This window comes from Delphinapterus leucas, chromosome 9, assembly GCF_059928025.1.
Source record: "Delphinapterus leucas isolate spDelLeu-1000000601 "Yukka" chromosome 9, BTC_Dleu_Yukka2, whole genome shotgun sequence".
NCBI classification, from domain to species: Eukaryota; Metazoa; Chordata; class Mammalia; order Artiodactyla; family Monodontidae; genus Delphinapterus; species Delphinapterus leucas.
Window position 1 is genome coordinate 57,151,945 of NC_143137.1, and position 72,089 is coordinate 57,224,033.

The 72,089-nt window shown below is 38.8% G+C and overlaps 3 protein-coding genes across 3 annotated transcripts; 2 read left to right on the plus strand and 1 right to left on the minus strand.

The window, feature by feature from the left end:
* Positions 1–7,883: 7,883 nt before the first annotated feature.
* Positions 7,884–12,486, minus strand: TFPI2 (tissue factor pathway inhibitor 2). Its single transcript, XM_022586079.3, has 5 exons — positions 11,627–12,486; positions 11,165–11,347; positions 9,747–9,926; positions 8,380–8,550; positions 7,884–8,050 (listed from the first exon to the last, which is right to left on the minus strand). Exons 1-5 carry the CDS (start codon positions 11,910–11,912, stop codon positions 7,968–7,970), a joined length of 903 nt encoding a protein of 300 aa, XP_022441787.1. The 5' UTR covers positions 11,913–12,486; the 3' UTR covers positions 7,884–7,967.
* A 15,924-nt stretch (positions 12,487–28,410) lies between these two features.
* Positions 28,411–39,278, plus strand: GNGT1 (G protein subunit gamma transducin 1). Its single transcript, XM_022589951.2, has 2 exons — positions 28,411–28,518; positions 39,127–39,278. Exons 1-2 carry the CDS (start codon positions 28,423–28,425, stop codon positions 39,253–39,255), a joined length of 225 nt encoding a protein of 74 aa, XP_022445659.1. The 5' UTR covers positions 28,411–28,422; the 3' UTR covers positions 39,256–39,278.
* Positions 39,279–45,575: 6,297 nt separating this feature from the next.
* Positions 45,576–50,449, plus strand: GNG11 (G protein subunit gamma 11). The gene is made up of 2 exons (XM_022586082.3): positions 45,576–46,089; positions 50,021–50,449. The coding sequence occupies exons 1-2, from the start codon at positions 45,994–45,996 to the stop codon at positions 50,144–50,146; spliced, it is 222 nt and encodes a 73-aa protein (XP_022441790.1). The 5' UTR covers positions 45,576–45,993; the 3' UTR covers positions 50,147–50,449.
* Positions 50,450–72,089: the final 21,640 nt, after the last annotated feature.

Here is a 72,089-nt window from a genome sequence, read left to right on the forward strand (position 1 = left end):
TTTTGGGGGGTGCTTAAATAATGTGTTTAATATGGTTAATTTTCTAGTTTCTTGAGATGGAGGATTGGAACACTGATTTTCAATCTTCTCTTTAATTACTAATTTAGAAGTATAAATTTCCCTTTGATCACTATTTTAACTGCATCTCAGATTTTTGATATGTCAGATTTATTTTCACTTAGCTGAAATCTATTCCATTGTGATTTCATCTTCGGCACATGTGTTATATAATAGTATGTGTTTAATTTCCAAATTCAGAGATTTTCCAACCATCTTTCTAACTTTCTAGTTTAATTTTGTAATCAGGGAATATATATATATGTGATTTTGATTCTTTGGAATAGATTGAGACTTACCTACGGATCAGCAAGTGGTCCATTTGGTAAATATTCCATATATACTTACAAACAATGTTTATTCTGAATCTGTTGGGTATAGTGTTATTTAAATTTCCTATTTCATTAATTTTTCCTACTTTTTCATTTACTGAAAGAACTGTGTTAAAATATCAAATTATATAAATTACAATTATAGATATGTCTATTTCTCCTTTTAGTTATCTCTGTTTTCCTTTCATGTATTGAACTTTTTATTAGACATGTAGACATTTATAATTATTATATCCTCCTATTGCTTAAATTGAACCTTTTTATCACTGTGAAAGTCCCTCTTTATTTTGGCTATTCTCCTTGTCTCAAAATCTTCTTTGTCTGAGATTAATAAACTGTTTTGCTTAGTAGTATTTATATGGTATACCTTTTCTACTCTTTATTTTCAGTTATTTATAACATGTATATAAAGCATGTGTCTTGTAAACAGTATTGAGTTGAATCCTGGATTTTTGTTTGTTTTTTAATTCAATATGACTATTTCTTCCTTTAATTGGAGTGTTTAGCCAACTTATATTTAATAACATTACTTAGATAGTTGAGTTTAAGTCAGCTATCTTGCCACTGTTTTCTAATTGTCCCATCTTTTGTTTCTTCATTTCTTTTTTCCTGCTTTCCTTTGGATTAATCATTATTCCATTTTTCCTATTAGTCCATTCTTTCCTCTGCTCACTTTTTAGCCCTATCTGTTTTGTTATTCTTTCACCAGTTACCCTTAACTTACTGTATGTATTCTAGCTAGTAAGTTGTAATACTCCCCAAAGTATACAAGAAGCTGAGAAAAGTTTAATTCTATTAACCAACACTCCTACCTTTGGTGCTATTAATTCCATATATCTAAAACCTACATGTTTTAAATTCATAAGATATAATACTCAATACTTTTAAACAGAATATTCATTTATAGTTTTTCACACTTCTATCTTCTAGTGCTCTCATTCCATTCTGGGATCATTTTCCTTCAGAATTTCCATTAATATTTTCTGTAGTGCAGATCTGCTGACAACAGATTCTCTTGGCTTTTGTTTATATGTAAACATCTTCATTTATCCTTCCATTTTGAAGGATGTTTTTGCTGGGTGTACAATTATTGGTTTGCAGGTTTTGTTTGTTTAGCACTTTAAAATGTTAATCTGTCATTTTCTGACTTCCATAGTTTCTGTTGAAATATCATCAGTCATCAGTCTTTTTGATGCTCATTTGGAGATACTTGTTTTTTCTAGTTATATGAAGATTTTCAATTTGTTTTTAGTTTTCAGAAGTTTGACTGAGACGTGGCCAGTTGTATTTTTCTTTGAATTTTTTCTGTTTGGAACATGTAGAGCTTCTTGAATATATAGTCATATGTTTTTAGTTAGGAGAAGTTCTTAGCCAGTAATTTTTCCAATATTGCTTCTTTTTATATTCTCTATAATAATTCTTATAGTACATAACACTTTCCTTATCACTTTGTTCAAAATGTTGCAGTGTTTTATTGAGGAAATATCTCACAATCTACTGGGCTTTGGCACAAATATCATACTTCCTGATTTCTTGTAAGGATGTCACATAATCAGTTTAAGAGTTGAGAAAGTGCTAAATGAATCCTGCTTAATGACATATCATGAAATAATGTAGCTTCACAATCCAACTTGCAGGGGAAAAACAAAATAACATCACTATTTACACAAATTGGAAGAAGATATCTGTAAATCATAACAAAAGATTCTTACCCAGAATACATAAAAATATACAAATTAATGATACAGAGTCAAAGGGAAAAATGGAAGAAATACAAATGGACAATTTATAGAAGAGGAAATGAGAATGGCCAACAAATATAAAAAAATGATTCTCAGCATCATTACTAATCAGGAAAATAAAAATTAAACAACAGTGAGGTACAATTTCTCACTTATGAATGGCAACAATTAAAGACTTTGACAGTGTTCAGTGTTGTCAAAAACTTGAAGAAATAGAAATTTGTATACATTGGTGCTTAGTGGTACCAATATTTTGGTGAGTGATTTGGCAAAATATAGTAAGTTGAAGATGAACGTGTCTTTAACTAGCAATTCCACTTCCAGGTCCATGTGTGTGTAATATGAGATATGTATATAAACATTTGTTATTATATTGCTTATAAAAGCAAAAATTTGGGAATATACGTCAATAGGGAAATGGATGAATATATATACTGTATTCATGTACTGGAATAACATTGTGTAGTCAAAATAAATGAAGCAGATCTACATGAAACAATGTGGATTTATAGACTATACCTAAAACATAATGGTAGCAATGCATGATGACAATGGATACATAGTGTGACATCATAAATAATTTTAAAATGTGTAAGAGTACTTCATATTGCTGTGGGTGAATATATTTATAATACAAGCATTAAAATATGCACAGAAAGTATATACTCCAACATTAGGAGAGCAGTTACTTCTCAGGAGAGTAAGGGAGAGATGGGATGACAGAGGAACATTTGAGTCTTAAGCTCTATTTGCCACATCTTATTTCTTAAAATAGAAAAAGCACCTGAAACAAATCTGGCAAACTCCTATCATGTATTTTAAATTGGATCAGTTATAATGTTTTCTGTAATTTTCTATGTTTGAAACAATTCATTATTAAAAATTCGATTATAAAATATTAGCTCTATTTTTATGTTAACGTTGTAAGCTAAGTTTAAAGGGAAGTATTAACCTTTAATGAGAGAAAATGTATAATATTTTTAAGTGCAACATTTAGCAATAATCTTGGAAATACCAGTTAAAATAATGATTAGATACCACTTAATTATAAAGAAGTGATTTATTTTTCTGTTTATTTTAAACCAAATTGTTGGACATTTGCATAGATTCTTAGGTGGGGATAAATTGATTTAACTTTGTAATGCAGTTTGTTCGTATATACTGAGAGCATAAAAATGCTCATATCTCTTGACTAAGTTATTTCTCCCTCAAGGAGACAAATGTTGTTAATCACTTAGTGGTAAAATACTGGATTGTTTTTATTTTTATCCTTATATTTTTCTTTTATTTTATATATATTGTACAGTGAGTATGATAATATATTTTAAAATGAAAAAAACCTATTAATTTTGCTTGAAAAACCCGAACACCCTAACAATAAAACTCCTGGGAAAATAATTAAATACTGTGTTAGAGCGACTAGGAATTGTATTGGATATAGCCAAGCCCACAGAACAAATGGTTAAACCTGCTTGAGGAGGGTGAAGGAATGCTGTGCCAACAAGAAGATTCAACTTGTCAAGTAGTTCTTAAGGAGGGATGGATACTATTTTCAAAGGAAAAGTAAACATTCTAAGGCATAAAACTGTATTCCTCACGTGTCATGCAAGTATACGTTCTAATCATTTGGATCCAGTGTTTTTAATGTACATCTTTGAGTGCCAACACAAACCACTAAATCAAAACCCCTGGGCATGGGGCTTAGGAGTCTGTACTGTGCCTGGCTGCCCAGATGGCTCTCATGCACAAAATTTAATAACTGTATTATAGAAAAATAAAGCACTATGACATGCTTTGGAAATTGAACACAATTTAGTGCAACTGAATTGTAGGTTATAGATGATGGTGTAATCGGGGAGATGAAGCTGGAGCAGAATGTCATGTTTTACTTGTAGGAAGTCTTAAATGACATACTAGGGGCTTGGACAGTAACATGAAGATTTAATAGGAAACCACTAAAGAGTGTTTTTTTTTTGTTTTAGGGTTTTTTTTAGAATTTTATTTATTTTTTTATACAGCAGGTTCTTATTAGTTATCCATTTTATACATATTAGTGCATATATATCAATCCCAATCTCCCAATTCAACCACTAAAGAGTTTTAAGCAGAAGAGTAACCTGATAAGATTTTTTTTTTTTAAGAAAGATTACCCTGGCCTTAGTGTGGATGATTGGATATGGAGCAGACATAGGCAGGGAGGAAACTTGGGAGAATGTTTTAATTTTCTGGAGTAAGATAAGGAGGATTAGAATAGGTTTGAATAGATACACTTGGTGACCAATTGATACAAGGGTGAAGGGAGAAGAAATAATTGTAGATGATTTTGATTCCCATATTTACTTGCCTCCATCTCTATATTTATAACAGAATATATAGACAACAAATATTTAAAGCTACAACTCTGCACTTTTCTATTTTTTCTTATTTTTATCGCAAGACATTTCTTTTCTTTTTCTTTTTTTTTTAGAAACATGAAGCTTCTAAAGACAAGCTTCTATGACCACTCTTATAATGCAGGGAAGGACATGCCAAAGGACAGTCCCTTACTGAATAACATCATTAGCTAAATGTCTACAAGACTGTTGGCAGAGATAACATGTACACTTGGAGGTACCATGATCCAGGCAATCTAGAAGGCTCCACTGCAGTTTCTGTGGGTGAACATGTGACAATGTGTGTGCATAAGTGGTAGTCCAGAGTAATTTTTTTCAGTAAGAGGCTGTGATATTTGAAAGCTAGCCATTCCTTTTTTTGTGTCAGGGAATGAGACATTCCTTTTAAACAGCTGTCTGGTAAAATCACAGTAGTGACCTGTCTTCAAGCTGATTGTGGCAAAAAGGAATTTCCCTTCAACTGCAGAATGTCCTACGACAGTTCTATTTATTTTGTCATTAAATTAAAATGGCAGAGGTTTGGGCTATTAGAACAGTTATATCAGAAAGTCTACCTCCTACTCTTGCTGAACAGAAAGCTGTAGCTGTAAGCTAAGTCAGGTCCATGATCCCCAAAGGGCTTTGGTCCCAGGGTGGGTTAAAGTCAACAAATAAATCAAGCTTCCCTGTAGTGCTTGAAACCCCCTAACCACCATGCCCAGAGGCTCTGTATCGCTCACTCGACAACCCCAGAGCACACACAAGATCCTTCTGCTGTAGTCATTCTCAGAAACCACCAAAAGCAGTCATAAATATAGGCCTTATTCAACTGAAAACCTTTTAATGACAGGCTTTTTGTTGTTGTTACATCTCATACTCTATAAAAGCACTGTCTCCTCTTTTTCCTCCTTTTAAAAATTGTTTTGGTTTGTTGGAGAAACTAGGATATTTGTCCTGTAGAATGTCCAATATTATGTATTTGGCTGATTGACTTTCCCTGGTTTCTTCCAACTTGCTCCTTTACCCACCAAGAGTACCTTACAATCTGGCAATATGATAGTAAGCTCTAGAGACTGGCCTAACTTCAGGTTTAATTTTTTCTCTCTTTCTTTCTGAAAGATTACTTCATCAGAAAGGGTGTACACTTCTTATTGCATCACATCCAGAAGTGAATAATGTCTGTTGGCACACTTTTAGTAATGTTAAAATTATCCATGGGTTCAGAGACATTAGTCTGATTTCTCCATGATACTGTTCACCATCAACCTTTCATGCCATGGTTTCAGCATCCACAGATGATCATTACCTAGATGCATACTTCATTAGGGGTATCTTCTAACATTTTATTGCATGTATTAGGTGGGATTCTTCTATGAGTAACTTTCTCTCGTACACTATTTAGTTGTTAAGACTAAATAAAAAAGGATAAGTACTTTAGTATTTTTCTAATTCATCAGTTTTCAGAGTAATGAGATAATGCCCTAGCAACCTCTAAGTGTCACCAAGGAGGTGTATGTGTAATTATTAACTCATGTTATATTCATATTCGTATACTTATATATTTGTGGTCATTTTTTGTTTTGATGCTCATATTGCCTCATTTTAGGTCAGTGGAAGTCCCCTAATGTTACTCTTCTGTTTTTGTGACGTGATTCATTAGTCTTCTTTTTTTTTTTAATTCATTAGTCTTTGATAGTTTCCTTGCTTTACAGTATAAGATGGCCCAGGTTCATCTTACACATTTCCTGTCCCAGACCTAGACTCGGCAAGCTCTGGTTTCTTTTAGTGACCATAATCTGGACAGTAGGTGTACTTACTCCTACTGGATTGTCAAAAGACTTTTCAATGAAAGGGTGGCAAATACATTTTTATAAAATATATAATATAGTATTCTATGTATGATAGGCTCAAAATAACAATATTACTAATCAGACTAAAAAATGTATTATTAGATATCTTCAGAATTTATTTGACTCTTAGATTATATCCTCCAAAAGATACAGAGTCAAAATACTAGTTTTGAAAGTCACTGAAAATAATTATATACCCTTTTTGTAGTTATGCCATTATTTGATATTCATTTAGGTTCAATTGTTTTGTCTTGTTTCCAGTTTTAGAAGGAATGCTTTTTATTCTTTTTGATTTAATTTTGTTTTTTAATTACACAAAATATTTACATGATCCAGGATCAAAACTATAGTAAGGTACATTCACATAAATTTCACTTCCATACCTGTCCAATCCTTTGTCTCCTACCTCATCTTATAGGTAAACATTTTTAATATCTTTGTATCTTCTGTGATTTGTGTGTGTGTGTGTGTGTGTATTTATTCATATTGTTCTAGACCCTGTTTTTCTTTAATGTATCCTGAGGATCAGATGATATCCACATATTGATAATTTGCTGATTTTTCATCCATAATTTCTTCAACGAACCCCCTATTGATGAGTATCTGGTTTGTTTCCAGTTTTCAGTTATTCCAAATAATATATCAACTATGACATATAGCATTTTGGGGTTTTTTTTTGTCACAATACCTTTGGGATAGATTTTTAAAGGAGGGATTGCTCAAGAAAAGGGCAAATGTACTTATAATTTGGCCATATCAGGGGCATACTTTTAAACATTAATCTTGCCAAGAAAATGTAGGAATTTTAAAAACTCTTGTTGTTACAGAGAAAGAAAAAAAACTGTTTAAAATGGGATGATCATATTTATCAGGAATATTTTATTAGTGGAATTTAAATTATTAAATTTATGCATTGTCTCTGGTATAGTATAAATAAGCACCTTGAACAGTACAAAAATTTTAACGCTGAGTGGGGATGGATGGATAGATGAAGAGAGAGAGAGACAGAGAATCCCCCCACCCCGACCCGAGGAGTGCATTTCTGGTTGTAATTACTTTACTAGCTTTTTAATTCAGTCAAAAAAGTTACTTTATTTTATTATCTTTTAAATGACACTGTAGAAATAGAAGTAAGTTAGCAGTGTCTACATAGTAGCATTTGTAACATTTTTTGAAGTGTTGGTAAGTCTGCAAGTTTGTCTCCTTGGCCCCAAAATATAATCTGACTTTTAAATGCAAAATTAAATATATTTGCTGGTCCTTTTTATAATCCTATGTGTTAAAAGAATATGATTATATTGTCTTATATTTTTCAGTTACTATCATCTTCTGAAGTCAGGGAGAGCAACCCCAAGAACTGGGTGAGTCATATTTGCTTTTATATCTTATGCACAGCAAGAATTTAACCTCATAAAAAAATAGTTGAACATTAAATTTAAAATAATAGATTCGCATTTGAATAGCAGCTAGTTATGTATAAAAAATACACAAATTTAAAAATATAAGAACTGGTGAATAAATCACTAATGATTCGCTTACTTGTGTTACCATATTATCCTTCAGATATAATCATAAAGGCATTCACAAGATGACATACGGGGAAAAAAAAAGGGGTTAAAATTGCTTCTTCTTAATTTTCAGTCTTCTACTTGCAAAGAGAAGCTTTGGCATCTTCTTGTTCTTTCCCTTTTTCAAGGCTAAGGTCAACAAAATAAAAATAAACATCGTATTACCCAGTCTGTAGGCTCGCTATAAATCACCACTTACGACATGCTTACAAACTCACCTCATTTTAATTTTAATGATTATAAAGTCAGTTTTACTCACTATCCACTTAGTCAATAACACTCTACCTAGCCAGTATCAGCATTTTGACAAAACTGACCAGTACTAAAGTGCTATCTATGTAGAAGTAGTCTAGAAATGGCAATATGTTATTAGTAAAATGGATACATCAAAATATAATTTTACTTATGAGTTATTTATAAAGTTAGTTTAAAAACTGAATAAGAAAAAAATCCACTACCTTTTACACAAACGCGTTTGCAGTCCTTCACGTTAACAAAGTTATTGTTATTCCCTCCACAGCCAGTATAGGTGAAGGCCTCACAGGCTTTGTGTCTTGGATTAAAATAATAGCGAGTTGCATTAGCAGAGCATAGTCCCTCATCTTTTGGACTATAGCAAAATGATGGACCTTAATGAAAAAGAAAATAAAATTAAAAATGCAGTAATAGCATATTTACTAAACTGTGCTGATTACTGAAGTAACTGAAGAAAATCTAATCCCATAGAAGCTTCGTTCTGAATCCAAAATATACTACGCCATTTAAAAAGTGTGCCTTGAATTTCAAAACAGCTTACATGCCATATTTTGTTAACTCTAAATTTTTATAAAGTGGACAGAATATCAAGCTATATCCTTGTATCGTTTGAATGTGTAAAGAAATTAAACCTGAAAAACAGATATGGCCAGGTAAAAATGGGCTACATTTCATGGGAAAATATGTGACATGCTTTGGTAAACTCTCTTGTGTTGGTAGTTTTATTTAAAATGTTTTTATCAGCTCTCCTTCCATTATTAATCAAGAATACATGTATCTAATTCCCAGGTAGCCACTGAAACACTTACATTTACATAAACAATTCAAAAGAACGCCAGCAACAACCATCTCCTCATTAATTCAAGATTTTGCATATTCAACACTGTATAGCTACAGAGCTTTATCAAAGTCTCTGCCAAAGCAAGTTTTCCTTGTTTGTTGAACTTATTTATCTCTGTGTACGTGTCTCTGCTGTGCCTACGGAAAATGCCTGTACAAACGTTACATACTACCCAAGTAACCCATGATTTTAGGGATTGTGTGGGGGGAATGTAGGTAAGCAATGGGGAAGAGAGAAAAGAGGGATAGAGATCAATTTGTGCTACAATTTGTAACTACTAAAGAACACAGAAATCTAACCAAAAACTTTAGAAATTTTCAGGTTTCACCATGAAGTCTTTCTATCACACTATCTCATATATACAACTGATTTCATACAAACCTGAGGTCATGTCATTAATGAAGATTGTAATTTTTTACGTGTAAATTATGTAGATGAGAAATAGTTCTAAAGAAACAATGCAGAAGAGGAAGCAAAACTTGAATCATAGCTTTGTCACTTTCCAGCCCTGAGAACTTGGCAAGTTGTTAACTTCTAGCTTGCACTCTAATATGTAGAACAGGGGATAATAATACTCCCTCACAGGGCAATAGTGTGAAGATTGATATCATATTATATGTGAAATCACCAGAACGCAAACCATGTTCATTCCACATCAAATTGTTAACTTTTTCACCCTAAAACCCTAATAAAGAAATGAAATAGAAACACTGTAAAAAGAATATTTACCTTTCTTTGGTGCACAGAAGCCCATACAAGTAGCTTCATCCGGGAACCGGTTCTCACTGCTGTGACACCCGCCAGATATGAATTTTTCACATGCCATGGAACTTAGATTGAAGAAGTACACTTCTCTGAGCTCCCCACACTGCCTCTTACTGACTTCCAACCGGCAAATCTTGGGAACTTCTAGGACAAGAAGAGCATAAAACAATGTTAGTAAAAATTTAACCTTCTTAGTATTACTTTCAAAACTTTACTGTATTTTCAGAAACAACTGGTGGTGGCCAGGGGTGGAGTGGGGGAAGGCATCATATTTAGTGCTGGGCTAGTAAACCCCCAAAAGACTGCCCACTAGTCCAGTTACAGTGAGACCTTGTATCTCTGGGTCCAGAATCCACAGATTCAACCAACCCCAGACAGAAAATATTCAGGAAAAAAAATTCCAGAAAGTTCAAAAAAAAAAAAAGCGAAACTTAAATTTGTCCTATGGTGGCAACTATATGCCTAGCATTTATGTTGTATTAGGCATTATAAGAAATCTAGAGATGATTTAAAGTATAAGGGAGGATGTGCATAGGTTATAGACAAACGCTGTGGATTTTGGTATGGGTGGGGTGGGGTCCTGGAACCAATCCCCACAGACACTGAGAGGCAACTGGATTCGGCTTTTTTTTTTTTTTTTTTTTAACAGTGTCTCCAGACTTGGCTCAGCTATGATAAATTTTCAACTTCAGTAGAAAGACTATTTTCTCAGAGTATTCTGATTGTTTCTACATACGAAGTTAATCAGACTTATTCATAGGAATACACATTTTTCCCTGGCTCAATTCCTTGAATAGCAGAGCCCCAGGTTCTGTTACAGGCCTTAACAGAGATAATAAACATAATTAAAATAAAATCGAAAACAGCATCGTGAATCTCCACTATATCTCTATACTAATCTAAGACCTGATGGGGTATCGGGGACAAAAATAAGGTTATAATTAGCTAAATCACACTTTAATAACAAAATCCACTAAAAGTATTTCAGATTGATAGATAGTGGACACGAGAAAATGCTGTTCTCAAGGAGGCATAAAAACCATAGGTTTAGAACTATAATAAATACAGACAAGCCCTTATGTTGCACCTAATACATTATACTCTTGCAGTGTTATGTCTTACTGGTGAAATCTTTTCCTGAGTCTGCACACGCAGTGAATTATGATAAATGCCAGTTAGGAGAGAGGAGATGTCTTAGGCATTGTAAACTTTGTGATCACTTGTGGTAAACTGAAAAGCATTAAAAGCCTTACTTAATATTTGAGAAAATTCAGGCTAAAACTTACTGTAGAAGATGGGATCTGGAAAATAAGCTAAGTTACTACTAGCCCTTCAGTGCAAGGAGCAGCACAAGAGTCTTGAGTGTGCGTGCGAGCACTTACTCTGTATCCTCCAGCAAGCTTCATCGCAGGCCTCCCAAGTTTCGAAATTGTTGGCATTGCCCTCGCAGCCCCCATACATGAACTCGCGGCAGCTCTGCGTATACCTGTCATAGTAGTAACTGGGGATCCGGGCCCGGCAGGGCCCTTCGTCCGGGGGCAGGAGGCAGATCTCCGCGTTATTTCCTACAGGAGGGGCAGAAGGAGAGCCAGAGAGTGAGAGAAGGAGGTCAGCCACATCTCCGCGGAGGGAGAGGCTTCCCGGGGAGTTCTGTCCCGGCAGCTTCCCAGCACAGCAGAAGGGCATCTGCAGAGAAAGACAGTGCAAACTTGGGTGCAAGTGCCCCGTTGCATGGTGCACGGCAGGGAGCGGGGAAAGCGGGGCACAGAGAGCGAGTGCAGGGGTCCGCGGAGCCCTCGCCGCCAGGCCGGGGCGATAAGGGGGTCCCCTGGGCAGGGAGATACCTGGCGGCGCTTGAGGAGCATCTCCCAGCGCAGTTCCCACCAGGAGCAGCGGCAGAAGCACCAGCCGGAGGGGGTGAACAGAGTACATGGTGTCTGGATTCAAGCCGCCCGTGGGGTGAGGCGTCCCCAGAATGTGCCAGCGGGAGGAAGGTGCACAGCGTCCAACCTCGAGGCAGTCTGAGTTCCAGCGTGGTGGGTGCCGCTGCTTTATGTGGGGTGAGCGTCCTTCTGATCCGGGACAGGGCGGAGCGTGCCTTTGCGGAGCCTGGAGGGGAGACTGATTCATGCCCTGAGAGCTCTGACCCTGCCGCCCCCTGGGCGTTGGAGAGTGTGGGCGGGGGAGAGGAATTCCCCACCAAGTTGAACCTGCCTCCCAAACTTTCTCCAGTGGCCGAGCGGGGATGACCAGATGGGGCACTGTGTCAGAGATGGGAAGTCCACAGGCTAGAGGGAAATGACCTGGGTGTGATTGCACAAGGTTCCAACTTGCAGCATCACGCTGAAGCTTGAATCCACACTTCGAAAGCACAAAGTCCACGTCTTTGAAGGGCAGAAAGTGTGAAATTCACAGGGCCAAGGGGAGCTGGGCTCATTGCATTAGACCCTTTAATAGAAATTTAAGTATATGTATTTCTTTACATTTATACATAGATATACACATTCATATTTCAATCGAGCTCTAATTTACATTTCATAAAAGACTCATAATATTACAGTTGGATCAGTTTTGACTATATATACCCTTGTAATCACCACTCCAATCAAGAATTAAACATTTCCATCACCCCAGAACATTCTCTCATGCCCTTTCCCAGTCAATCCTTCCAACCCCAGGCCAGGGGCAACCATTCTGAGCACCACAGATTGGTTTCACCTGTTGTAAATCTCATGCAAATGGAATCATAAGATATTTACTGTTTTGTACTTCTTTTACTCCGCTACTGTTTTTAAGACACACACGCTATTGTAGAGTTTGTTCCTTCTAAGTGTTGAGCAGTCTTCCAATGTATGAGTATACAACAAAGGTCCTATTATTGGACATTTGTGTTATTTCTAGTTTGGGGCAACTATGAATAAAGCTGCTTTGTGTGTGCAAACAACTTTTATTACTCTCGAGTAAAATATTTTAAAATATTAGAAACTGCCAAACAGTTTTCCAGAATGATTATACCATTTTACACCGCCATCAGCTATGTGTCAGTGTTTTAACTATGTTTTTGGAGCTGGAACATGAAAGTCCAAAGAGAGGTGGCCTTAGGCGGGGGGGATCCTGAAGCTTTGGCCAGATCAGCCCCTTCCCATACATTTCTTAGTGTCAGTGCATCTATTATAGTTAATTGTTCCTTTGATATATTAGCCTGAGCCTAACTTTTTATCTATACAAAACAAATTATCTACACTGGGATTTTACATGAAATATCAAGGATATTTTTGGAGAAGGTTTTAATGGGTTCTCTTGATGAATGTGTCTCCCCTTCCTCCCCCTTTTCCTCTTGCTCTCTTTAATATTCTTAAGGGAATAATTATCCTTGGCTTCTCCTAAAGATACTGGAGGGAGTTTACAGGAGTTCTCTTTCAAGTTTCTGAGAATCTCTATGCTCACAGCGAGTTAATAGTCTGGGGTGTTTTCACACTATAACCCCTTGGGCCAGTTTTCAGTTATCGTGATGCCATGACAGAGAACCATATTCCTAGGAAAACTAACCTGGTCTGGAAATACTGTGTCATTTATGCTGTCAGATTACTAGATATCTATGATTAAGAATGACAGAGATGTAAGGATACATGTTTAACAACAAGCTCACCAGGAGAAAAAAAAAGGGCGGCGGGGCGGGGGAGGGCAATTGGTGGTTTGTATATTTTACTGATTTCCATGGAGTAAATGCTCTCACTTTGGCTTGATTTCAAGCTGCCAGAGTTGGAAATAGATGGATACAGTCAGTTCACCAGAGCCAGTGTGAGCTGACTCCAGCACGCCAAGCCCTGCGGCAGCCAGCTGGTTTTGGAAAAACACACTCATATGAGAATCAGATAAGACCTTCCCAATATCTCCCAAATATTATTAGGGGAGGAAAATTTTACCACACGTTTATACAGGATCATGTTCGGAAGAAAAGCTAATTCAGCGTCAAACTTAACCTATTTCCATTCTTCTGAATATGATTAAATATATCTCCGAAACGGACTAAAACAAATTCAAGGATGGAGACTCAGTCAGACTTACCATTTAGCATTAACTATTGTCACTTCTGTTCTTTGTTCTCAGCTACTGGCAGTTTTTAATCATCTTTTGCTTCATGTAGAAAGAGAAATCTTTGGAATTAGGGCAGGTTATTTTGGGAAATTGCATGGTGCAATGGGAAAGCAGACTTGGGAGTCTGAGGAAACCTGGATTTTATTCCTTGTTCCTTTGGACAAGTTACATAAAATCTCAGAGCCTCAGTTTTCTTATCTGTGAAATGGATATAATCACTGTCCCGTACATGTGTGCTATAAGGATTAAAGGGAAAGCGCCTAGGAACTCTGAGAGATGTGCTTCTCACATACAGGCACAGAATCCATCGGAATCATCCCATGTCTCAGTTACCACTGAAAGCCTTGGCAGAGCATTTTAAGATGGAGCATTAACCACAATCAAGAAACACAGCAACATGATCTGGCCTTGCAGGACTACAACCTGTGGCTTTGCTCCCATCAGCTCTCCTCTTTGGCTGTGCTCAGAGGTCACCTCTCCACATAGGAAGGTGTCACACAATCAGATACCACTTTGTGATAGTCTCTTCTGGGGAAATGAGCTTCAGGGTTCTCTCAGCCCCAGCAGATACTCAGTCCACTCAGGCCTGCTGTGTAACAGATAAAGGCGGAGGGGTTCAAAACCAGGCTTTTCACCCCTCTGTGGTATGGAGTCTATAGACACAGGTTGAAATCTGTATTCAGAGATTCTCTAGAGATGTTAGTTTCCTCCCTTGTTCTATGCCAAATAGGGTGTGTCTCTAACACCTCTGTGACCGCTAAGCAGGGACAGGGAAGAAGAAGTGAACAAGTGCGGGGGGAGTCAGAAGTTTGAGATTGTCAAGCCAGATGATCAAGAAGGAAATTACTCCTCAATTGCAAAACACTTGAGTATTTTTATATCCATGAAAAAGATATTTTCCTATATAAGAGGAATCTAAAATTCCGGGGACTACTTTAAATTACTGGATTTATCCTTAGGACTATGTGAAAGTAGCCATGTGACCACCACGATCAGCCTCCCCATAGGGATGTCATAGTACTTCTATTTCCTTAAACCAGTGTCTAGGCCAAAAGGTTACCACAGCTGAGGAAAAGAATTCCTTAATCCAAAGTCAACAGGAAGTACAAGGGTGGAGGGATCAGGGAAGAACAGTCACCCAGATTGATTTGTCATTGCCAGACCAAGTGACAGCTCTAGTGGCTGCAGCTAAAGACAGAGGCTCAAAGTAGTTTAGATCTCTGTAAAATAAGGCATGGAGTTCTTATAATTTGAATGCTGAAGAGAACTATCAATACCATCTGTTACAGTATTTTTATTTTACATTTACAAATTGAGACCTAGAAAGATAAAATGGCTGGTCATGTTTAATTACCTTAGTTTGTTGGCAGAGCTGAGACTAGAACCCACTAGAATTCCTGATACTCACTCAGTCTTGTATTCTTTCTGACATACCCAGACCTAGGCTCTTTCTACTGTATCAAGACCGTAGAGCAGAACACTAAACTCCAGAATTGAAACACACAAAGGCTCCCATGAGTTCAGGAGCAGCTTTGAGGTGTCAGACCCTTGCCTCTGTTCTTTTCCACACCCTCCCCCGCATTGGACCCAGAACAAGTAGATGTGAAGTTGACTTGGAACACAGTAGCTCCTAGAATTCCCAGGCCTTGAGCATGCTGTTCTACCCTCTGAGAGCTCCACAGTCTTGAAAGGTGACCGTGAATTTAAAGAAAAGATTGAGGTAGATGGTCTTCCTCTCTGTCAGGTACCTTAGGGAGAGGTGGCATGTCTAACTTACGAGTGAATGAGGAGAATTAATTTAGCCCAGTGATTTGGGGTTGCGTATAACATAACATAGTGACTTAAGGAGTTACACTGATAACTTCTTTTTTTTTTTTGCAGTACGCGGGCCTCTCACTGTTGTGGCCTCTCCCGTTGCGGAGCACAGGCTCCGGACGTGCAGGCTCAGCGGCCGTGGCTCACGGGCCCAGCCGCTCCGCGGCATGTGGGATCTTCCCGGACCGGGGCATGAACCCGTGTCCCCTGCATCGGCAGGCGGACTCTAAACCACTGCGCCACCAGGGAAGCCCACTGGTAACTTCTTAATAAACAAAGTTCTTGCTGCCCGTTAGTTTAGCCCTGTCAAAATAAAATCTGAAATGAGTCCAGCTGGCACTAACAAGGAGTTTGCACATCTGCTAAGAAAGGCAGTTAATCTCTTCTGAGAGATTAGGGGTCATGAGAGTTCTGTTAAAGTTTAGACAGCTCCTTCACCAACTAGACATTTTTCCAGCGGGTTGGGCCTTGTAGGAAATGTTTGCTCTAATGCACCCTCTGTCGGACACAGAGTGCATTTGTCAGTGTTGTAATAAAGTGGAGTCACTTAGAAGATGAGACATTCCCCATGCCTAATTTTATTATTCTCCTTCTCCCTAGGCAGAACAAGATAATGGAGTGTATAATGTGTCTCTTACCATGGTCATTCTTTCATTCACCTATTTTAAAAATAAGCAGATTAAACATTTAAAATGTGCTCAACTTTGTGCCTTTGTGCACATTTGGGATACAAAGATGAATAAACACATTAGGGATCTCACGGCAAAATAGGGTAGACAGATGAACACTCTATGACCCAGTCACAATATAGTGTTCTTATTATAATATTAAAAATATGTACCAGGTTCTATGGGACTATGAAGGATGAAATAAATAAAACTTAAGCAAGAGTTCAATTAGAAATAAAAACCAATCCACACAAACATATCTCACATTACATCTTCAGTGCCTGTGGGACACAGACACTTTTCTTCATCATCTAGTTGCTTTGGTTGGTTCTTTTAGCAGCTGTGGTTATGACAAAGCATTGCCTTCTGCAGAAGGGCAGAATCTCAGAAACCCCCTTTCTCTTCTTCCTAGATGTATGTTCCCTCAAAGGTCGTGCCTACGTAGGACGCGGACCATCTTTTTTCTCACTCAGGTGCTGCACGTTTAACTATGTAGGGCACACAGAAGGTTGGAACAGATTTTGGACTATTTTATCCAAGACTTTTCTGGCATAATGCAGCTTCACCACCTACCCAGAATTCTAGCTGGGGTTACCAGTCCACTAGAGAGTGATACATTAAGAATGGGAGAAGAAGGGGAAATTTTCCCCTAACTCTTGTATACCATGTGGAAACCTCAATAGCAATAACTACAATACTGGATAAAATGTTTATTATTGAGAGATTGCATTGTACCTTGCATTCATTAGCTCATTAAACCCCCCACGATAACCACTTGAGACAGGTACTTTATTCTCCCCACTCTGCAAATGAAGAAGCTGAAGCTTTAGATAGATACATGACTTGGTCAAAACTATACAACTAGCAGTCTGAATTCTGGTCCCCTGGTCTCTGTGCACACATCCTTTTCTTCCACATTAGTGGGGACCAAAGCCAGGCTCATTACATAGAGCATGTGCTCGTGACCCTCGTTCAGTACGTGGACAGCTCTATCTCAGATTTCCTTTTACTTCAAACATGAAGTTTATAATTGAGAACTAACAGATAGCTACAATTTAATACATTGCTCTAATGCTCTAAGAGAAACATCTGCCAAAGTTGGTAATCAGATTAGAGGATTGAGAGAGTTAATCCCTAAAGACCTTATTATCAGGGTTATATTTAGCAGTAAGTAATGGATCTTGACCTTTCAAGTATAAAGATACCCTTTCATGAAAATGCCTTGTTATTTTTATACTCTCACCCAAATCTCATGTTGCTTATACATTACTTACTAAAGTGTCATAAGCCCTCCAAATGTTCATTTGTTCTAGCTTTATGTAGAAAAGCTTTGTATATTAAATCACACAGGAGGGACAACCTGCCATTTGGGGGCAGGAGAAAACATTAGTTGCAGTTTGAAATGGGCATACATCTCCTAGCACTACCACTATTTTTTTCCTCTTATTGACTATCTATTAGCTGAGGGAAAAACTAAATTGAACTGAAATGTCTGTATTAGAAGAGAATTGAGTACACTAGTCTGGACTAGATATACTGAACCAGCCAGAGAAGGGTCAGTTGTTCCTACTGGGCAACTGAATGTCCTGTATTCTCTGTCTTGCTTTTTCTTACAGTGGAGGGCATGCCCTGGTCTGGTCAGAGACCAACCCCTTGGCTACTGCTCTGGTTCCTTTTCTCTCTTGCCTTCTCAAGGACTTCACTCACTCCTCTGCGACATTCAGCACATACACCCAGGTTTTACGTTTCCATTTGGAGTGCTCTATCTCTGATTCTTTTTCATCCCAAACTTAAAATTCTTATTTGATTCTACATCCCTTTCCTGTAAGGACCCCACTTCACTGCTCCCTCTCCCAGCAAAACTTATCAAAAATGTTATCTTCGCTCTCTGCCTCCACTTCCTCTCCCTTTTTTCCCACATTCCACTTAGTAAACTTTCATACTGGGAAGAGGAAGAACAGGAAGTGCTCTTGTCAAGAGCAACTCATCATGTTGCCACATCTTACTGGACCTCTCAATACGTATGACGAAGCAGCTGGCCCTAAGGTCACCAAAGAACACACTTTTCCATCTGCATTGTGTCTAACCTCTCAGCAGTATTTAACAATTTCAAATCCTTCGTCATTCTTGAAATGCCTTTTTTTTAGTCTTTACCATACCACATTCTTTTGTTTTTTTCCTACTTAGTTGACTGCTTTTCAATCAATCTGTCCTTCTCCTCTGCCTGCCAATTAAAGGTTGGGCTGACTCAAGGCTCTAACTCTACTCTCTCCTTATGTGATTTCAAGTACATATACACATAAACTTTACATACACGTAACATATACATATATTTATGGATAGTCTCGATCTCACCGCTGGATTCCAAACACTTTTATCTACTTAACATATCCACTTGGATGTCTAACAGGCATCTCAAATGCTATATGTCCTAAACTGGTGTGTTGGTGATAACCCCCAATCTTCCTCATTTCTGTAAATGACACACTTGGATTCTCAAGCTAAAAACTCTGGAATCATTCTTAACACCTCCCATCCATTCATTGCCCAGTCTATCAATAGTCCTGTCAGTTCTACCTCCAAATCACATTTTTAATTTGCCCATATCTCTTTATATCTACAGTCACCAGTTTAGTTCAAATCTATCTGTTCTTACGGGACCATTATGTTAGTTTAGTGGAAACTCCCAGTTTCCACTTTTGTTCTCCATTAAACCCCACAGAGCAGAGTATTTTTAACACATTAGACTATGTCACAACACCTGACGCCTTCAAAATAAAAATAAAGCCCCCCATTTAGCTCCTTATTTATTTCTCACCGTGGAAGTCACTAACTGAGTGACTATGGGATCTGACCACTGTCTCCCTTTACTGACCTCATCCCATCACTCTTTCTTGACCTTACGAGACTCAAGTTACACTGTGTGTTTTATTCTCCTCATACAAGTTCGTTCCCACCTCGGGTCCTTTGCATGAGCTGTTCCCTCTGCTTAGCCCTTATCCCTGCATGAAATGCTCATCTCCTGATCTTTACTTCACTGACTCCTTCTTGGCATTTGGGTGTTGGTCCCACTGGTACTACCTCTAATCAGCCTATATGATGTTGCCCAATATCTCAGTCACTCCTTATGACTTCATGGTATCACAAACTATCCTTATAGCTTTATCATTTGAAATCACTATGTTTATTATTTTAATTTGACTTGTCTAATCCTCTCACTATTATATAAGTTCTATGAGAACAGGAAACTTACCTGTCATACTCACCATTGTATCCCGATGCTAAGAACAAGACCTGGAAAGTAGGATCTCATAAATGTCTGTGGAACAAACGAATTACTTATTATTGCCACAATCACACTTCTTTCCAAATGTCTTGAAAACCCATCTGGCTCCGTAGAAACAGAGAAATAGAGTTGCTCTGGGGAAGAAAGCGAGTTGTCATAGAATATATTTGAATGTCTATGAGTCACATGTGTGTTAAGTATAGGCTGTAGGTTGAGAGAGATTGGTATTCATGTAACAAAAATAGCAACATATACAAAAGCAACTGGCTTTTTTTTTTTTATGTTGGAGTATAGCTGATTAACAATGTTGTGATAGTTTGAGGTGTATAGCAAAGGGACTCAGCCATACATATACATGTATCCATTCTCCCCTCAACTGGCTTTGAAAAACAAAATATGATAAAATGTGTGATCAACTTGATTAGATGGAAGAAAAAAACCCAAATACAAACTACCTTTTATGTGATAAGAAAAAAACCCTCAGCTGAAAAGAATGATTTATAGAGTGATGTAGTATAAACACAGTAAGAGAGAAAGTTGATTTTGTTTGCTGCTTCAACCCCTAGCAATCAAGAGTGCCTGGTCTGTGGTAGTTACTCAATAAATATTTGCTGAATAAACAAATGCTTGTTAGCTGCTATCATTTTATTGGTCCACATACAAAGACAGAAGGAAGAAGAGTAGATACATACAGATATAAAGCGATAGAGGTATTGTATGTGCGTTCAGCACAGTGTCTGGCACATGGTGAATGCTCAGAAGTTATTAACTAATCATCACAACAAACTCACTTTCCTTTATTAATTTTGTCTCATCTCCCTCACTTTAGAGGGTTAGTGTTTAATCCTTTGTTCTCTTCTCTTTCCTATTCATCCTGGGTATTCCCATCCATTCTCATGGCTCCCTCCTAAGCTCTGGCCTTTCCCCTCAACTCCAGACTGCCCATTCAAATGAATGTGTAACAAGCATCTTAAACATGGGATTCCCTTTCTCAAGTCTTCCTCATCTCAGGAAACAGCATTCCTTCTTCATTTGTTCAGACCCAAATCATTGATGTTATCTTGACTTTTTCTTGACTTTTGATCTCTCAGCGTATCCTATTATCTCTACTTTCAAAATATATTTAGAATCTCACCACCCGTCCCCATCTCCACTGCTATTACCCTGGTTTTAGCCACCATCATGTCTCACCTTAATTACCGAAATTGTCTCTTCTCTGCTTCTACCCTTGCCCTCTATGGTCTAACCTCAAAATAGCTGCCAGAATAATGCTACTAAAATATATGACAGATAGTATCACTCTATTACTCAAAACCCTCCAGTGTTCCCTAAGTCACTCAGAGTGAATCCAGAGTCTTTACAATGGCCCGAAAGACCCACGTGATCACTGATACCATAAACTACTCTTCCCCATATTCACTTGGCTCCTCCCAGTCGTACTAGCTCACTGCTCCCTGGAATAATCTTCTCTTATAATCAATAATAATCAATAAGCAATAAGCATTCATGGCTCACTCCTTCAGGTCTTCATTCAAATAGCATTGTCTCAGAGAAGCCTGCCCTGGCCACTCTCTCAATAATTGAAATACTTCTCTTGACACTTCCTATTCCTTCTCTGTTTTATTTTTCTCCTTAGGACTTATCACACTATATTGCCTCATTTAATTTTTTTTTAACCTTATTCATTGCCTGTCTCCTTCATTAGACTATAAGTTCCCTGTAGGCAAAGTTTTCTGATTTTTTTTTCTCTGCTCTACCCTCAAGCATCTAGAATAGTGTCTGGCACATAATAGCACTTGGTAAATATTTGTTGAATGAATGAATAAAATGTTAGCTGTTATTCTTTAATAGTCCCGAGTATAATGTCAGGATGAAAAAGAACAGTATGAGACAAAATTTATACCCATATGATTACAAGCTTATTGTACATAACAGAGTGGATTTGTTTCTGAAAAAAATGTGTCAAACTGAATGTTTATGAATCAACATATTTAAAGTGCTAACATTTCTATTTCAAAGAATCTGTGATTGACCCTCTGTATAAAACAAAGGACTTTTAAAAATCAATTTTAATAATTCCCCCTAATATAGCCCTTATAAGTTAAATATTTTATTAGTCAAGTTTTCTTTTTTTTAAAAATAAATTTATTTATTTATTTATTTTTGGCTGTATTGGGTCTTCGTTGCTGAGCGTGGACTTTCTTTAGCTACGTCGAGCAGGGACTACTCTTCATTGTGGTGCGTAGGCTTCTCACTGCGGTGGCTTCTCTTGTTGTGGAGCATGGGCTCTAGGCATGTGGGCTTCAGTAGTTGTGGCATGCACGTTCAGTAGTTACGGCACGCGGGCTCTAGAGCACAGGCTTAGTAGTTGTGGTACACGGGCTTAGTTGCTCCATGGCATGTGGGATCTTCCTGGACCAGGGCTCGAACCCGTGTCCCCTGCATTGGCAGGTGAATTCTTAACCACTGCACCACCAGGGAAGCCCTAGTCAAGTTTTCTTACTTCAAAATACATTAGTCTATAATTGGTAAAAGCAAACAGGAAACAAGTAGCCTTTTGACTTTACACTAGGCCGTTTTAGTTCTAAATAAATTATCAAGAAACCTATGGAAACTCTGGAAGACATTAGTGAGACGCTGAGCTACTCTACGTAGTTCTATCCTCAACATCCCTAACCGGTACCTACAAAACCAGTAGGGGGCACTATTGCTCCCATTGAGAACCAGTGCTCTGTGGATGGGGTACAGCTCTAAGATACTTTCTCCCCCTCCTCTTCTCTTCTTGGGCTTTTTGGGCCTTAGCTCCTCTGATAGTAGTAGTGCAGGATGGAGGAAGAAGTAAAAGGTGACATATATTCTACCTAATGAGGGTATGTTTCTCCCCTGAATTAGCTGTAACTGCTACCTTAGCTTGTTGGTCTATGAGTCTTCAGTCCTCCCGTTATATTCTGGTGAAAGTGGGAATGGGGATACTTGGTAAAAGTTCCAGCAATCTGATCTAGCCTCTCTTAGGTCTTCCCATGGAGGGTGGCCCAACCTGGAAGTTTAGAATATAAGTGGCCTAGTTAGTGGAGGCACTGGGGGATGGAGGTGGTTAGTGCCCTTGGTTGTCAACTCTGTGCTTTCTTTCTCTATGTAATTCTGGAGTGATGGAGTATATATATATTAAAAAAAAAAAAAAAAAAGCAAACCTACTCTTTTAAACTAGTTTGAAGAGGGTAACTGAGAGAAGTGTGCTAGAGTGGAAAACATCCTAGACCAGAAAACAAACACTTGTGTTATAACCCCAGCTCTGTTGTCACCAACTGTGTGATTTGGGGCATTTCAATTCTCTGGATCCCCTTTGCCTCATCTGCAAAATGGGACAAAGAGAAATTAAATGATAAAATGGCCAAAAAAACACATGAAAAGATGCTCAGCATCACTAATTATTAGGGAAATGCAAATCAAAACTACAATGAGGTATCACCTCACACTGGTCAGAATAGCCATCATCAAAAAAATCTACAAACAATAAATGCTGGAGAGGGTGTGGAGAAAAGGGAACCCTCCTACACTGATGGTGGGAATGTAAATTGGTACAGCCACTATGCAGAACAGTATGGAGGTTCATTAAAATACTAAACATAAAACTACCATATAACCCAGCAATCCCACTCCTGGGCATATACCTGGAGAAAACCATAATTTGAAAAGATACATGCACCCCAGTGTTCATTGCAGCACTATTTACAATAGCCAGGACATGGAAGCAACCTAAATGTCCATCAACAGAGGAATGGATAAGGAAGATGTGGTACGTATATACAATGGAATATTACTCAGCCATTAAGAAATAACAAAATAATGCCATTTGCAGCAACATGGATGGACCTAGAGATTGTTACACTGAGTGAAGTAAGTTAGACACAGAAAGACAAATATCATATGATATCGCTTATTTGTGGAATCTAAAAACGGGTACAAATTAACTTATTTACAAAACAGAAGTAGAGTCATGGATACAGAAAACAAACTTATGGTTACCAGGGGATAAGGTGGAGGAGGGATGAGATTGGGATTGACATATATACACTACAATATATAAAATAGGTAACTAGTAAGAACCTGCTGTATAGCACAAGGAACTCTACTCAATACTCTGTAATGGTGTATATGGGAAAAGAATCTAAAAAAGAGTGGATATATGTATATGTATAAATGATTCACTTTGCTGTACACCTGAAACTAACATAACATTGTAAATCAACTATACCCCAATAAAAATATTTTTTAAAAAGAGTAATTAAATCATATTATATCTGAATCTTTTATTTTTTGTTTGTAATTTTATATTTTCACTATTATTAAAATTAATATATGTATATAACTATATATTCAGTATAATAAATTTACATATAATTTTTAAAGATTCCACTTTTATAATTTTTGAAGGTTCTATATTATTTTATTTATTTTTTTAATACATCTTTATTGGAGTATAATTGCTTTAAAATGTTGTGTTATTTTCTGCTGTACAACAGAGTGAAACAGCTATATGCATACATATATCCCCATATCCCTTCCCTCTTGAGCCTCCCTCCCACCCTCCCTATCCTACCCTGCTAGGTCGTCACAGAGCATGGAGCTGATCTCCCTGTGCTATGCAGCTGCTTCCCACTAGCTATCTATTTTACGTTTGATAGTGTATATATGTCAGTGCTACTCTTTCACTTCGTCCCAGCCTGCCCTTCCCCCTCTGTGTCCTCAAGTGCATTCTCAAAGTCTGCATTTTTATTTCTGCCCTACCACTAGGTTCCTCAGTACCATTTTTCTAGATTCCATATATATGCATTAGCATATGGTATTTGCTTTTCTCTTTCTGACTTACTTCACTCTGTATGACAGACTCTAGGTCCATCCATCTCACTACAAATAACTCAATTTCATTTCTTTTTATGGCTGAGTAATATTCCATTGTATATATGTGCCACATCTTCTTTATCCATTCCTCTGTCGATGGACACTTAGGTTGCTTCCATGTCCTGGCTATTGTAAATAGAGCTGCAATGAACATTTTGGTACATGACCCTTTTTGAATTATGGTTTTCTCAGGGTATATGCCCAATAGTGGGATTGCTGGGTCATATGGTAGTTCTATTTGTAGTTTTTTAAGGAATCTCCATACTGTTCTCCTTAGTGGCTGTATCTATTTACATTCCCACCATCAGTGTAGGAGGGTTCCGTTTTCTCCACACCCTCTCCAGAAGTTGTTGTTTCTAGGTTTTTTGATGTTGGCCATTCTGACTGGTGTGAGGTGGTACCTCATTGTGGTTTTGATTTGCATTTCTCTAATGATTAGTGATGTTGAGCACCTTTTCATATGCTTGTTGGCCATCTGTATGTTTTCTTTGAATCCTTTTAAATCCTTGACTTCAATACAACTCTGAGCATTTGAACTCTCCATGCGGACAATATATGCTGTGCTTCTCTGTGTATCTAGGTGTCCTTGAGGGTGGTGAGAGTTTTGATCCTCACTCTTTGAAATTTTTCATACAAGACCCATGGTATCAAATTTGGCAAGCGTTCTCAAATCTTCTAAGATTCACCTCCACCAAATGAAGTGTGTTTTGCTTAAATTATTATTAAATATGGTGAATCACAGCATTTTAGAGTTAAGAAATCATTTGTTATTAATATGAAGTTATATACTGGAGGGGAGCAGAATATGCCACCCCAAAGTATTCCTCTCTGGCATAAGGAGTATTTTGAGCTAATTATTTTTAAGAAACAGCAGACACAGGGGAAGCCATGAAAACCAAGTAGAAGTTATCCTCTTATAAGAGACATTTACATTTATAAGGGAAATCTCCATTTGTAATTGTGTCTCCCTCTCTGTACCAGAAAGAGGAGGATGAATCTAAATCTCTAAAAGCTCTTATCAATGGAGAAGGCAGCAACTCAACTCTCATAACTCTTGTTTACTGTGCTTTGCCTGCTAACCTCCCATGTCTGACTCCCCCTCCCCCTCCCCAGCATCTTCTTTTGTCTTTAGCTGGAAGCAGCCTTTAAGGTGGTGGCTTGGGCCATTTGTGGGAGTTACTCAGTTTTCCTGGGTCTCTCCCACGTATACAGGAGGTATATACGTTACTAAACTTTTGTTTGTTTTTCTTCTATTAATCTTTTATTACAGGATGGTCTCAGCCAAGAACCTAGAAGTATAGAGGGAAAATTATTTTTCCTCCCCTGCAACATCATGCACTTTTCTCTATGTTTAGGTGAATATTTCTGACGTAAGTTGCAAGTGACTTTATCAATACTTCATGATTCTCTTCTGTATACCAAACAATATACAAAATAATACACAGTGATAAGGACATAAGTTATGAAAGATACGGATGCTCTTGTAAAGGTCTTTACAATCCTTCGTGTCTTAGAGTTCTTAGAAGCAGAGCCTAAGACAGGGACACTTGTCCAAGTGATTTATTGATGGTGAGCTCTCAGGAGAAATCTCTGAAGGAAGGAGGAAAGCAGGATGAAGGAGGAGAAGACAGGCAAAGATGCGGTTTCAGAAGTCTAGCTTCATCCTGAACCCATGGGGTGCTCAGGAAGTTTCTCAATTACACCAAGGCTTTTCAGCCCAGAGGCAAGTTGTCTGGGCTATTAGAACCCCACTTCAGCCAGCCATTTGCTACAGGACACCCACAGGGGCCAGTTGTCATAATCTTCCAGACATCACCAGCTGAAGTGGCTTCCATCAGCTAAGGACAAACGTATGTAAAGGTTTGGTGGTCAACAACTGCAGCTTCTGGAGGTATAAATACCCCAACCTGGAAAGGGAAAGGGGGGTCTGGGAAGGGCACCAACGGCATCTACTACACATGGTATTAAAGGAGCTAAATCATGTCCACATGATATCCTTTAAGAGCATTTATAAAGCCACCTATCAGCAAGTGACATGTAAGACAACACAATCTGAAACTCTAGAGGTACAGAGTGAGTAACATCAGCTAACATGTACTGAGGGCTTGCTCCATGCTATGCAGTGTTATGTGATCTTTATTCTTCTCAGAAAATATCTACAATGTAGGTACTATTATTGCTCCTATTTCCTAGTAAACTGAGGCACAGAGAGGTTACATAACTTGATCAGGACCACACAGCCAGCAAGTGCCAGTGAGTGATCATTTCATTGGCAATATATGGTAAAGCTTCTCTGGAACAGAGAAAATGAAATTCTAACCCCTACCCCAAATCAAAATCCCTTAAGTTGGGCCTCTATTTTAACAAATTCTTAAAGTGATTCTTCAAAGTCACTGCCAAGTGGAAAACATTTTCCAAGATGGAGAAAAGTTGTGCAAAAGACAACATCAACAGGTAAAAATGATCAGCAGAAACAGAGGTGCTTGTGAATTTTTGCAGGTAGTCTGAAGGGAGTAAGAAGGAAGGTAAGAATAACCCTGAGAATGGGCTCTTGAATACCAAGCAATAATTACACAGGAAGAAATAACTTTTTTGTTGTCATATTGATTCTTAAAATAAGAACAGAATAAAATAAAAATTAAAAGGATAGGAAACATTGGCTTTGGGTACCCATCGGGTACCTCTGTGCTGGCCTATGTAGGTATTTATCCCTAAAAAATAGGTTAAACTACCTCCTTTCCAGAGAAGAACAGGATATTATAAAACAAAGAAGGAAAATAATATTTCCTCAAATGTTTTGGAAATGAAAATACTATATAAATGCAAGGAAGTAAGTTAATTGCTGAAATGTGATTAGCAGTGCATTTTTATGTAGATGTATGATGTTGTTTTCTGAAATAACATGTGACCTGAATGTGTCTACTTTAATAAAAATATGTCATCATAGAAGTTGGACCAGAGAAACAAAAGAGAAGAGAGGACCTAAAGAGGACAGATTATAAAGCATGATGCCACTTGGCTACAATGAAATATTTTCCAGGCAATTTCATACAGGAATCACTAGCTACTGTGCCGTCTTTCCCATTGCCCATTGATCTAATTAAGAAGAAGAAGACATTGCTAAAAGGGCAGAAGAGTCTGTTTTTTTATGATGTACATCAGGAGATCAGACTCCCCGCATCCCCTTTATCCTGCTGCATTTGCTCATCATTGCTGTCCAATTCGTTGTGACAATTACATACAAAAAAATTCCAGGAGAAACACATCTAAGTAGTATGCTAGTTTGTTTCTAACAAGGTTATTTGTTTGTTATATTTTCATTCCATTGGTTTATATTTCAATCCATTATTTATAAGGAACTTATAATGACACTTTTTGTATGTTTCTCTGTTAATACCAGATCAGATACTCCAGCGAATTAGGGGATTAATGGGTAGTCCTCAGAATGACCTCAAACTAACTTAAATGGCATAAATCATATGAGGGAGGGCTTTGGAGTTGGGGATAAGGGTTGGAACCTCAAGTTTTTACACTGTGTCAAATAAACAGGGAAAAGGAGGAGCATTGGATATTTAAGATTATTTACTGACTGAACTGACCTCTCCCCACAAACCTACTAGCAGGTGTTTAGAGTCAAATACTTAGTTTAATCATATTAATGAAGATTATAAGGAAGCTTTAAAACCTCAAGGCTAGTGTGCAGTGCTAGAATTGTTCAAAGAGCATTCAAGAGAAATTGACTACCACAGGAAGTTAAAACAAACAGTTCACTTAGTAAGTTAAGAGCTGAGGGAAGGGTTGGCTAACATTAACTTGACGTGAGTCTAGCAATTCAGGTGTATGAACTTTCTACCTTTTCAGCAGGCAAAAGATGCCAGTGATCAATATTGAGGACCTGACAGAAAAGGACAAATTGAAGATGGAAGTTGACCAGCTCAAGAAAGAAGTGACACTGGAAAGAATGCTGGTAAACTGCTGCTCTGTTTTGAATTTTATTTTTAAACTAGAGATAACTGTAGCACTACCAGGTTAAAAACCATTGAAGGGGAGCAGAATTTGCCACCCCAAAATATGCCTTTTTGGCATATGGATTATTTTAGGCTGATTATTTTTGAAAAATAGCAGACGCAGGGGAAGCTCTGAAAACCAACTAGAAGTTTCCCTTTCCTAAGAGACAGTTACATTTATAAGGGAAATCTCCATTAGTAAGGGTGTCTCCTTCTCTGTATCAGGAGGAGAAGCATGACTCTAAATCTCTAGAAACTCTTATCATGGAGAACACAAGGATTAGATCTGCTTAACAGCCTTACCCTTGTTTGCTGTTGTTAAAAAACAAAATTCAACTGAGTAAATTTGAAGATATAATTGGCTTTATTAAATAATTCATGAATTGGGCAGCATCCCATCTAGCAAGTAGAAAGGCTCACCAAGGAACTGTACAAAATGGAAGGTTTTTATAGGCACAAAGGGGTGGGAGAAGGAAGTCATAAACAAAAGAAAGAATTATTTCAGGCAGGAGCAACTTCCTTTGTGGGAAGAGCAGGGGTCTATCATGCAGATTACCTCACTAGTGCTGATCAGGAAGTTACAGATTGATAGGTTTAAATTCCACTCCTGGGAAAGGCTGAAACTGCAGTTAAGTTAGGTATTAAGTTTTGGTTTGTTGATGTGGAGCTTTGTCCATTTAGGGACTGTTCTTTGTTTTTGCTTTGTTTTGTTTTTTTAATACTGTGCTTTTCCTTTTTTTTTTTTTTTTTTATTCCCAAATAAAAAACGTGTATTTGGGGTGTTAAGAATTACAGTTCAGGAGACAGATTTGGGTAAAACGGAAAGAGTGTTCCAGGGAAGAGAAAGAGTCAGGGGCTTACAAAGGCAAAGCCAAGAGGTTGTACTCTGACATAAGGGAGGAAATATTTGTCCTTAAGGGGTAGGCTGTCGTGAATTATTTTAGGGTAAGGTTCTGGTAATTATCTTAAGCCCATAACTGGCTCCCCACACCCCTGTCATCCACACCTACCATCTTCTTTGGTCTTTCACTGCAGTGGGATTTAAGATGGTGGCTTGGACTATTTCAGGGAGCTACTCAGTTTTCCTGAGTCTCTCCCTTGTATACAGAAGGTATACATGTTATTAAACTTATGTTTGTTTTTCTCCTGTTAATCTGTCTTTCTTATTACAGGATTATCTCAGTCAAGAACCTAGAAGTGTAGAGGGAAAATTATTTTTCCTCTCCCACATCATTGACTGGAGAAACTCAATATAGTTGAAAATAAGTTGTTCAGATAAAATTCATCAGAAATTAAGAAAATTAATAATCATAATTATCTTTTGATTTAGAGTTAAAATCAACAGTTTGGCAAACTATTTTCCATAAGCCAAATCCAGCACTTAGCCTGTTTTTCTATGGCCACTAAGCTAAAAATGTTTTAAAATTTTTATAGTTGCTTTATTTTTATTTATTTTTAAATTTTTTTACATCTTTATTGGAGTATAATTGCTTTACAATGGCGTGTAAGTTTCTGCTTTATAACAAAGTGAATCAGTTATACATACACATATGTTCCCATATCTCTTCCCTCTTGCATCTCCCTCCCTCCCACCCTCCCTATCCCACCCCTCCAGGCGGTCACAAAGCACCAAGCTGATCTCCCTGTGCTATGCGGCTGCTTCCCACTAGCTATCTACCTAACGTTTGGTAGTGTATATATGTCCATGCCTCTCTCTTGCTTTGTCACAGCTTACCCTTCCCCCTCCCCATATCCTCAAGTCCATTCTCTAGTAGGTCTGTGTCTTTATTCCTGTCTTACCTCTAGGTTCTTCATGACATTTTTTTTTTCTTAAATTCCATATATATGTGTTAGCATATGGTATTTGTCTTTCTCTTTTGACTTACTTCACTCTGTATGACAGACTCTAGGTCTATCCACCTCATTACAAATAGCTCAATTTCGTTTCTTTTTATGGCTGAGTAATATTCCATTGTATATATGTGCCACATCTTCTTTATCCATTCATCCGATGATGGACACTGTCTTGATTACTGTAGCTTTGTAGTATAGCCTGAAGTCAAGGAGCCTGATTCCTCCAGCTCTGTTTTTCTTTCTCAAGATTGCTTTGGCTATTCAGGGTCTTTTGTGATTCCATACAAATTGTGAAATTTTTGTCCTAGTTCTGTGAAAAATGCCATTGGTAGTTTAATAGGGATTGCACTGAATCTGTAGAATGCTTTGGGTAGTGTAGTCATTTTCACAGTGTTGATTCTTCCAATCCAAGAACATGGTATATCTCTCCATCTGTTTGTATCATCTTTAATTTCTTTCATCAGTGTCTTATAGTTTTCTGCATATAGGTCTTTTGTTTCCTTAGGTAGGTTTGTTCCTAGTCCTAGGTATTTTATTCCTTTGGTTGCAGTGGTAAATGGGAGTGTTTCCTTAATTTCCCTTTAAGATTTTTCATCATTAGTGTATAGGAATGCAAGAGATTTCTGTGCATTAATTTTGTATCCTGCTACTTTACCAAATTCATTGATTAGCTCTAGTAGTTTTCTGGTAGTGTCTTTAGGATTCTCTATGTATAGTATCATGTCATCTGCAAACAGTGACAGCTTTACTTTTTTTCCAATTTGGATTCCTTTTATTTTTTTTTCCTCTCTGATCGCTGTGGCTAAAACTTCCAAAACTATGTTGAATACTAGTGGTGAGAGTGGGCAACCTTGTCTTGTTCCTGATCTTAGTGGAAATGATTTCAGTTTTTCACCATTGAGAATGATGTTGGCTGTGGATTTGTCATATATGGCCTTTATGATGTTGAGGAAAGTTCCCTCTATGCCTACTTTCTGGAGGGTTTTTATCATAAATGGGTGTGTAATTTTGTCGAAAGCTTTTTCAGCATCTATTGAGATGATCATATGGTTTTTATCCTTCAGTTTGTAAATATGGTGTATCACATTGATTGATTGGCATATATTGAAGAATCCTTGCATTCCTGGGATAAACCCCACTTGATCATGGTGTATGATCCTTTTAATATGCTGTTGGATTCTGTTTGCTAGTATTTTATTGAGGATTTTTGCATCTATGTTCATCGGTGATATTGGCCTGTAGTTTTCTTTTCTTGTGACATATTTGTTTGGTTTTGGTATCAGGTTGATGGTGGCCTCATAGAATGAGTTTGGGAGTGTTCCTCCCTCTGCTATATTTTGGAAGAGTTTGAGAAGGATAGGTGTTAGCTCTTCTCTAAATGTTTGATAGAATTTGCCTGTGAAGCCATCTGGCCCTGGGCTTTTGTTTGTTAGAAGATTTTTAGCCACAGTTTCAATTTCAGTGCTTGTGATTGGTCTGGTTATATTTTCTGTTTCTTCCTGGTTCAGTCCCGGAAGGTTGTGCTTTTCTAAGAATTTGTCCATTTCTTCCAGGTTGTCCATTTTATTGGCATATAGTGGCTTGTAGTAATCTCTCATGATCCTTTGCGTTTCTGCAGTGTCACTTACTTCTCCCTTTTCATTTCTAATTCTGTTGATTTGAGTCTTCTCCCTTTTTTTCTTGATGAGTCTGACTAATGGTTTATCAATTTTGTTTATCTTCTCAAAGAACCAGCTTTTAGTTTTATTGATCTTTACTTTCGTTTCCTTCATTTCTTTTTCATTTATTTGTGATCTGATCTTTATGACTTCTTTCCTTCTGCTAACTTTGAGGTTTTTTGTTCTTCTTTCTCTAATTGCTTTAGGTATAAGGTTAGATTGTTTATTTGAGATGTTTCTTGAGGTAGGCTTGTATTGCTATAACTTCCCTCTTAGAACTGCCTTTGCTGCATCCCATAGGTTTTGGGTCATCGTGTTTTCATTGTCATTTGTTTCTAGGTATTTTTTGATTTCCTCTTTGATTTCTTCAGTGATCCCTTGGTTATTAAGTAGTGTATCCATGTGTTTGTATTTTTTACAGATTTTTTTCCTGTAATTGATATCTAGTCTCATAGTGTTGTGGTCAGAAAAGATACTTGATATGATTTCAATTTTCTTAAATTTACCAAGGCTTGATTTGTGACCCAAGACATGATCTATCCTGGAGAATGTTCCATGAGCACTTGAGATGAAAGTGTATTCTGTTGGTTTTGGATGGAATGTCCTATAAATATCAATTAAGTCCATCTTGTTTAATGTATCATTTAAAGCTTGTTTTTCCTATTTATTTTCATTTTGGATGATTAGTCCATTGGTGAAAGTGGAGTGTTAAAGTCCCCTCCTATGCTTATGTTACTGTCGATTTCCCCTTTTAGGGCTGTTAGCATTTGCCTTATGTATTGAGGTGCTCCTATGTTGGGTGCATATATATTTATAATTGTTAAATCTTCTTCTTGGATTGATCTCTTGATCATTATGTAATGTCCTTTGTCTCTTGTTATATGAGAATTGCTACTCCAGCTTTCTTTTGATTTCCATTTTCATGGAATATCTTTTTCCATCCCCTCACTTTCAGTCTGTATGTGTCCCTAGGTCTGAAGTGGGTTTCTTGTAGACAGCAAATATATGGGTCTTGTTTTTGTATCCATTCAGCCAGTCTGTGTCTTTTGGTTGGAGCGTTTAATCCATTTACATTTAAGGTAATATCGATATGTATCTTCCTATTACCATTTTCTTAATTTTGGGGTTTTGTTTTTGTAAGTCTTTTCTTTCTCTTGTGTTTCTTGCCTAGAGAAGTTCCTTTAGCATTTGTTGTAAAGCTGGTTGGGTGGTGCTGAATTCCTTTAGCTTTTGCTTGTCTGTAGAGGTTTTAATTTCTCTGTTGAATCTGAATGAGATCTTTGCTGGGTAGAATAATCTGGTTTGTAGGTTTTTCCCTTTCATCACTTTAAATATGTCCTGCCACTCCCTTCTGGCTTGCAGAGTTTCTGCTGAAAGATCAGCTGTTAACCTTATGGGGATTCCCTTGTATGTTATTTGTTGCTTTTCCCTTGCTGCTTTTAATATTTTTTATTTGTGTTTAATTTTTGATAGTTTGATTAATATGTGTCTTGGAGTGTTTCTCCTTGGATTTATCCTGTATGGGACTCTCTGTGCTTCCTGGACTTGATTGACTATTTCCTTTCCCATGTTAGGGAAGTTTTCAACTATAATCGCTTCAAATATTTTCTCAGTCCCTTTCTTTTTCTCTTCTTCTTCTGAGACCCCTATTATTCAATTGTTGGTGCATTTAATGTTGTCCAAAAGGTCTCTGAAACTGTCCTCAATTCTTTTCATTCTTTTTTCTTTATTCTGCTGTGTGGTAGTTATTTCTACTAGTTTATCTTCCAGGTCAGTTATTCGTTCTTCTGCTTCAGTTATTCTGCTATTGATTCCTTTTAGAGAATTTTTAATCTCATTTATTGTGTTGTTCATCATTGTTTGTTTTCTCTTTAGTTCTTCTAGGTCCTTGTTAAATGTTTCTTGTATTTTCTCCATACTATTTCCAAGATTTTGGATCATCTTTACTGTCATTACTCTGAATTCTTTTTCAGGTACACCGCCTATTTCCTCTTTATTTGTTTGGTCTGCTAGGTTTTTACTTTGCTCCTTTATCTGCTGCATATTTCTCTGTGTTCTCATTTTGCTTAACTTACTGTGTTTGGGGTCTCCTTTTCACAGGCTGCAAGTTCATAGTTCCCATTGTTTTTGTGTCTGCCCCCAGTGGGTAAGGTTTGTTCAGTGGGTTGTGCAGGTTTCCTGGTGAAAGGGACTGGTGCCTGTGTTCTGGTGAATGAGGCTGGATTTTGTCTTTCTGGTGGGCAGGACCGTGTCCAGTGCTGAGTTTGGGGGTGTCTGTGAACTTATTATGATTTTAGGTAGCCTCTCTGCTAATGGGTGGGGATGTGTTCCTGTCTTGCTAGTTGCTTGTCATGGGGTGTCCAGCAGTGGAGCTTTTGGTTGTTGAGTGGAGCTGAGTCTTAGCGTTGAGACAGAGATCTCTGGGAGAGCTCTCACGATTGATATTACGTGGGGCCAGGAGGTCTCTGGTTTTCCACTGTCCTGAACTCGGCTCTCCCACCTCAAAGCCTCAGGCCTGACACCCCGCTGGAGCACCAAGACCCTGTCAGCCACACGGCTCAGAGTGAAAAGGGAAAAACACAAAAGAAAGAAAGAAAGCAAATAAATAAAGTTATTAAAATTTTAAATATTATTAAAATAAAAAAGTAATTTAAAAAAAGAAGAGAGCAACCAAACCAATAAACAAATCCACCAATGATAACAAGTGCTAAAAACTATACTAAGGTAAACATAAAAATGAGAATCTAGTCAGTCACATACAGCAAACCCCAAGTCTACAGTTGCTCCCAAAGTCCACCTCCTCAATTTTGGGATGATTTGTTATCTATTCAGGTACTCCACAGATGCAGGGTACATCAAGTTGATTGTGGAGATTTAATCCGCTGCTCCTCAGGCTGCTGGGAGAGATTTCCCTTTCTCTTTGTTCGCACAGCTCCTGGGGTTCAGCTTTGGATTTCGACCTGCCTCTGCGTGTAGGTTGCCTGAGGGTGTCTGTTCTTCGCTCAGACAGGACGGGGTTAAAGGAGCAGCTGATTCAGGGTCTCTGGCTCACTCAGGCCGGGGGGAGGGAGGGGTGCAGGATGCGGGGCAAGCCTGTGGTGGCAGAGGCCGGCGTGACGTTGCAACAGCTTGAGGTGTGCCATGTGTTCTCCTGGGGAAGTTGTCCCTGGATCACGGGACCCTGGCAGTGGTGGCTGCACAGGCTCCCGGGAGGGGAGGTGTGAATAGTGACCTGTGGTCGCACACAGGCTTCTTGGTGGCAGCAGCAGCAGCCTTAGCATCTCGTGCCTGTCTCTGGGGTCCGCACTGATAGCTGTGGCTCGCGCCCATCTCTGGAGCTCGTTTAGGCGGTGCTCTGAATCCCCTCTCCTCACGCACCTCAAAACAATGGTCTCTTGCCTCCTAGGCAGCTCCAGACATTTTCCCAGATTCCCTCCTGGCTAGCCGTGGTGCACTAGCCCCATTCAGGCTGTGTTCATGCAGCCAACCCCAGTCCTCTCTGGGGTCTGACCTCCGAAGCCCGAGCCTCAGCCCCCAGCCCCTGTCCGCCCCAGTGGGTGAGTAGACAAGCCTCTCAGGCTGGTGAGTGCTGGTCGGCAGTGATTCTCTGTGCGGGAATCTCTCCGCTTTGTCCTCCGCACCTCCGTTGTAGTGCTCTCCTCCGCGGCTCCAAAGCTTTCCCCCTCCGCCACCCGCAGTCTCCGCCCGCGAAGGGGCTTCCTAGTGTGTGGAAACATTTCCTCCTTCACGGCTCCCTCCCACTGGTGCAGGCCCTGTCCCTATCCTTTTGTCTCTGTTTATTCTTTTTTCTTTTGCCCTACCCAGGTACATGGGGAGTTTCTTGCCTTTGGGGAAGCCTGAGGCCTTCTGCCAGCATTCAGTACGTGTTCTGTAGGAGTTGTTCCATATGTAGATGTATTTCTGATGTGTTTGTGGGGAGGAAGGTGATCTACACGTCTTACTCCTCTGCCATCTTGAAGCGTCCTCCTATAGAGTTGTTTTAAATAAAAGGGAAAGAAAAATAAAATGAAGAATATGAGACATCATATTTTAGCTTAGCAATAAAGTAAAGCAATGCATATAGGCATTTTGTTTTTACTTTTCTAAATTGATAAGCTTCTCTTTATTTGATATTGTTCAAATACTTTTAGCCAAGACATCCCCTCCAGCACTGTCATGGCAAGTAATGAATGAATACATTCTATTCCTTCTTTGCAAATAAAAATGAGTTCACGCACAAGAACTCACTAGTTTCTCCGAAAAATATTTGTCAGATCTTACAAAAGGTTACCAAAAGTCCTCTGCCAGTAGAAGGAGGAGAAATGGCAAAGGAATAAAAGTTTCCACCAAACAGTGACTGAAGCTTAGAAAATGTAGATATGTATTTTAGATTTCTTTGTTTTGGGAACATCAGTAGAACAAAAACTCCTCCACAAGTGATAAGAGTATATTTCATATTTCTTAAAAAAAAAAAAACCTCATCAGGCCAAAGCAATAAAAGAAGCTTGTATTATCTTCATACTTTGCTCAAAACTCTTACTCCCAGTAAAAATTGGAATTTTGGCTTCTTTTATGTTTATAGTTGTCTCAAACTTCCCTGTTGCCCTTTCCATACAGGCAAAACATGTAATTTTTAAAAGATAAAATTAAATCTGTAAACAGCACAGAAGCTTGGAACGCACACCAAAAAAGTTTAAATCCTTATGTTTATAATTGGGGGAAAATAAAGTTTTGAGGTAAAGGAGGGTTATCTTTTTCTTCTTTATTTGAAACATCCAAAAGCTGTTTTGTTATTTATATACTCAGGATTGTTTTGTAGGCAGTTTGTTTGTCGTCATGTTTACTCTTCACTTGTGGCAAGTTCACCTGGGAATTTTTGTTTGGGATAAATATCGCATCCACCCCCATTTGTCAGGTTTTGGGGTTCCTTTGCCCTATTACTCAATGTGTCTTTGCTCTTGGAAGTCAATTTAATCTAATATCAGACTGCCAAAACTACACACACATGCACACACACAGAACTTTCCAAGCCTGAACCCAGAGCTCTGACACAGGATAGCACAGCGTCATCATAGTACGGGTAAGTGGGTATCCTCTGGAACCATATTCCTGGTTCAGATTGTGGCTCTACAACTTACTTCCTGTGTAATACTCACTTAAATGAGCTAACTCATCTGTGCCAGTTTCTTATTCTATAAAATGGGAATAGTAACAATATGTAATTATTATTACTTTAAAAATTATTATTTATATCTATGAACCAGACCGATTCATAATGTGCCTCAACCTACTTTGCTGTTAAGGCAGCATTATTGTCAGAGTAAGACAACTCTTTGCATCCAGTTTCTAAAGCTGAAAGATTTACGATGACTATAAGCGAATATAATAGGCAAAAACTAAAAGCAATCTTTATAGTAATAGCTACCATTTGATTGACTATCTCTGTATGCCAGGTACTTAATGCAATCTGTGCTGCTTCTCATATTTCATAGATGAAGTAACTATACCTTAGATAAACTATTTTAACTAAGGACACACAGCTGGTAAGTGGGCAGAGTCAAAATCAAACCTGGGATGGCCTGAATCCAATGCCCATGCTCCTTCTACCATGCCATGTAATCCTGTATTAAACTATATATACTTATAATAAGGCTCCGTGAAATAATTTTGAAGCACATCCACCCACATAGGATTTTAGGTAGTCTGTTCCTCAGGATCCTCAGATCCTAGCCAGGCACTATCAAAACTAACCCCTCACTGAGTCCTATTCCTGACAACTGGTTGGGGCCCAAAGAGCTGGTGTTTGGAAGACAGGGGAAGAAGTGAATCTAAATCTCAAGTTTGAATTTTGAGGGGAAAAAAGTGAATCTAAAGTATTGCATATTTCAAATGTGTGCATAAACTCCAAGTATCGTCCTGTGAAGGAGCCACCTGAACAATGTCCTGCCCCCGATTAGAAATGATCTGTTCTAATATGTAGATAATGAGTTTGCAGAGTCTAAGTAATCTTAAGTCTTCTGTCTAATGTTGCCTAGAACTTTCATGCAAAAATGGTGTGAAGATTTTATTAAAACAAAATAATAAATTCCTTAGGTAACTTACAGAATGGTCACTTCATGGACTGCCAAAAATGAAGCAGTTTTGTGTTAATGTCATGAAGGATAAATTAAGTGAAAACAAAACAAGTTGACCATTAAAAGAAATGAATAATTTGGTCCCATGTTTGTATATGCATGTGTATACACACACACACACACACACACACACACGTACACATACTCATACTTACGCATGTATAGAACTTTGCCTCTCTCTAAACAGTATGTTACATGGTACATTAACAGGCTCTGGCTGAGTCCATTAAAATACTAAAGCCTGATTTTTCACAGGGTCATTACTATAATGGAGCAGATGACTAAGGAGCAAGCTCATAAGCAAAACAAATGACCTAGTTTAGCCAGTATTTATTTACTGAGCACCAACTAAATGCAGGCTCTGTTCTAGATGCCTGGGATACATGTGAACAAATCAGCCAAAGGTCCCTTTGGAGCTCACCTTCAAGTTTACAATCATGATCAATCATTGTAGACCAGCTTAAAATAAAATTACATGTGTATACTTCTGAGAATCCAGGAGTGGTGATAAGCCTGGAATTTAACAATTATTCATTCCCTTCCACCTTCACAGGTCATATTTTTGGAATGAAGTCAACGATTTAATCAATGCTCACTCTGGTAACGTTCTTGACTTGTGCTGTCAGCTGTGTTCTGATCCCTGGACCCTGTCTCCTCTAAAGGAGCTGGAGGCAGCGTGCGCTGAGAGCCCTTAGCTGGAGTATGGCGGCTGGTTAGCCTTTGCCCAGAGATATCCACAAGGGCAGGGCAGGGAGCAGCTATTTCTTCTTCTCTCGTAGAAAGTACAAATGCATTGGCAGAAAGCAGAATCACATTAAAAAGATAGAACAGACACAAAAATTATTATTATAAATGCATTCTTGGATTCTGCAGTATTCTCTATTAAGCCAAATGAGTCATCTCTTTCCTTTTTTCCTTTAAGGTGTCCAAATGTTGTGAAGAAGTAAGGGATTATGTTGAAGAAAGATCTGGGGAGGATCCATTAGTAAAGGGTATCCCAGAGGACAAAAATCCCTTCAAGGAGCTCAAAGGAGGCTGTGTGATTTCATAAAAAAAATTTTTTTTAATTCCATGGAATACCTTGAGCTTTAATGACATACTGTTTGGTCATATGTAATAATACTATTAAGCATGTACATGAATTTTTAAATTATAAATATGAGCATTTAATAAAATTTGGACTGTGATAATGCATAAGTCTATGCTTTTCTTAAAGTACTTAGCACAGGGTTTAACACATAATTGACAACAAATATTGATTGACCCATTTCTTTAACAATAATATGTTTTATAAATGAGTCTATATTATTCTGGATGCCAGCATATAGTTAATGTTTTATGTTTCTCCATTACCCTTTCAGCACTCTTAATTTCATGGTTAGACTTGTATTTTCCCCAACCTTTCACTTACTTAGAGAATTAAGAAATCTATTGTTTTGGTTCACGGAAAACCTATCTTGGCAGAATGTATGCTGTGAAGAGTTTTGTTGTTGATGTTCTGTTTTTTGTTTCCCTCTTTCAACCCCCAGTCAGCAGCAGTGGTTTTACCATAACCTCTTTCTGCATTCTTACCAATTCTACTTGTCACCAATGACATGACTTTTTCCCAGAATGCCAGTTGGATTAAGGGTTCAGTCTGTGGTCATGGAGCATGGTGGATTTAAGCAGCCCTCAAATAAAGGTCATGAGAAGCCAGAAAGGTCTGGCTCTGGCACTTCACTGCCTGCCTGACTTTGGATAAATTACTTAATCTCAGTTTCTTCTACTGTAGGATAGGGATAATAATGATCCAACCCCCTTTTTCATGGTGGTTAAATATTATACTAGGGTAACTACAGCACTTAGCATATTGTCTGACATGTAAGACCCAATAAGTGTTAACTAGTATTATTATTGGGAACAGAACTAGACAAAACACTTAGAATCCTTTAAGATGCATGCTATTCCATCCCCTCCCCGTGGAGACTCACCAGTATAGTCCTTTTTTTCTGCAGCAGTGTAAGGGCAAGATGATAGAATGATAGCCATCACCTGCATCACCTTCCTAATCAGTTTCCTCCCGGCATCTTAACTGAGTTTTCATAAGCCAAATTTCACTACCTTTGTGCTAATGACTAAGAGATAACTTGCCTATGCTTCTGTAACAAATGACAAGTGTAAAATACCACAACTCGGAAACTATTTTTGTTGTTAGTGTCTCTTTGTTGCTATCCCACATTTACAGTGCTGTTTTTGGATACATTAGTAATCAGAATACTCACAAATGTTAATTGATTGTCATCCTTTTAAAAACAAGATAAGGGCTTCCCTGGTGGTGCGGTGGTTGAGAGTCCGCCTGCCGATGCGGGGGACACGGGTTCGTGCCCCGGTCCGGGAAGATCCCACATGCCGCGGAGCGGCTGGGCCCGAGAGCCATGGCCGCGGAGCCTGTGCTCCGCAAAGGGAAAGGCCACAACAGTGAGAGGCCCGCGTACAGCAAAAAAAAAAAAAAAAAAAACCAATATAAGAGTTATCTATGATTGGGCCTGGAAGGGAATCTAAAGGTCGTCTCAGGTTTAGCTCCTAGCACAGTGCCCTCCTACTCTGGCCAGAGTAAATGTTCAGCAAAGATCTATTGACACTTGTCCAACCCCTTCATCTTGGAGTGGAGAAAATCGAGGATCAGAGAAATGAATTGGCAAATTTCTCAGGGCCAGATTCTGGATCTCTGGAAGAATCACTAGCAACACACTCCAACACATATCAAACTGTTACTGAGTCTAAGCGCATACTGCTTGCCGCACGACAGGCCAATAATCAAGAGATGAGTTCTTCGGGAAACAACTCTATTCAGAAAGCCAGCAAACTAAAAAAGATGGTGGGCTTGTGTCCCAAAGAACCATCTTGCCTGAGTTAGAATTCTGGCTTCTTTTATACTAAAAGGGGAGGGAGTAAAGTCAAACCTTTCCTGGTTCCCATCAGCCTCTGGAGGGGATGTATTCATTTCTTCCTCCCTGCCATCGTTCACAGGTGGGCCTGGTCAGAATGTTTCCTGTGAGCTAAACAAAGGTATTTTAGCTAAATGCATATTACCTAGGAGGCAGGGTTCCCAAATATGGGCCATTATGTATAATTTAAGCTTATAGGCAATATCCCTTTAGTGATTAACTTGTAATAGAATACAAAAGATTCTTCCCTATTACAAAACATGCTTTGTGTATTAAGGGATTCCAAGATAAACTACAGGAGTCTCATCTTTTTTCCTCAGGAGAAGCTTTTTTCCCCTGTGTAAAATTACAGAAACCCTCTCCACCCTTACCCCCAGCACTCCCTATCTCCCTTTCCCACTCTAATTTTCGTCCATAATACCCACCACCTTCTAGCATCCTATATGTTTTATCTATTTGTTTGTTTAATTGTTGTCTGTCTCTAGGAGCTTTTTCCATGTGCCATTTAATGTTTATTAAGTGTTCAATATATCTTTTTTTTTCTGATTAAAAAAATATGAAGTCTTGGCTTTGGCATTTAGTAACATGTATAGTCCTAACAACATCTCTACCTTTCATCTAACAACTGGAAATAGATTTGGGAGCCAGAAGATGCTACATTAAAACCCTGACTCATCCACTTTATAGCTGAGATCTTCAGATAAGTAATTTCAACACTTGAACTTTGTAAAATGGATTAAGGTGGATCCTTATGTGACTATATAAAATCATTTAGATAGGAGATAAACATATAGAAAAAAAGTAATAAATGTCTTCTATTATTATAAAACCTTTAGACTTCCTGTAGTCAACAGACTTAACTATTAAATAATCCCTGACGTGCCACCTCATTTTCTCACCTGGATTTAGTCATACTGAGCTCTCCACCCGAAATGTCCCTCCACTCCATCTCATTTCAGCCTTTTGAAATCCTACCCTTCTTCTGAGGCTGACTAAAAACTATCTCAGTCTCTCATTCCATTCCCAGCGTATATCTCTTAAGTCATTTAACATTACTTTGCTTTCTCTTACTCTAATTTATATGGTTGTCTTAGTATCAATGCTATACTGTAAATTTCCCAAGTCAGAAAGTGTTCATCTGAAACTGCCATATCAACTAATAAATTGTCTCTACAATTTAATTAACTTAATAAGTGTTCAATTAAAAGCAGGCAAGGGAGGTATTTTTTATATTGGATAACTCAGAATTCTCATTGGCTTAACTAATGATTAAATCAACCATAGGGTAAAATTCCTGTTGCTTAAAAATACAGATTGTCAGCAGAAATTTGAATAAGATAAAAATTATAGGAAAGATGGTCCAGGAAGAAGGTAATAAAATCAGAATGTCCCTCAGCCTACACAGCTACAACTGGCAGTCAGTGACTCTGGGTTTTTTTCAGAAGTTGTTACTCCAGGGCCACCAGTGTACATATAGGTGAGTTTAAACTTCAGCAAGAAAAAAAAAAAAAAAAACGCTCACTGTTATTTTAATTTGGATTGATTTGATTTTAGCCCAATTTCAAAATAAGGCTAATTTCAGACTTCCTAAATTCTTAAAAGAATATATTGCCACAAGGAAGACAGTAAACTGAGTAATGAAAAAGACCAATTATATGCAGTAGAAATTAAACTCTTATATGGACCGAATTGGTAAATCATTTTGATACGATGAATTGTAAGTAATTGTTAATGAAAATTGGAACATCAGACCTGGTCATCTTGTGATTTCCTATTATTTTTATCTGGAAACGGAATCTTATAATAAATTGAACCAATATCAAATGAACCGAGTGCATCAAATGTGGGTTAAATATTTCCCTTAAAGAAACAATCATTTTCATGGCCTAAACAGTCACCATTTACTTTATAAATTTTAGAAGAGCAGAATTTGGGAGGTAACCTAGTTTTATTTATACTACAGCACAGAGGCAGAAGGGATCTATGTCTTGAAAAACTCACAAGATAAAATAAAACCAGAACCCTGCTTTTTTGAGCTCATGTTATATTAAATCAACTCCAATAAAATTAACCTCAACATTTGCTTATAGACTTTTCTTTACATGGATTTTTAACAGCATACTTAATACATTAGAAAAATAGTCAAAGAGCTTTCCCTTTCTTTACATGCCAAGGTAAATATGTCATAGTCTTTGCTCTTTTATACTTTAAAAGTGAAAATAACCACATGGTTAAGTTTTTTTTTTAATTTAGCAGATTCTTTAAAACATTTGTCAAGAGACAGTGGGCTAATAAAGGTTCATTTCTGATTACATCTGTCATCTTCATTGCAGAATGGTTTCTACACATACTATTTTGTAAAGTAACTTCATTAGAGGTAATATGTACAATATAAGTAAAAAGTTAACACAATTGGATACAACTAATAATGGATTTTAACATTTGTTTATCCAAAATATTTTGCTGATGAAATATGTCTTCGAGAATACACGAGAAGTTGCTTACCATGGTTGCCCCCAGGAGGTGAAGTAGTGCTTAGGAATAGGGAGCTACATACTCTTGTATTTTGTTTTTTTGTTTTTTAAAGAAAAAAGTACCCATCATTTTACCATTTAAAACCAAACAACAGCAAAATGTTTTTCAGTGCCATGTGATCATGAGATGTCAGCATTTCCCAACTCAGTTTAATCAATTTACTTAATATGATATTATTAGCATGTGAATTATTTGATAAGAATAAATTTTTAAAATTATACTAATATGTATTTCATTTCTAATTTAAGTCTCATAATACTGTGGAAGAAGTTAAAGAACCATTTAAAGAACCATTATGGATTTATAAATATCACTGCATGCAACTAGATGATTTCACAGGGAAGAAATTTCAAGGCCAAAATAACTCTATTCTTATGATTTGGAACAGACGAACATTTATTTACTTAACCAACTTATTTAATCTGGGTGCTGAACTTATTTAATTCAGGCCACATTAACTTACTTTCACTAACTTATTTAAGCTAGTTTTAACCAACCTTTTAAATTTAAGCAATGGGGAAATTAAAAAAAAAAAATCAGTTCTGGAAACAGATGTGAGCTTTTTGTCTTGGCTCACTGCTTGCTAACAGGGAAAACTCCTGCAGCTGATCCAAGTTTTTTGAGCCTGGGAGATCCTGGAATGTGTGGTATTTCAAATACAGAAAATGAAGCTCCTAAATATTTTTCTTTGTGAAAGTGATGTGTCAGATGTAGATACATAAATACAATTAGAAATGAAATTCACCTTAGCTAATTCACCCCTCCCCTACCCCATGACATATCTCACAAACTAGAAAACCAAAATCCGGGAAGAAATAAGTGACTTTTCTAGTGATGGCCAGTGGCAGAGCAGGGACTGCAACCCATGAGTACTCATCAAGGGGCTCATTGTTCTTTTCATTCTAATATATTTATTGAGGATAAGTGGGTGGAGCCTGGTGAGGAATTATGAGCAAACAAAAACCTCTGCTTACAAAACAGGGAATGGCTATGGTGTCTAAGGCCGAATACCCTGAAATATTCAGTTACTGCCTCTACTCAACTTGAATTTGACTCTATAGGCAGGAGGTAATCTCTGGGGAGAAAGGAATATGTATCTGACTGCTTGGGATACTTTATTTTTTCTTCCTACATGCTTTATTTTTCTTCTAGTCTTTTGAGCATCATTAACAACATTTTAGATAGTCAAAGGGAAACCTTGTATTGCATGCAAACGTTTGTCACATCAGACATTGTTCCTGGCTTCACAAAGTAGCAGCTAGATGCATGTTGCTTTCCAGAAAGTGGAGTAACCAATACTAAGCGAATCCACTGCAAACATCCAGGAAGATGCTTGAGCCAGGAATTCAAAACCCTCGGTGTCAAGTGTCACCCAAACCTTGACAGATGGGGAATGGAGAAATACTTTCTGGTAAGAACTTCAAGATTTCTGCTTCTGTCTTTTCTAGGATCATCCGCTTATACTTCGAACATTATAAAACATTCCCCTGAAGAAAGAATAAAACTCTGTTGTTGAGGATGACAATTTATTAATGTCAGAAAATGGCCGTGCGAGTTATAAACAATATTCACATCCCGATGCCTTTTTTATTCCAAAACTTGTTAATCCACTTCAGGCATTTAACAGACTGGGTGTGTATACATCAACAGATGTGATGGGCGTTTCTGTGATTACAGCTCAGTTTCATTTTCCTCTTAGGCCTTTTCTTAAGCGTCCACATTTCCCACAGTAAACATGTATGTAGCTGGAGGAAAGTTACATGCTGTATATTTTTGAAACTCTTGGAGAAGTGAAGGGCCGTTATTTCCTGCCGGCTAGTGTCCTCCTTTTCTTGCTTCACAAACAAAACCCGGATGTGACTTGGGGGGAAAAAAATGGAACAAAAAGTAAAACTTTTGTTGTTTCTCCAGGAAAGTGGGCTCGCTCAACTCCAACCCTTTGGCCCCAGCCCAGGCCGGTCTCCCGCGGGCGTGGCAGGGTCGGGAGCCGGGGCGGGCCCGGCCAGCATCCCCGCGGGAGACCGCACAGCGCAGCGCGCAGCCTCTCTGCGTCCTTGGGCCCCCTCGCAAATTCAACCCTCCCCGGGCTCCCGGGGGCAGGCCTCCTGGGGTTGTGGAGATCTGAGAAAAAGAGCAGGGGTTTTAAGATCCTGGGACGCTAGGCAGGGCTGGCGTGAGGGGAAGTTGTCGGGGCGCTGGGGGAGGCTGTCACCTCCTGCGCTGGCCGGGTGCGCAGGCAACGTAGTTAGTTCGGGGCGCGCCCTGGTTTGCGGCACGTCCAGCCGCCCCCCTTCCACAGCTGTCCCTGCGCGCAGTCTGGGGCGAAAATGCCGGCCCTTCACATCGAAGATTTGCCAGAAAAGGAAAAGCTGAAGATGGAAGTTGAGCAACTTCGCAAAGAAGTCAAGTTGCAGAGACAACAGGTAAGTTGGATGTCCCAGAATATTTCCTTCTCTGAAATGAACCAAAGTCAGCTTTTCCTAGTTTGTTGCAGTAAAACAGTTTTTGGCTCGGGGGCTGGGGGGGTGGGGGTTGGGGTTTTGTTTTGGGTTTTTGTTTTTGGTTTTTTTTCCTTTTTTCTGCAGCTTCTTTTGAAGAAGGGCTTTGGTGGTGCTTGGGAACTGCCAGCTGATGTGGGGAAATCACAGGAGGTAAAGGAGGGAGCAAGGATCTCATGAGTAATTTTAAAGCCAAATGTTTGAGAATGAGGGGAACAGACAAGAAATTCTGCCTGCTGTTAGTTGGTTTTAAAAACTACTCAAGCTGTAGGGAAAAGGCAGATGGCTACTTAGTTCCTTGATCTTTTTCATAATGGGAAAGAACGGTATTTTAAAAAAATCACAATGTAAGTCTTGAATTACCTAGTTTTGAGTTTCTTCAGGGCTCTCTAGGAAGTGTGTGATGAACAGTCCCCTGGGGCTTGGGAGCAAAACATTACAGTATCTATCTTTATTTATTTGTAAATCTCATCCCTTTATAATTTCCACTTTATGGTTTGTAAGTATGTGCAATGAACTAATACCTATACAGTAGTATCTGTATTTATTTATGAACAAATAATTATACTGCATACAAAAGTTCTTTTTTGTGATCATGATTAGAAATTTTAGAGACCACTGAAGTGGATTACAAATTCTGTTAGAACATATGTCCCAGTGTTCAGAAGTCTCCACTGAAATTTGTTGGAGACTTTGTAATTTTTACTTTAAGTTTTTACTGGGAATACAGACCTTCGTTTCTTCCCTTTTTCCTCAATCAGGCAACCTGTAGTCCAGGAATAGGTTTTTGGATAGATAATTTTTTAAGGGAAAAATAGTCCTGTCTCCCCAACAAGAAACATAGTCCCTTCTCCCCAGCAAGAAAAATTTAAACTGATTTTATTTCTCTATGGTCTAATACTAGAAAAAGGTAAGGAAAAAATGGAAAGGAAGTAGGTATGGTTAATACGTTCACTTACCTTCCTGCTCTAGTTATGGTAAATCTGTTCATAACAAGAGTCTTGTTACTCAGAAGGCACATTTTGAGTGATGTTTGGAATGTGCAGGCTTTTTTGTGTTTTACTCTTTATACATTTCTTTTCTCAAATTTAATCTGTAACTTCCAAATCCCTAGTCTTCCAGGATTTTGAAGTTCACAGTCCTTTTTGTACATGTTGAAAGTTTCTGTGACTTATTAATACTGCTGTGTTTAAAGGAAAAACCAAAGTTACAGGACCCAGTGCATAGGATTGTTTTTTGAAACTTTAAGGGATCCATTTTGTGGATGGCAAAGCCCACAGTTTGGCATCTGTTGATCACTTAGATTTTTTTCACGCATTGAACCTCAGAGGTTACAAATTAAACAGAGTTGCATATATTGAAGTAAAGCATTGTCTGTGCCAAGTTGAAATATCTTAATTTGGTATCACTATACAGAACATATAGGGAAAAAAAGAGACAAGTGTCTTCCAGTTATCAAGCTTCAAATTAGAAATTGGGCAGGGGCCTGGATGCAGCTGACTGTGTGGAAGTTAAAGGTATCATTCATTAGCCTTTCCTCCCTGCCAGCTCCCTCCACTCCTTAGGACACACCCTGCTGGATTGGCTTTCCAGTTCCAGAAACCCCAAGTCTGTGCCAGAGGGAGAGAAAACTTCAGGGATAACCTTAGAGGGTAGAGGGAGAGGCATCTACGTCCTAATAATAAGATTCCAGCATTTTATTATGCACTTTGAATTATAGAGTCTTAGTGCTAGAAAAACATTATGGCTCTTAGAGATCATTCAACCCACTCACTTTTAAGGATTAAAAAACCTGAATCCTGAGGAGGCTAACCAGCCTTTTATTTAAGACCCCAGAGATAATGATAGAGCAGTTATTAAAACACTCAAACACGTATCTTCTTGATGCCCAGTCCACTATTTTGTCAATAAATTGTTCACTTCTGAGCTGTGTACTCTGCTCAGGCCAAGGATACAAAATTCACAGGCTGAATTCTGGCTCTAGCTAGTTGTTGTTCAAACATATCCTCTTGACTGTGGAAGGAAATGCATCAGAGAAGTCATTATTCACTTCTGGAGGTTACACATCTTTTTGGAAACCTAATGAAGAAGCCTCTCTAAGAACAGATACAATTTGGGGAAACATGAGTCTTATCCACAAATGTCTCTGTGGCCACAGAGCCCAGCTTATGGACACTTACATCATCACCTCTGAGAATTCACTTAAAATGCCCGCACAATGAATGTCAGCAATGATTGACAGCAAATGTTACCTGAGAGAATGGTACTTGTAAAGATTTGTAAAGATTTTATTTTGCCACATTTTAACTGTATCACCTAGGCCTCCACCCTGACGTGCCAAGAATCTTTGAGGTGTGGGAGTAAAACACTAAATTTTTTATTTTTAAAAAATTTTAATTGTGGTATAATAGACATGAAACATTATGCTAATTTTAGACACATAACATAGTGATTTGATATGTGTATATATTGCAAAATGATATATTTTTGGCTAGTTTAGAATCTCATCTTTTAATAATTTCTAGTTTATATTTTATGATTATACATGATGTATTAACACAGTAGTAACTGCACTTAGGTATAAGTAAATAATTATGTACATTTTGGGATACATATGCAAACATTTTTTAGTGATCAACATTAAAACAGTTTGAAGATTACTAATCTAGATTACAAAATCAATGGGAACATTTGCCTAGTTTTAAGAGGACTCCACTGGAATTTTCTGGAACTTCTCTAATTTTTACTTCTAATTTCTTACTACTAATGCAGGCCTTCATTAAGACAGTAATCCTTTTTTTCTTTCTTTCTTGTTTATTCCCCTCCCTTTTTTAAAATCAGTCTTACAAACTGTCTCTTTTGAATGGAGTTTCTGAAGAAACTATTCAATCCTTCCTCCATTCAGAAAAAGTTTAAACTACTTACATAAACACAAGCCTCAGATAAGTCTACTAAGCCTCCGGTAAGTCTTTTCTTATGATCAATTCTGAGCAGAAACATGGGGTGGGGATGGGGGTGACTTTTGGACAACATTAGCCTCTCCGGAGTCAGACTTTCTCCAGTGCTTCTATCATTTTATGAAATTGCAGAACCTGGCACATACCCAGTAAGTGAGACTTTTTGCAGGTCACACCCCAAAACATTTGGGGAGTATCTACTATTGCATCTGTTCATTAGCATGCAAAATTGAAAGTGGAGTATGTTTCAGTTCCTAAAATATGGTGGACACGTCATAATTGTATTTCAGCAGAGGAAGGAAATCATGAGGCATAGTGGATAGAAAATGCTGGTGGTAATTTTTTTTCTTTCAGCAGCTTTATTGGAGTATAATTGCTTTACAATGGTGTGTTAGTTTCTGCTGTATAACAAAGTGAATCAGCTATACATATATCCCCATATCTCCTCCCTCTTGTGTCTCCCTCCCACCCTCCCTATCCCACCCCTCTAGGTGGTCACAAAGCACCGAGCTGATCTCCCTGTGCTATGCGGCTGCTTCCTACTAGCTATCTATTTTACATTTGGTAGTGTATATATGTCCATGCCACTCTCTCACTTGGTCCCAGTTTACCCTTCCCCCTCCCCGTGTCCTCAAGTCCATTTGGAGGCAATTTTTTTAATACAGTGACTTTCAAACTTTTTTGACCCTGACCATAGTAAGAAATATATTTTACATAGACTGTATCATTCATATATATTATATAGGCTCTGTGCTGTACTCTAATATTTTTATTCTATTCTATTTCATTTAAAAACTTCTGGTTGTACCCAATTATATTAATTTCACTGAAGGGTGGTGACAAAGTTTGAACAATCCTGACCTGATGCATTCTTTCTTTCCTTTCTTTTTCTCCTTAAGGTGTCTAAATGTTCTGAAGAAATAAAGAACTATATTGAAGAACGTTCTGGAGAAGATCCTCTGGTGAAAGGAATTCCAGAAGACAAGAATCCCTTTAAAGAAAAAGGCAGCTGCATTATTTCATAAATAACTCTGGGGAGAAACTTCCTCCTCAGTGGAAGAAGTAGTTTGTTGTAGTTTTCTGAAATAAAACCGACGTGCCTTTTAAAGAAGGAACAACAAAATTTAAAGGAGACTTTCTTAAGTGCTCACAGAGATATGGTTTTGTCTGAAAGCTATGTGCTTCTCATCTTGCGCACTACACACCCCTTTTAAGAGGACAGAGAGTATCAAATGTACGATTATGGGAATAAGGACATCACTTGTGCATGACTCACCTCTTTCAGTATATTGCTTGATGCCTCAAATAAAGTTTTCTCTGGAAAATGAGTGTGGGCGATTTAAGAAGTTGTTTTGGGGGATTTTTTTTGTTTGGTTGGTTTTTGTGCATTACCTTTTATACTTCTCCCATAACATTTTGGGTGTTTGGGACCTGTATCTAAAGATTAGGTGGTTTGATAAATCAGGTCTCAGATCCAGCTCTCTCTGCTTCAAATCTCAGGAGGTTTACAGCACTGAGTTCTGACTCCTGGAATGTTTTCATCTAACATTAACTATTAGGGAACTGAGTGAGTAGAGTACCTAAAGTTGATGGAGTCAGATTATTTGAGTCAGGAACCAGGCCAAGCCACGTCTACACTAGCACTTCCCGGTTTATCGTCATACAGATTTTGTTCAGAGTGTTTCTACGATAGTGGCCTGGAGAAAAGGAGTGGGCTGGGAATCAGGAGGACCCCCTGGGGGCCAGCGCTGGTCTGTCCTCCCGCAGGGAGCTGCATCTCCAACGTGATTGCCAGGCCTTGGCGTGGCGACCCTCCAGTTCTGTGGCATTGGGCACTGGCACAGATGCTTAGCTCTGCGCCTATGCCTACCAGCCTCTTCCAGCAGGCCCGGGCCAAGCTCGCCTCCTTTATTTCTCCAAAGGGACAAATTAACCTTTTGCCACTTTCTAAAATTAGCTTGCCTTATTTCTCATTGCTTCGTTGGAATTCTTCATGTATTCTGGCCACTCATCCTTTGCTGGTGAAAGGTGTTGTGAATACTTTCTCCCGATTCACAGCTTAACTTTTCACCATGGGATCCTAGCTACAGAAGTTTTAGCCTGAGGATGCAGCACGCCAAAGTATATGGCCTGGCCCCAAAGATATCTCAGAAAAGCTGTGGACCAAGATTGTAAGGGTTCTGCTGGGTATGTAGGTGTGGAATGTATGGTCAGGCCACTCAAGATGGCTGTTCCCTTGCTCTGTGTACATCCGCTGCCAGACCAGGGCCTGCTTCACCTACACCCTATGCAGGGTACTGACTGACCTTCCTATGTCCTTGCCCCAGGCCCCAGCTGGTGATTGTTATCAGCAAAGGGGTTGTGAGGGGCGTGCCCCTCTACTGGTTTCCCTGGTAACTAATGAGCCGGCCTGACGTCAATTCCCCTATAACTGGTAACCTCTCCCAGCACACCCTCCACCAGCCCCTCCCCACACGCCCTTCCCCGGAGGGAAGATTCCTGCAGTCGCGTCCTGCCTGCAGTCCGCAGTATCCGGTGAGGTGTCACTCCGGGACCTTGCTTCAGACGTGTAAGCTCCCCCGTTCTTTAAATCATTGATGTCTCTGTTGCTGGAAAAAAACAAACAAAAAAACCGACAACAAAGTATATGGCCTGCTCAAGTCTTTCATGAAGGCACCGGCAGCACGACCTCAAAGAAACGGACCTTTCTTCCTTTCTTTGAGCATTTTTGCCCTCTCCCTCTGTTTTTTTGGATGCAAATTGCGCCAGGTTAAAGTGAAAAGAAAGACAAGCAAAACCGTGACAGGTTAGCTCCAGCTGAAATGGGTTTAGTTACTAACTTGCTCTGCAATTTTCAGTGTGGCATGGAAGCCCAGGTTTCTCCTCAAGGAGGCCTTTTCTCCTGCTTATATGCATAGGTGTACCTTATTAAACCAGAGAGGTGCCAGTGACCTCTAGTAGCTTCCTAAAGTATATCAGCATCCTGCTTCCGAAATTACCTTCCTTCCCCTCTCAGAGAAGGAACAAGATACCCCAGGCCTTTGAAAGAGCAGGTTATAGCAAACCAAGAGCTGGAACGATTTCCTTCCGTTTCTTGCGTTTTTTCCAAGTGTTGACGTCAATTGGGATTACTGGGAGCCCAGGGATAATTTTATCACAAAGCATGATCAACTCCATGGTAGAGTTTAAAAAAGTAAAGATATTTTTTCCAACAACCATAGAACAATTAGTATTGGGGATGTATTGCTATTATTAGTTATTTAACATTTAAAGTGGCATGGGATTAGTACCTTGGTGCTTGAAAAGTTTTACTTTAATGAGCTGTTTCATTTCTTTCAAGTCATAAGGTTTTCTTCTGTTGTATAGGGAAGCAAACATCTGGTATTCTGGTTATTGGGAAGATAGGTCAAATCATTTGTTTCCTTCAGGGAGGGCCAAGTCAGCACCTGTATCCCCTAACTCCTTGAGAGTTGTGGATTACAAGGCTGATCCTGAATTTCTGTGAGTCACATTCACCTATTCAGTCATGTATGCCTCCAAGTCCTAGCGTTTGCTTTTCATGTACTTTCAACCGTATGACAAATTAGTCAGCCCACTTCAGTTTTTTCCTTAATAAATATCCAATCTCACAGATGTTTCTACTAAATCTAATTATGTTTTTTTCTCACTGTTTCATCATAGTAAATCAGCAAACCTGTAGAATTGTAATAAAATCCTCTTGATTTTAGAGTGTTCAGCTGCTAAAAATGTATTAGCTTACATTAGGAAGAAAATGAAAAAATATGGTAACTGTGTATTTGGATATATTGTAAAAGTAACCTTCAGTAAGTGGGAATTTGTTAAGTAGAATTTAAATCATGGGTTTAATTTCTTCCCACATATCTAGTTCTGTAATCATTCAGTATCTGATTAAAGAGTTACTGTGCTTTGTGCTTTGAGACTTAGATTCTATGAACTCATATTAGCAAAATTGGTTTTTCTATTTCTAGGCAGAATTAACAATATGAAGCTTACCCATACTTGGTATTTCAAGACAATTTATTTTGTATATTGGTTGCAAACTGGTATCTCATTATTGTCTAAATTTGCACTTCCTTGATTTCCTGTGATTTTTGCAGTCAGATTTTCATGTACCTGTTGACCATCTTCACCTATTTCACTCTCTCAACACCCCACCTCTAGCAACCACCAATCAGTTTCCTGTATCAATGAGTTTGCTTTTCTTTTCTTTTCCTTTTTTTTTTTAGATTCCACATATATGTGAGATCATATGGTATTTATCTTTGTCTGTCTGACTTATATCACTAAACATAATACCCTCAAGGTCCATCCATGTTGTTACATGGTAAGATTTCTTTCCTTTGATATGGCTGAATAATAATTTCATTGTATATCTATAACACAATTTCTTCATCCATTCATCCATCAGTGGACACTTAGATTGTTTCCATATCTTGCCTATTGTAAATAATGATGCAATGAACATAGGAATGCATATATTTTTAGAAGCTTATGTTTTCATTTTCTTTGGATAAATACCCAGAAGTGGAATTGCTGGATCATATGGCAATTCTATTTTAAATTTTTGATGAAGCTCTGTACTATTTGCACCAATTTACGTTCCCACCAACAGTGCACAAGGGTCCCTTTTTCTCCACATCCTCGCCAACACTGCTGTTGCTGGTCTTTTGGATAATAGCCATTCTAACCGGTGTAGGTGATATATATCAGTGTGGTTTTGATTTGCATTTGCCTGATGATTAGTCATGTTGAGCACATTATATTATACCTATTTGCATCTGCTTTTATTTGTTTAAATAAACTTCGGATGTTTGTACAGGGAACTAATAAAAATTGCTACCTATTAGGGCCAATGTTGGGTACAGTCAGGTGGGAAAGGATGAGATGGAGATTTCTCATTGTATATTTTTGTATAAAGTTTTGATTTGGGGATCTTGCAAATATATTATCTAGTTTAAAAATAAAAGTAATTTAAAAATAGAGCAAAATTCATATTTCTATGTATAGCCTTTTGAAAGTAAGTATAATTGGGTATTAATATCATATGAATCAGTAATAAGTTTGTATAGTTTACAGGATATGACTAATCATCATAGAGTTTGATCTGTTAAGCTTATCCCACCAAGTAAGACAAATATATTGAGTCAGTAATAGTTATACTCCACCTTTGTCTCTTCTAATTGAGTCTTAGAAGGATGATGATCAATGAGAAGTAAGCCCCTATTTCTATTAGAACAGTCTAGGAGAGCAGGGACCAGTGAGAAGATATCTTTGATTTAATAGAAGGAGTGGGAAGATCACAGAAGGAAAGTGCTGGGGGCCCTCTCCTGTTAGGGTGAAACCTCATACCGTACTCTGTGCATTGAGCTGTCCTAACCAGGGAAGACCAGGACATCCTCAGCACCTTTTCCAGTCAAGCTACACTCAATCTGAAGGGAGGAATCCACAGACCATTAAAAACCATTCACTGACATTGGGAGAATGTAGAGCCTCACTGATGCCATTGCTTCCTTTTCCTTTTGGCTCACACACGCATTAAATGATGACCTCTTTTTCTTTGAACAAAGAATAAAATCTAATATTAAAGAGTACATAATTTCATTGAACATGAAAATGGACAGGGAGGGATTAAAATAGGTGGATTATAAATTTCAGAAATTGGCTCCAAAGTTATTGTGCAAAAGTTACACTTAAGGAAATAGATCCTTGTAAAATTCTACAGTCATGAGAAATAATCCATATTAACAAATATGTAAAGGTATGTATGCATTTATTTATTCAACAACAAAAATATTTGGAGCTCCCTCTATGTACAGGGCACTGGTTTAGGCCTAAGGGGTACAGTATTGAATTAGATAAAACCCTTAAGATCATGGAATTTACAGAAATTATACTTACTCAGATATAGGTGGAAATGACAGAGTATATTATGATCTCTAAGGAGAAACAGGAAAGTATGTTTTGTATTTTTCAGTGGTGATGCTGATGATGGCATGATGATTACATTTAAATGATTATTATTCTTAATTAATTACTTATTTATTTTTGGCTGTGTTGGATCTTCGTTGCTGTGTGTGGGCTTTCTCTAGTTACGGCGAGCTGGGACTGCTCTTCATTGTGGTGTGCAGGCTTCTCACTACAGTGGCTTCTCTTGTTTCAGGGCATGGGCTCTAGACATGCAGGCTTCAGTAGTTGTGGCATGCGGGGGCTCAGTAGTTGTGGCTTGCAAGCTCTAGAGCGCAGGCCCAGTAGTTGTGGCGCACGGGCTTAGTTGCTCTGTGGCACGTGGGATCTTCCTGGACCAGGGCTTGAACCCGTGTCCCCTGCATTATGATTATGATGATGGTGATAAATGATGATGCTGATAGCTTATATATATGAAGTGCTTAATATTTGTCTGACACTGGAGTAAGGTTTTGACATAGATCGTGTCTTTTAATTCTCACAGGTACCTTATGTATTGGGTAAATAATTCACTCAAAATCATATAGCTAGTGTAACTAGCAAAACAGAGACTGGGCCTTAAACATTATGCAGTCGTACTCTCTTTTAGAAGCCAAAACATATTCAAAGTGAAAAGAATTATTAGCTCAAGAATTTTCCGAGGTGGCTTTTGGCATATGTGTAGCCAGCTACTATAGCCTCAGAAATTTTTGCCCTGTGTATGACATAGAGTTTTATCGTCACTTATTTTAATTGTTTTCATTTGTTGGTTGATTGGTTGGTTGGTTGATTTTTTTTGTAATCACAGCCTAGCATAACAATTTTAACTTATCAAAGGGGTGAATTTTGCTTTGTTAAAATCATATCACAACTCTGAATTATAATTATAACAGTGATGAATTCTAATTATACAATCAAATAGCTTTGCTCTTTTGCTGAATAATATAATGTCTCTGTTTAGTACCAGAATTTATCTGATAGAAGCTACATGAATTATGGTAGAGTGCCAAGAAGAGATAAATCAGACTCTATAAAGACTTTCTTGCAAATACCAAAATTATTAGTGATACCCCTAGAGAACTGATACCCCTAAAGAACAGGTACCAAGGAATCTTTTCAAAGAAGTCATCAAATTCAGTCTCTGTAAACTGAGTTTTCTTTAGTAAAAGTAGCCATAGGTTTTAGCTTGTGTCATCTCAACCTTTCCTTACAGCCAGCCTGAGACAGACGAAGTAAATGACCTACATCACAGAGTTGTTTTGGGAATTAATGGGTCTGATTGTCTAGATTGTGAGTAGAGCTCCTTAAATTCATAAAAAGTCCTCATGTATTGATGATGATCAGTATTTATCAACAAACACCCTCAAATCCCATTTGGAAATAATTCGATTAAATATAAATATATAAAGAATTATCCATCCTACAGACCTGGCATAGTTACTCCGACTTTCACAGCTCTGATGGGCACAGTACAGAGAAGGAAGGGGAAGGAGTTGGTCTTGCCTTGTTGGGTGTTTTGGAATAGTATTAAAGCCTGGGTGTGTCTCAATCTAAGGGAGACAAAGAAGAAAGGAGAGAAACATTTAAAGCGATATTAAATATTTTGAAAACATCATCTAAAAACTCTGATAAATACTGATATAGTTCACTGATTACTTAAGAACAGTTCAAAGACCATTGTTGCTAAATGTTTCCTTTTTATAACTAAAGTCATGTATTAATGAGGAACATACAACAAGGATGCACTTGCTCTTTAATTGCCCATGTCCAGACTTGCCTTTTCTTTTATTGTTTTAAGTAATTGTTGAAAGATTGGGTTTTCAACTGATTCTTATTTACATATATTATTTTAATATAAAAACAGATATAAGATAGAATAAATTAATATTTGGACTTTTCCATTTGGAGCAGGGAGTAATTCAAACATTTAAAAACCATTCATTTTAATTTGATTTGACAAACGGATTAAGGGCCTGTAAACATGATACTCTATGGACAAGTTCTGCCAACATTTTGCCTGCATTCTAGGAATTGGCAGTCGAGACAAATGGTGGTGACGGTTATCAAGTTTACTTAATGAAGCCAATTTTATGTGCAAAGTGTAAGTGGATTAAGTGTCTGAGAAAAGGAGGGGTAATAAGTGAATGATGAGGGTAAACCTAGGACGTTTTCTACCTTTTCTTCTGGGAACATTTCATGGAGAGAGACACAGTAGCATAAGTGAAGGAAAAGAATTTGTGGTATTAAACTAAGAAAGAGAAATTCCACTTACTGAGTTCAGCTTGGCCGACTAAGAAGGCATTTATCAAATTTATATCGCAAGAACAGAAGGAACTTATAGTTAATTGGGTACACTGTCATTGATAGAAAGTCTTTAAAAATGCTTTTCAGTTATTGTGGGCAACAGACTACCCCAAATCCAGTGACTTAAAACAATGCATTTATTATTGTTTCTGAGTTCACCAGTCAATCTATCTGGGCCTGGCTCTGTTGATCTTGGTGGGTGTCACTGATTCATCTGTAGTCAGTTGATGGATCAGCTCCGGGCTGACTAGTCAGTGGGTTTCGGCTAGGGGTTGGCTGTGGCAAAGTTGGTGACTTTCATCCTTTAATAGACTTGCCTGGGCTTGTTGTCATAGTACAGCAGGGTTCTAAGAGAGTGGAAGCAAAAACAGTGTCTTAAGGCCTAGGGAAGGAACAAGCACACCATCACTTCCACTGCGTTCAGTTGTGCAAAGCAAGACACAAGACAAACTCAGATTCAAAGGAAAGGACAATAGATGCCCCCTCTTGAATGAGGGAGCTTCAGAGTCACGTGGTAAAGGGCACAGATACAAAGAAGGGCGGAAAGTTGGGGGTATTTCACCATCTAGCTGCATCATTGGGTGAGGATCTTGGTCTCAGTTTTGGACCGTGGAAGCCAACAGGAATAGCCTAGGGATACAGGGGAAAAGCAGCTCCAATAGAATAAACTAGAAGGTTTTGGTGCTAAAAGCAAAACATGGGCATGTTTAGGGCACAGACTCAGGCAGTAATTTAAAAAGGTGGGAAGGGGAAGATTAGAAATCTGTATCAAAATGAATTTGAGAGTTTCAGTAACTTGACAAACCTTCACAGCTAGTGTGGCAAAGCTGAATTGCACTAAGGAGAAAATGAGCAGCCTCTTGAAAATTAATTTTACTAAATCCGTTTACAGACACACCAATTTCTGGAAAGCGGAAGGTTACAGGTTCCGACTATGTTCTTTTCGCACCTTAGGTTAGAGAGTAGAAAGGACCCCTGCGACTTGATCACCTCTTCAAGCAGAGGGGCTCATTTTCAATAGGGTCAAACCCCGTGAAGTCACAAGCTTTTATTTCTGTTCCCAACACCGGTCAGTCAGTCTGGTGAGGCCAAAAGCCAATCCTGCTAATATTTCAGTCCACTCCTAGCTCACCCTCTGGGGAAGCCTGCATTTCTTTCTCGTCTCTTCCTAATACTCAGTCTTAGAGGGCTGAGATGAGAGAGATGTCCAGAGTGAATTGGGGGTACTCCTCTCCTCCCAAATTTGCTCTTGTTTTAATTCTTCTGAACATTTCGTCTGAATGTGGACTTTAGAGGGACCCCTACTGACATTTCTTTAGGTGTATGTGTTGGAATTTTTTTTCTTGGTACATTTCTCTTAGGAAGGCTGAACTCCTTCTCTTTAATACTGATCAGTATTTCTCTGGCTTCTGGTGTCTTTTACGGTGCCAGATGTTTCTCACATAACTTCTCATACTTTGCTATAGTTAAAAGGGTGCAGGTTATCTAGAAGGGAGGGAGTTTGCAGATGCTTTTTGAATAGCGAGTAGCACAATCACACATTGGAGAACACAAAAATCATGAGCTTAAAGTATCCCCTGGAATCTAATATTTGTGTTATTATCATGTATTTGTACAAACTACAAAATGGGTAAGTTTATGAATTTGTCATATATTGGAACAGATATAAGGCAATATCATAAATGTATTTTCCTGAGGTCACAAATCATAATACTACACTAGATCAGGGGTCGTCAGACTTTTTCAGTAAAGGGCCAGGTGGTAAATATTTTAGCCTTCACATGCAGTACTACCTCTGTGGCAACTACTCCAGTGCTATTTTTATAAAAATAAGCAGCAGGCTGTATTTGGCCCACAGGGCCCTGCTCTGAATCACTGTCTTTCAAACTGCACGTTAAGGCCCATTAGTGGTCAATTTAGTGGAAAGTTACCAATATTGTTAATAAAATAAATTCAAACAAACTAGAATATCAGCATACATTCCGTATAGTAAAAGGGTATTTGTCTTATGAAACACGTATATGTTGAAATCAACATGTAAAATTCATTTCTTTTCGTAGGTTCCAGTCAACAAAAATTTGAAGGTTGCTGGTCTAGAGTGTTAGAACTGGAAGCCCAGCTTTTGATAGTATAAAGAATTTAACCTCATCCAAAGAGAGGTCTGGCCTTTCCCTACCTACCTCTGGGGGTGATCTCTAAGCCCTCTGAATGTCCTGCCTGATAAGAGTGTCTGTTTACCTGGGGACTTTGGGCCATGTCAGACAGTCTAATGGTGTGACTTATGGGGAATCTTTGAGTCACGTGGTATCAGCTTGATCTCTGGAGAGGCTGGAGACAGGCCAGCCATGGGGGCAGTTGATCATGGAGCCCCAACAAAGATTCTGCATGTGAAGGCTTTGGTGAGTTTCCCTGCTTGGCAGTACCCAATGCATGTCACACACTGTTTCTCAGAGAGCAGTGTTGGCCGTGATTCCACTGGGAGAAGACAATTGGAAATCTGGAACTTTCCTAGACTCTGCCCCGTGCATCACTTTCCGTGGCTGATTTTACTCTGTCTCTTTAGCTGTAATGAACCGTAACTGTGAGTGTAACAGCTTTCAGTGAGTTCTGTGAGTTCTTCTAGCAAATTACTGACTCTAAGGGTGGTCTTGGGGACTCCTGAACTTGTAATTAGCATCAGAAGTGAGGGAGGTTTTGTGGACTGTGTCTTTCTAAATTCTCAGATGAGGAAACCATGGGCTAATGACATTAATAAAGGCTGTACAGCTAAGTAGTAGCAAGGCCACAGTGAGAGTATCAGCTCTGTAAGTCTCCTTATTCAGAGGCTTCTTCCTATTCCTGTGTCATTCCTGCTAACAAATGCTAACGTTTGTTGAGTTTTTCTGACTTTATGCTAAGGGCTTGCTACACATTAAGTCATTTAATCCTCACAAGGACCCTATAACATTTGTACTAGAATTAGCCCCATTTTACGGTGACAAAACTATGGCTTGGAGAGCTTAGGTACATTTCCCAGGGTCATACAGGTTTTTTGTTTCTTTGGGTTTTTTTGTGGTACGCGAGCCTCTCACTGTTGTGGCCTCTCCCGTTGTGGAGCACAGGTTCCAGACGCACAGGCTCAGCGGCCATGGCTCACGGGCCCAGCCGCTCCGCGGCATGTGGAATCTTCCCGGACTGGGGCACGAACCCGTGTCCCCTGCATCAGCAGGCGGACTCTCAACCACTGTGCCACCAGGGAGGCCCCATACAGGTTTTAAATGGTGAAACCAGCACTCAAAGCCAGAGACTCTGATTCCACCTGAATCTCATTGCTCAGTATTGTTTCCTTGTATGTTGTACATTCCATTCTCTAGAGATGTTGATTTTATTTCACAAGAAACCACCTAGTTACCTGGTAGATATGTACATAACAAAGAACTGAATCATATACATCTTCAGTATTTAGTACACGGCACAGTTAACCCTTAATAAACACAGGTTGATAATGAATGAGGATAAAAGATGTAGGGTCTTGGGTTAGAATCCCATATATCTTCCTGGTTTCCCACATTGTTGTTGGCATATTGGTTTTCTTCCTCTCCATCTTTTCCTCCTCTCCCTTCTCCTCTTGTCTCTCTCTCTCTCTCTCTCTGTCATAACTTGCAATATACATAAGCATGTGCGGATGAGTTTTAGGAGTTAATCAACCTTCTAAAATTTAATTTAAAATGCTGTTGTATATGCTTCCCCCACCTCCTACCCCCTTTGGTAAGACAATCTACTATTTTCATCTCAAAAGTGTCAATAAGCCAAAAAACGGTTAGGATTCTTTACCTTGACAGGGAGGTTGCTTATATAATCCATATGAAAGTTCTGCCTTCAGTTTAGACCCTGTTACTGTTTCACTGTGTTGGAGGCTTGGAGCCCAGTCCCGTGTGCCCTCTGCTGAGCCCTGCCTACCTTCCATTCTGCGGTAATCAAACGGACCCATCTTCTCAATTGTTTCCTTCCCGTGGCTTTCCCCATTATCACAATCACTCAGAGACTTCTCCTCCTTTCACCGGTTTTCCTTCATGGGCCGAGGGCTCCCCACTGCCATTTCCTGACCACCACCGGACTGCCTTCACTCACCCACGTTCGAAGTTCAAGCTGCTCTCTTTTGCCATCCTCTCTCCCTGCATGTAGTCACCTGCTAGCCTTGCTTCTTCCTTGATGACATCAGAGACCTTGCCTCCACCCTTCCCCCTGGTCTCCCGCCAACCTAAGATGATGAGGTGACTTTTGACACTCCCACCTTAGAATTTCTCAATCTCCTTAACCCCAGTGATTACAATACTAGTATTGCCCATGATACCCTTCCATTATACAGGCCTACTTTGTGCCATGCCATTTAAGGTATTCAAATACTAGTATTTTTGTTGGTATGTTACCAGTTTGGGATATTAATAATTTCTATCTTGAACTATGCCCAGAAAGTATTAAAAATATGAACAAAATAACACTGTACTTTTTAATGCAAAATCAATCCATGGTGTTAAAAGCCAAGATTGTTGTTGCTGTTAGGGGCACGGCATGACTGAAAGGGGGACAGGAAGGCTTCTGGAATGCTGGGTATAGGTTGAGGTCCCTAATTACACAATTGTTTTCACTTTGTGAAAATTTTTTGTGTTGTATACTCATGATATGTACTCTTTTTGCCATCACATAGCAAATATGTGATACCTTTTAAGCTATCTAAAAGGTATTGTTTTTGTCTTCATTCTAATTTCTCAGGTTACTAGTGAGTTGAGAATCTGATGTTTTAGTCGTTTGGGGTTCCCCAAAGACAGTTTGTCCCATGCTTCCTGAGGTCCATGATAGGACCTTAAAAACATGCGGGGAGAGACACTAAGAAGGAGGAGTGTGGCAGGGGGATTGTAGGAGTTGAAGAGAGCAATGAAGGGTGGGAGGTCATTACCTTGTCTAACTCCCAGGCTGTCTCTCAGGCTGATTACTGATGCACTTCACTCTCCTCCTCTTCTTATTCTAAGCCTGCTGCATTGTCAGGGGCCTGACCTCTGGTGCTCTTATATGATTTATTTAAACCAGGACTTTATTCCTCAATCACGGAAGCCACAAGGTCAAAGAGACTTCAGGCCTGAACCCTGACCCTCTTTCAGGCGAAGCAGCATCTGGGGCAGAATGTACAATATAATGGCAACCACGTGCTGCTTTGTGAAAAATTACCAACTGAAATATCAAAACTCCAGTATTGTTCTTTTGCTGCAGGATTGCAGTCACTACTTTGTTTCCTTCATCTTTTCTTTCACTTAATCTCTGCCAGCACTGGCTTATCTTAAAATTCTTTCCCCTTCAATCCCAAACTTGTGAGTTTTTCAGGCCTTCGTCTTTCTTTCTCTCCCTTATAGAAATCTTGCTGTTCATCCACCTTCTCCTTTATAGTCCCTCTACTTTTCCCAATATTTTTTCCCCACATTTTGAACTTGTTTGCCTCTATCCAGCCGGGCCCAGGTAGTCACCCATTTTAAGCATCATACTTGTATTACTCTGACATCAGATAATTTCATACCGTCCTTTAAGAGTTGGACAAAAATCACTCAGCTCCCCTGTTGTAGGCCCCGTGGGAAGTCGATCCCCATGTATGTGAATTCCCGAGGCTTACTTTCTCAAGTCGCCTCTGGTTCTGCGTTCTACCCAATTATCCCTCCAGCTCCCTCACATTCCACTTCGGGCCAATATTCTCTTCTCTGAGTCTTTTCTTCATTTCCCCAAAACATTTCTCCCAGGGCATTTCTTTTTTTTTTTTTTTTTTTTGCGGTACGCAGGCCTCTCACCGTTGTGGCCTCTCCCCTTGCAGAGCACAGGCTCTGGACGCGCAGTCTCAGCGGTCATGGCTCACGGCCCCAGCCGCTCCGCGGCATGTGGGATCCTCCCGGACGGGGACACGAACCTGTGTCCCCTGCATCGGCAGGCGGACTCTCAACCACTGCGCCACCAGGGAAGCCCTCCCAGGACATTTCTGTATGTAGCAAATATTATCCATGACTTGAGTGAAGAGGAGTTTATAAGATAAAAGAAGAAACAATCTCAAGTGAAGTATCAGGTATCTCTGGTACTGTCTTTCCACCATATTCCTCTCCAAGCCTTGCTATCCAGTTTCCCGGATGATGACGAGGTGTGGAGAAACCCTGACTAATTTTGGCAAAGCCCTTTGCTGCAGTGGGGTTCTTTTACTTCTCGCCTGGATTCTCCACTACATCGGTTGCCAACTTTCTGTCTTTTCTTCAAGAGTCCAGCCTTATTTCAACTGACCATCTTGCTGGCAAATGTCCTACCATTTTATTCAGTAGGAGAGTTTGAGAATAGCAGATGTACACTCCCCTACTTTTTCTCCTTTCTACATGAGAATGTGTCAAATTCATCTTTCTTGATCCCTTTCTTTTCTGATGGAGAAGCAAATATTTTCCCTTTTTTGCTAAGCCTATCTTCTTGAGCTCTGTTATCCCTGGATCTCCTAGGACCTAAGTCTATAAAGTATGCCATATCTTAGATTTTTCTTTCTCTCCCCTGATTGGTTTCTTCTTTTCTGCCTAAAAGTGTGACTTGGATTCTCTACCCAAATTGATTAACAACAATCATAATAGTAAAACTTTACTAAAAGGAGAAACTTGCCCTTGTTCCTGCTTCCTGTCAGAGCAATACTCTCCATGCTTTTATTCAATTTCCCACTTTTTAGAGCATCGCCTGTATCATTTGCCTGACTCCATTCCTTACTAATTACTCATTCTCTGAGTAATCTTTGAAATCTTGCAATTTCACTTCCATTCTCACTAACCACTTTCTCCACATGACTTTCTTTTTTTTTGAAATATGTTTCTGTTTTATGAAAATAAGTGCAACTTGTGAAAAGTGAAAGAAAAAATACTTTGATAAGCCCAAAGTCTTCTCTTCTATACACATACTTGTTCTGAAAATTCAAGATGAAACAACTTCCCTATGTCGAATCAAAACTGCCAGGCATTGAACCTTCTCTAGGCACTAGACAAATCTTACGCTTTCTCAATTCAAATCAGAAGAAAGGTATAAACTCAACTCCTATCCTCCAGGCTCACCTGTGACTTTTACTCTAGGTAGACCATAATGAATCACATGTTTAACTGGATACCTGAAATGTTGCATAGAAGGTCATTCCTTTCCAATTCACTTTTTTTTTTAACAGGTACTTGTTGGTTATCTTTTTTTTTTTAAACATCTTTACTGGAGTATAATTGCTTTACAATGGTGTGTTAGTTTCTGCTTTATAACAAAGTGAATCAGCTATACATATACATATATCCCCATATCTCCTCCCTCTTGTGTCTCCCTCCCACCTTCTCTATCCCACCCCTCTAGGTGGTCACCAAGCACTGAGCTGATCTCCCTGTGCTATGTGGCTGCTTCCCACTAGCTAGCTGTTTTACATTTGGTAGTGTATATATGTCCATGCCACTCTCACTTCGTCCCAGCTTACCCTCCCCCCCCCGTGTCCTCAAGTCCATTCTCTATGTCTACATCTTTATTCCTGTCCTGCCCCTAGGTTCTTCATAACCTTTGTTTCTTTTTTTTTTTTTTTTTTAGATTCAATATATATGTGTTAGCATACGGTATTTGTTTTTCTCTTTCTGACTTACTTCACTCTGTATGACAGACTCTAGGTCCATCCACCTCACTACAAATAACTCAATTTCGTTTCTTTTTATGGCTGAGTAATACTCCATTGTATATATGTGCCACATCTTCTTTATCCATTCATCTGTTGATGGACACTTAGGTTGCTTCCATGTCCTGGCTATTGTAAATAGAGCTGCAATGAACATTGTGGTACATGACTCTTTTTGAATTATGGTTTTCTCAGGGTATATGCCCAGTAGTGGGATTGCTGGGTCATATGGTAGTTCTGTTTTTAGTTTTTTAAGGAACCTCTATACTGTTCTCCATAGTGGCTGTATCAATTTACATTCCCACCAACAGTGCAAGAGGATTCCCTTTTCTCCACACCCTCTCAAGCATTTATTGTTTCTAGATTTTTTTGATGATGGCCATTCTGACTGGTGTGAGGTGATACCTCATTGGAGTTTTGATTTGCATTTCTCTAATGATAAGTGATGTTGAGCATTCTTTCATGTGTGTGTTGGCAATCTGTATGTCTTCTTTGGAGATAGGTCTATTTAGGTCTTCTGCCCATTTTTTGATTGGGTTGTTTGTTTTTTTGATATTGAGCTGCATGAGCTGCTTGTATCTCCACATGACTTTCCAACTGCCAAATCCAGGGCATTTAAATTCTCATCCCTCGTGACCTTCTCTATCATTGGAATCTGCTTTACACTCAAAGTCCTTTCCTCCTTTGATCTTGAAATCTCACGGGTCATGCTCCTCCAGCTGCCTCTGCCTCTTGGAGCTTTTCCAGCTTCTTTATTAGCAACTCTTTCCAGGCTCTTATACACAGACATGCCATGACCCCTGCCTTTCACACTTCTCTGTCTACGCCTCTTCATGAGGAATCTCACTAGTGATCCAATAATACACTTCCTTTTTCAAAAGCCTTCAATGGCCCTATATTATCTGCTGATAGAAGTAGAAACTACTCAGCTTGGCTTCAAAGTTCCACACCACACATTTTGAATCCACCATGTTATATTTTCCTCCCATTGTTTTTCTGTATATACCTATCCAGGGGACCGCTGGCTGATAGCTAAGTAAGCCTTAAGCTTTTCTGTCTCCCAGTCATTACATATGCCATTTACTCTGTCTGAAACCCTGTATTCCCTCCCTATCTCTCCCCTGTCCAGGTAGCCCCAAGGCTAGAATGCAGGCTGAGCAAGGGTTCAGCCTGGGTTATTAAAATAAGAAACTTGCTTAACAACTAGCCTTTCTTAATATATTATTCTTAAAGAACAAGTTAGCTTTTTCTCTCTCTAATCTCTTAAATAACTCTCCACTTTCAGAAGAGAAAAAAATGTAAATTCTGTTCTATTTTTGGAAGATATTAGAAAGCAAGTCTATTCTTCTATGGATTAAGAATTTGAGTAGAAAAAAATAGCATTTTTTAGGTAAGAAAGGTAAAATAACATTAGAATGATGTTCCTCTTGTTTTTGTTTCATTTTGTTTTCTAACTATTTAAATTGCACATTTTGCTGTGTGCCAGAGCATTGAACTCTGTATTACAGGGGAGGCCGTGGGTGCTATACAGTTCATGACTATGTCAGGGACAGCATGATCATACTGTTGGCTGGTTTGGCTTAGACAGTAGGAAACATCTGGTAGTTTCCTGATATTTATCAAGACAGAACTGTGTTTCCTTTAAAAACAGCTTCACATGAACAATGTACTACATAATAGCAGAGGAATTTTATAACACAAGTATAGAAAACAAGAATGCAACTATTAAGTATAGAGCTTAGTTTCAACAGTGCTAACCAAAAAGTTAACTATACTCAAGAAATATATCAATATTTATATTGTTGGTAACATATCTCTACTAAAATGATGGACCTTCTGATTTTCTTTCCTATAAATAACTTCTACCTCCAGTTAAATTGAGACATTGAAGCAAATGAACAGGACTGTGCTGTCCCAACCATACCCTCCCTGCCTTCTTCCCAGGGCCCCTGACCAATATTTACATGATAGGGGCTGGCGCTATAGAAGGTGTTTTGTCATGGTGATTCCACCAGCCCTGCCTCATCTGCAGAGACCTCCCTCTACGCAGAGATGCTGCTGCTCTCTTCCCTCTCTGCCATCCTCTCTTGCTTCATCCCACTGAAAAGAGTACCTTTTGAAAGCTTTTTGATCCAGAATAGTATTCTTTCTACTGAAAAGAATATCAGACAACCAATCTTGGATGGTGGTGCAGATTTTGGTTGTATGTATAGTTTTTAAATGTAAAGTTCAAATGTGTTACAAGCCAATCCCAGATGAATTTGGGAGGAAGAAACAGACTTGAAATCTGAAACAGTTTAGAAAAATGAGTGAGGTCTGGTATTTCTGCTTGAATTTTGCAGGTTTCAAAACCTGGGTTCCAAAGTCCACATCTTTCAGCTAAGGAATCTTAAAGTGGATGACTTTGCCTAACATTTCTACTTTCCTATAAACCTGTGATGAATATCTAAATGCTGTCTTGCTTCTGATCTGTACATCAGAAGATTAGACTAAATAACTAATAGTTATGGTTCCAGAGTTAGCAAATATATCAACCCTCTGTGCTTGGCCCAAAGTAGACATTGCTAATCAATTACAGGGCGCTCTCCTGCTGAGCCAGAACAGGTTTCATAATCCTGTCCAATAGCACTGCAGGTTTACTAATCAATTGGAATTGACGTGACAGATTAAACCTATTTGCCTTCCCAGGGTCAGACTTTTCTAAACATAACAGATACAACAATTGTTTGGGCAAAACTCATTAATCACTTTTCAAAAGAAATATTAAAAAACTATCTTGGCAGCCCCTCTTTTCTGTTTTGTACGTGGCCATTTTAGGAGATGAATAACTGCAGGTGATCTGATTCCTCCCTTATCTTTCTTTTCCAACAGTGCCCTAAAACTTTATCTCATCCAGACTCCTGAGTACCTCATTCTCAGGTCCTCACAACTGAGCTGTTTTTGCCAAAACCTCTCCAATAATTGCCCCTCCACACTGTATAAATGTGCTGTCAGGTTTTCCTTAGCCTAAAGTAAGCAAGCAAAAACATAAATTTTCCCCAGTTTGACTCTCTCCTTAGACTAGTATGTTGTAACTTTTTTCTTCCTTTAACCACAACATTGTTCATAGACTGAGCTGCTTTCATCAATCTCTTCCTAACCCCTTGCAAGGGAATTTGCCATGTCCTTTCCTCTCCCTGTGGCTCCTCAGAAGCATTCTTGACGTGCTTCCTTTCCTTGGCTTCTCTGGCCCTGCACAAATTACATTCATCTTTGCTTGTCTTTTGTTTGTTTGTTTCCTTCCTTAACATTTTATATACCTCCCAAGATTTTAGCCTTGACTTTCTTCTCTTCCATTTCTCTACTTATGCTTCTCTTTGGAAAACTCAGCTGTGAAATTTTCAGCTCCCATCTCTTGGAGTGTGACTTTTAAATTAATAAGAACACCCCAGGCCTCTTTCCAAGATGCTAGATCCGTGTTTTCAAATCGCCTTCTAAGCGTTAAATAGTGACTCCCCTTTTGTGATTACTTTCAACCTTCAGGAGAGTTTTCAGCCTGAATTTTCATCTGCTGCATGTCCCGCATATCACATTTTGTTGCTGTCTTTCAGTATGTTTTCTGGGCCAATTCTTCCAGTTGTCATTGTCAGCTTTTTTTTTTTTAATAAATAAATTCATTTATTTACTTATTTATTTATTTATTTTTGGCTGTGTTGGGTCTTCGTTGCTGCGCGTGGCCTTTCTTTAGTTGCGGTGAGCGGGGGCTACTCTTCGTTGCGGTGCGTGGGCTTCTCATTGTCGTGGCTTCTCTTGTTGTGGAGCACGGGCTCTGGGTGCAAGGGCTTCAGTAGTTGTGGTGCATGGGCTCAGTAGTTGTGGCTTGCAGGCTCTAGAGTGCAGGCTCAGTAGTTGTGGCGCATGGGCTTAGTTGCTCCACGGCATGTGGGATCTTCCTGGGTCAGAGCTCGAACCCGTGTCCCCTGCATTGACAGGCAGATTCTTAGCCACTGCACCACCAGGGAAGCCCTGTCATTGTCATCTTGATTGAGGCCTTTATCACCCCAAAACAGGAAACCTAAAATAGTTATATCCCAATTTCATGTTCCAGCTTCTACAGTCTCTTTCCCTAAAGCCACCCTGTGTAAGGCCCTGAGGTTTGTCATCTTAACCACTGTTTTGATACCATATGACCCTCACTGAAAACCATCATGGGAATACTCTTATCTTTTGAGTGGGGACTGGGCTCCTTATCTGACAGCCCAGTGCCTCTGTGACCCTATTTTTAAAGCTTGTGCTCATGTCAAGCAGGTTACTTGCCAATTTCAAAATTCACCTTGATCTTTTCTTATGAATTTATGCCTTTGTTTTGCCATTTTCAATATCTGGAATAATTTCCTCTACTTCTGTATTCCACCTGGTAAAATTCTCCTCAATCTTTAACACCCAAGTTAACCTCCATATTCAACTTGAAGTAGAGGTGTAGTTGAGTCTAGGTGGGATGCTGACCAAGAAAAAATAAGGAGGCAGTTGGGAGACATCTTAGGAGGTACATGAGATTTACGTCCAATCTAGACATATGGATGGTAACTAAACCATGGAATTGCTTAGGGGGAAGCGTGAAAGCAGAAAAGAGCCTAGGTTTGGTCCGGAGGAAAGCCAAGAATTACTTCCAGGGTAGAAGAGATAGAGCGTGTAAAGGACACCAAGAAGCTATGGCCAAACATAGGGGAAAAGCCAGGAGAAGAAAGTGTCTTAAGAAGGAGATATATTCAACGTCGTCAGATGCTACTGAGAAATCAAATAAGATGAAAACCTAAAAAAAAAATTCCATTTAGTAACATGGAGGTCACTAGGGACCTTGATGAAAGCTGTTTTGGTGGAAGTGGTGGGCGTTCAAGCCAAATTAGAGTGCTGACTGGTGATGATGAAATGAGAATTGGAAACAGCAAAATATGCACAATGTTGTTGACAGGTCTGTTGTAGCTGAAGGGGAATGAGTGATTAGGTAAGAGTTTTAGTTTTTTTCTCTGAGAGGGGCTTGAGAGAGCTTAAAAGCAATTGAAAATATTCAGGCTTAAGGGAAAATTAGAAACTATTGCAGAGAAAAAAATTTTTGATTGTGTAAAGTTCCTGGGAAGGTGGGAGAGGGTAGCCTCTCAGTCACAGCTGGGACATTTTGAATTTTACAGGGAGGAGGACCATCTCCTCTCTTGCCAAAAGAGAGGGTGGAGATGGGTGAAGAGAGAAGGGATGTTTGGTGATTTAGAGATGGAGGAAATGTTACCTGATGGCACCTACTTTCCCTCTGAGAGACTAGGTAGTATGAACTACTGACACCAAGGACAATGTGGAAAGTAGCAGGGATGGAAGCTCCAGGAAAATGGAAAAGGTTTAAAATAGTCACTGCTGAGTAATGTGACTGCAGAATTATATGGGGGGAAAAAAAAGTTATTGGAATGCCAACAATGAATATAAGCAAGTAGAGAATCAATAAGTGGGTTTATCCAAGGCTGGTATTTTGCAAGACCCATGAGATCAAAATATAAGGACCTAAATATATTATTGAAATGTTGGATAATGGAATATCTCCATTCTAGTTAAGAGGAAAACAAAGAGAAACAGAAGGCTAGTATATTTTTTAAAAAGGAGTTGTAAATGGATTGCTGGTCCTGAGGAGAGGCAAGAAGGGTCTCGGATGTCTTATCTGATTACCCAGCTAGAAGCTCTCTTCAAGCAACCCCACTTAATCACAGTTGTTGATAGGCTAAACATAAGTGGAAAGAATAACGTCATCCACCATGTACCACCATATTTCAGTATGGTGTCCTAGCTTCCTGATGTGTGCTGAGAGCACAGTAGACATAGCCACACACTTGACCTTGCTCATGTTAGGTGCTCAGTAAATATTTGTTGAATGAGTGAATAAAGGAAGCAAGGAAGGAAAGAAGAGAAAGTAAGGACAATATACTTTAGTTTGGCCTTGAGTCACAGGTTATTTTGTCAGCACACGTCTTACTGATGCCACTTCCTTTTCTTGCTACTTTAAGAGTTAGTGGAAGGTATTTTAGTCTTTTACTGATCAGAAGATTGAAGCATTAGATTGAATCACTCAAACTAGCAACGCAAATGTTTTATTTGTTCATTAAACATACTTGCGCGATTTCTTAGTCTTCACAACATGAGGCCGAAAGTTGTGAAATTTTCCGGTAATTACGATTCTATCTAGAGAGCAAGTCTGGGAATGAGTCATCAGCCTGTCTGGACAGCATCAGACCATTATTTACGTGCATAGACCCTGTGGCTATGCCTGCAGCTGACTCTGAATGGTAACTGCTTTTCCAATTCTTTTTAGTTTCCTTCTTTAAGAAGAAAACAATTGGACGTAACAGGAAAGAACTACATTGAGCATCACCATTAAGAGAATGTCTTTTTGACTTTGTTGCTGGTGACATGAATGCTCTTCTTATTAGACTAATAATTAGCTATCTACTAAAATATGAATTTTCATTTTTACCTCTGAATCCGTAAAGAATACAAGTAAATCTGATTTACTTCCTTTATATATTTTATTATGATTGTACTGATATCTTTCAGTCCAGCCTGTCTTAAATTTATTTTACCCTTTTTCGTATTAAGGATATTTCATGTAGTGTCAAAGTGGTTAGTGAAAAGTTTAAAATTTCTTAAAAATAAACAACTGTAAACTAGATTGTGCATGCTATTTCTTTTTTTTAAAATTTATTTATTTATTTTTGGCTGCATTGTGTCTTCGTTGCTGCTCACGGGCTTTCTCTAGTTGCGGTGAGCGGGGGCTACTCTTAGTTGCGGTGCGTGGGCTTCTCATTTTGGTAGTTTTATCTTGTTGCGGAGCACGGGCTCTCGGCATGCAGGCTTCAGGAGTTGTGGCACGTGGGCTCAGTAGTTGTGGCGCACGGGCTTAGTTGCTCCACGGCACGTGGTATCTTCCCGGACCAGGGCTCAAACCCGTGTCCCCTGCATCGGCAGGTGGATTCGTAACCACAGCGCCACCAGGGAAGTCCTGT

What these genes read in the sequence shown, in the direction of transcription:
- GNGT1 (XM_022589951.2), top strand. Translation starts at nt 28,423, where the DNA reads ATGCCAGTGATCAATATTGAGGACCTGACAGAAAAGGACAAATTGAAG. An exon ending in TGACACTGGAAAGAATGCTG is followed by an intron (nt 28,519 to 39,126) that starts GTAAACTGCTGC and finishes TTTTCCTTTAAG; the next exon opens with GTGTCCAAATGTTGTGAAGA.
- TFPI2 (XM_022586079.3), bottom strand. Translation starts at nt 11,912, where the DNA reads ATGAATCAGTCTCCCCTCCAGGCTCCGCAAAGGCACGCTCCGCCCTGT. An exon ending in AGCTTGCTGGAGGATACAGA is followed by an intron (nt 9,927 to 11,164) that starts GTAAGTGCTCGC and finishes TTCTTGTCCTAG; the next exon opens with AAGTTCCCAAGATTTGCCGG. An exon ending in CAAACGCGTTTGTGTAAAAG is followed by an intron (nt 8,051 to 8,379) that starts GTAGTGGATTTT and finishes TGTTGACCTTAG; the next exon opens with CCTTGAAAAAGGGAAAGAAC.
- GNG11 (XM_022586082.3), top strand. Translation starts at nt 45,994, where the DNA reads ATGCCGGCCCTTCACATCGAAGATTTGCCAGAAAAGGAAAAGCTGAAG. An exon ending in TCAAGTTGCAGAGACAACAG is followed by an intron (nt 46,090 to 50,020) that starts GTAAGTTGGATG and finishes TTTCTCCTTAAG; the next exon opens with GTGTCTAAATGTTCTGAAGA.